At 41.0% G+C, this 72089-nt stretch overlaps 4 protein-coding genes across 4 annotated transcripts in view; all 4 read right to left on the reverse strand.

The window, feature by feature from the left end:
• Positions 1–7626: 7626 nt before the first annotated feature.
• On the reverse strand, positions 7627–13153 carry LOC124274153 (aquaporin-11-like). The gene is made up of 3 exons (XM_046709474.1): positions 12876–13153; positions 9706–10350; positions 7627–8532 (listed from the first exon to the last, which is right to left on the reverse strand). Exons 2-3 carry the CDS (start codon positions 10343–10345, stop codon positions 8327–8329), a joined length of 846 nt encoding a protein of 281 aa, XP_046565430.1. The 5' UTR covers positions 10346–10350; positions 12876–13153; the 3' UTR covers positions 7627–8326.
• Positions 13154–16239: 3086 nt separating this feature from the next.
• On the reverse strand, positions 16240–44761 carry LOC124274165 (heparan-alpha-glucosaminide N-acetyltransferase-like). Its single transcript, XM_046709482.1, has 17 exons — positions 44612–44761; positions 29307–29515; positions 28504–28631; positions 27176–27294; positions 26055–26124; positions 25387–25468; positions 24761–24870; positions 24485–24592; positions 23544–23692; positions 22153–22265; positions 21427–21548; positions 20680–20806; positions 20068–20154; positions 19759–19833; positions 18860–18930; positions 17922–18034; positions 16240–17173 (listed from the first exon to the last, which is right to left on the reverse strand). The coding sequence occupies exons 1-17, from the start codon at positions 44676–44678 to the stop codon at positions 16998–17000; spliced, it is 1926 nt and encodes a 641-aa protein (XP_046565438.1). The 5' UTR covers positions 44679–44761; the 3' UTR covers positions 16240–16997.
• Positions 44762–51863: 7102 nt separating this feature from the next.
• On the reverse strand, positions 51864–62198 carry LOC124274188. The gene is made up of 6 exons (XM_046709499.1): positions 62043–62198; positions 59439–59652; positions 57190–57388; positions 54176–54258; positions 52939–53122; positions 51864–52448 (listed from the first exon to the last, which is right to left on the reverse strand). The coding sequence occupies exons 1-6, from the start codon at positions 62081–62083 to the stop codon at positions 52117–52119; spliced, it is 1053 nt and encodes a 350-aa protein (XP_046565455.1). The 5' UTR covers positions 62084–62198; the 3' UTR covers positions 51864–52116.
• Positions 62136–72089, reverse strand: part of LOC124274176 (telomerase protein component 1-like) — a 24149-nt gene continuing 14195 nt past the window's right edge. The window contains exons 9-14 of the mRNA XM_046709490.1: positions 70989–71150; positions 69119–69347; positions 67734–67945; positions 66503–66649; positions 65798–65983; positions 62136–62222 (exon numbers count right to left, since the gene is read on the reverse strand). Coding sequence (XP_046565446.1) covers positions 62160–62222; positions 65798–65983; positions 66503–66649; positions 67734–67945; positions 69119–69347; positions 70989–71150 — 999 coding nt within the window. The 3' untranslated portion in view covers positions 62136–62159. The remainder of the gene's footprint in view (positions 62223–65797; positions 65984–66502; positions 66650–67733; positions 67946–69118; positions 69348–70988; positions 71151–72089) is intronic.

Genomic DNA, 72089 nt, shown 5'->3' on the forward strand with positions numbered 1-72089 from the left:
GATAAGTAATAAATCGGGCATACGTTTCTTTAATCGTGCACCAGATGAATTTCTTCAGTTTGGCTTGAATCATGTCTTCGTTTAAACCTCTTTTCGCGTACAGCTGTCGTTTCTCATCCAAAAGTCTTTATTTAGCTCACCTGTAAGTGAATACATTTGTCTTATACCTTGCTCTTCGAGATCAGCCATCTTTTTTTCCTGTTGTTTTGTGTGACATCACTTAACGATTCATCGTCATCATCATTTTCCATTTCAGGACATTGTTTATCGTGTAAATGTCTTTGTAGGTTATGGTTATTGCTAAACACTTGACCACAATAGTCACAGTCCACCAGGGGCCGTGGTGCCTTCACAGGAGAGAAGTTGTTGTCTTCCTCCCACTTCCTTTTAACTTGGGGTATTCCAGGTGGACCCACTGAAGACTTTTCGGGACACCAGTGTCTTCTGTGTTTTTGCAAATCCTGCACGTCCTGAAACATGAGTCCACTGTCATCACAAGATGGCATTGTTGGGAGGTTTTCTTCACACATCTGCTCAGACTGAATGGTCCTAGCTTGGATGTCTCCTTTTAAGCTGAATGCATTGGGACAAAGTCGTAAATGGGGAGGTGTTTGGGGTTTTAGATCAACCAACAAGTAGCCATATGGTTTCTGGATAGCCCTTTGAAACGGCTCCATGAAATGGTCTGTGTTACCTGGATACATTTGCCTTGCCAAAGTCATGATGGGTTGTTGATCGATAGGGTTGTTGAACAGAAGCAGATTATGACAGTTTCCTCGTTGTGTGGGATCCTTACTGAAATACAAATTCTGGTTCAAGGCTATCACTGAGAGATTACGATGATGACTTCCTTCCGTAAACAGATCTGTAATGCGTGGATCTTTGCTCGCTGTTGACATTAAGTCGTCGAGGATAACCACATTCACCATATGGGGGTCCAGAAACGCATCCTTTTCCAGATCAGAAGGAATGCCTTGATGAAATTCCACATAGGGATAAACATGGGTTTGAATGGTGTTATACAAGGGCTGCCATCATTTGTAGAGCCAAATAGTACGTTCAGGATAAGGTTTAATGTTCATTCTTTCTAGAATCTGTTTTACTAAGTAGGCTTTCCCACAGGAGGTGGGCCCTGAGACGATCATGGTGAATGGGTGTATTAGTCTCAATTCTTCCAAAGACTGAGTAGTACTTTCTGATGAATGTGGTTGTACTGGTTGCTGCTGCTGCTGCTGCTTTTGCTGCTGCTGATGCTTTTGTTGTTGCTGCTGCTGCTGCTTTTGTTGTTGCTGCCGCTGCTGCTGCTTGATATCTTCTCCTGAATGTTTTGTTCGAATATGACGGGACAAGTCATGAGCCCAAACATATTGTATGGAGCATACGGGACAGGGATGCATAATGATGTTCACACGTAGACAGTCCTACTACAAATGACACATTTAGCCTTTTGTCTCTATTTAATAATCTGTTTTCATTCGCTTTGTTGACACTGCTTCCATTGTGTTTTCCCTATGGACGACACTTTCCCTTTCTGTCTTCAACTTGGCTTTAGCCTGTTGAACGACTTGTTGGGTGGGAGGCGTGAGAGCAAACGTGTCTGTAGAAGGGGGTAGGTCCATCTTGACACCTTGCTTCTCATAATAGATCACATAATCATCAACGTTAGTAAAAGGGTTGGGATATCCGTTAGCCTGCAAATAGTAATATTTGGTCCATTTCTTAGGGTCGTCCAGATAGCGTCTCCAGTATCTCCTGTTCATTTTCTTGTTCCAGTTGAATACTGACTCTCACACAGAGGTTTCAGATGAAGTGTCACTGTCACTGGTCCACGGCTAAATAAAGCTAAATCACCGTTTCTGTCCTTTATATAGATGTCTGCTAGCCCTAATTCTAACTCCTCTTGTGTTAAAAAACATGTTGTTAGCAGAGCGTGGTTTCGATCCACGGTCCTCTGGGTTGAGCCCAGTGCGCTTCCACTGTGCCACTCTGCTCTCCCTTCACCTACCTTTTGTTAGGACTTTTATACACCACATCAACCAATGACAACCAATATTGCTTTATCTTCAAATAGTCACAAATACACACAGTACAATGAACATCACACTCTTACACATGTAAATCCATATGACTACCCCAGCGGACCACCTCTTTCTGAGGTACTCCTACCAGGGCCAAATACGGACAGTTTGCAGACCATTTTTCATGTTCGACCCAAGGATCATCCTCTACGTCCCAGTTCCTCAGAACAACACCACATTGAAAACACTAGCAAGCGTCTCCTCTGATTAAGTACACGAATCCTGCCTGGGCCATTTGACTAGGACTCTGTTTCATCTGCACAGGCCAAGAGTGAAAGGAATTCAGACGTTCTTGGAACAGTGTTTGAGGTTTGAGAGGGATACTGTCCATACATAGGTACCCACCTAGATCATCATCACCATGAGCATACTCTGTCTTGTCTGTCTCTAGTCCCAGCAATGTCATGGCTTGTATCTCTCCACATTCCTCCAGTGCTTTACAGAAGAGGGTGTAAGCTTGGGGTCCTCGCCGGGGAAGGGTATCTAATAAAGCTCTGACCCGGTCAAAGGAGGTTTGTGGTTTTTCGATAATCACTGCCTTCATGAAGATGGTAAGGACTTCAAACTGTTCCAGTTTGTCGACCACCTCTTCTACCTGCTGTATAGCTTTCACAAGTCCGGAGTGATTCTCCCTCGGGATATCAAGGTGAATAGCTTCCATTTTCTATCTTCGAAGAAAACGGCTACCAGAACCAGTAGAGTCAGGAGCTTAGTTCTTTCACAGAGAGCAGAGGTTCTCTCTGGCGACTGAAGTCTGAATGGCATGGGGACTGTTCGGGAGTCTTATATTGCCCACATGAGTCTAAAAATACCTCTAGGAAAGTTGTTTATCCCAAGGTCAGCTCAGTACAAGGTCATTGACACCCCTTTGAAATGAGGTCAGCCAGGTGTTCGATAGTTGCTCTATGCTGATTGGTCCAAAATAATGTTGTGATGTCATAGTGTGATTCTATGATGTCACGCCGGATCCGTTTCCCAAAGGGGTACGCGGTCATTGACCCCCAGTCAGCCTGAGTCACACCGGAGTGAGTTGGATAGTTGCTCTATGCTGATTGGTCAAAAATAATGGTGTGATGTCATGGTGTGATGCTATGATGTAACGCCGGATCTGTTTTCCCACGTGGGTGCGCGGTCATTGCCCCCTGTGAAATGAGGTCAGCCAGGTGTTCAATTAGGTCACCAAAAATGTTTTATAAACAACAACACACACATACACACACACCCCTCTACAACACATGCACGTGAGGTTAAGTGAAATGTGGTTCATCATCGACCTCAAGATTTTGCACTCATTTCTAAAAGTGCATTAATATGAATTTGTTTCTGTAAGTGCGTGTGCGCGTGTGTGGTTGAATTACTACTCCTGTGATCATTGGGGAAACAATCCCACGTATATTTCCCAATGTATAATTCATTTTGCAGATGTTCTTTGGAACCACTCGGGCGTAAGCTGATATAGTGTGATTGAACACAATTAATTGTATCTTGGGTAGATTTGGTATTCATCTGACCGGAAGGATGCTTTGTGCATGATGTCATACATTCAGATTAGTTTATCATATTATCGGAAATATATTCCTTCGATACGTGGACAAGTCTTCTTGTCAGTTACGGAAAGTGGCGAGGGATGACGAGTGAAGTCTATGGCCGATGTTGTCTTTGTAACATGAACGCTCATTGGTCTCCTTTCCGAGACCGAGGCTTGTTGAGTTGGCGAATCAGTAATCCGTCTGTTATCTTCACGGCGGACGGACGAATGTTGTGTATACAAACCCTTGAAGCATTGACAATGTCCGAACTTATAGGAACCGCCAACAATAACAAAGAAACAAAAACATGTTCGGTTTTATTAACAAGGCTAGATCGTGGTTAAATGGTAACAATTCAGCGTCAGCAATTCCAAAGTTAAACATTCCGATAAAAATAACAACGAAGATGATACAACATTTAAAACACATTGATTTGAAATGCCAGCTGGACGTAAGGTCCGCTAGTAACAAACAAACCCATATAAAATGAAAAGGAGCCCCAGTGAGTTGGGAGATCAACCTGAGGAAACCCAGACTTGCTTCATTTAGGGCTTTATAATTGTAGCGAGGGCAAGGCAGATTGGAAAATAATGTGGTTCAGGGACTGTGAGACAGACTAAAGGACACATAAAAAACAGCATTATTTCTCATCATAGACACCCCTTAAAATTTGTTCTGTCCTTTGTACTTGGAAAGGAAATGGCAAATCATGTGTCATGTTCGGCTCAACATTTGTGAAGAACGATTTGGTTTCCTTGTGTTTGTTGTGGAAAAGTTGCCGAATTATCCAGAAGGATCCTGTATAAGGCTTACTAAACGTTTTGAAGAATTTATAGAAAGGTTGAAATTTGCTTTATTTAATATTAGTTCACATTCAGGATGATATATATGGGAAATCGAAAGAAAATATAAACTAAAGCTCCGCCGTAATCTACTGAGAAAAGTCGAGATGAGAAACAATTCTTGCGTTTGAAATGGCCTGAGCATTCAGAGCAACAGCTTTAAAATCATTTTCTGTCCGGTATGATGCTGATAAATGTTAATACTAACTATGTAACATAAAAGGAATATCACATTAAACACTGTTAGTGAGAAGGAATACTGACACTACTCTCAAACCGACTGTCTCTTGGTAGGCACTTCGGTTGGAGATTAATACATACTGCATCCCGAGACCATTGGCAAGGGGACAAGGGACAAAACACTGCTGCACTCAACGACAATGTTTTTTATAGGCGAATGAGTGAGTACAGGTTTGTACTTTTGCATTGGACACCGGAAATCAACTTCAGACATTGTAGCCATGAGGGTTCTTCGTTGTAACGGCTGAGCGTTTTAACACAACGAACGGCAACCAAACGCCAATTTATCGAGCGAGAGATTTCGGTTTTACGCTGTTTTCAGCAATATTCCAGCAATATCACGGCAGGGGACACCAGAAATGGGTTTCAAACACACTACCCATGTGAAGAATCGAACCTGGGTCCTCAGCGTGACGAGCCAACGATTTAACCACTAGCCCCCCCCCCCCCCCCAGCTTATTGAAAAAACAATGCGTGCGTTGGCGTAATGTTGTTAGGCATGCATTTTCAAAGCCTACTTCCACTGCCCTAAGATAAAAGCACAGCAAACATTTGTCTGTACGGTCGTTTCATACCCATTGCAATTTTCATCGATCGCGTTTAGTGCAGTATCCACATGAATAAAATCATTGTCTATCTCCACGACACATTGCACCAGTGGGCGTGATGTATTAAAGGCTAACACTAGCAGGAACAGGTATAGTGAGTTAGTGAGTAAATATTGCTTTAAGCCGCGTAATTGATGTTGCATGTTGATAACGTCAAGGCCTCCGACTACATGGGGTTTTCCCCGCAAAGCCGATTCGGTAATAGGAAGGACAGAATAGGGAAATTTTACAAGTGCTTTAAACCATTTGTACGCGATATTATTGAATGATTTATAGGCCGCTTTTGTTGGTAACCACATCATCCATACCGCACATATTTCTACACATCACAACCTATGCAGCGAATAGCTCAGTGGAAGTTATTATTACGACAATGTAAAGATGCAACAAGCATGTAATGAAGACGTATTCCAGATTCTCTCTCTGTTCTTTAAATCTAATCATACCATTTCCTCAACACATCTCGAGATTTAAATAACTTGTCAGTCTAGAACTGCCTTCCAGAAACAAACATGGAAAGGGAATGTAGAAATAAACGATTTTAACATTTCTAAATGAATCCAGCTTTGTGTCAACAAGGAGGTAGTCACACAGTGAAACAACCAGAGAATCACATCTATAACAACGAATCTTGTTAGACCGAACCCTCACAATCCGGACGACTACTGTACAAAAAACTGGATAGACATTACAACGACATTTGTTAAAGAAGGGGGACAATTTCATGGATATACAACTATTGTGTATAGGCGACGTTTCGACATAGATTCTAATGTCGTTCTATATCCATAAAATTGTCGTCATTCTTCATCTCAATTTCTAGAATGTCAATTAATGGAGATTCGTTACAAGAGAAATTTGCTAATTCACTCAGTTTATTAGGTTCGGATTAACGAGATTTTGCTGTAGCATAACGTGGTTTCTATAGCAACAAATCGGGCAGTGTATCTATGGGAATGTATGTTGATATTAAAGCTACAATCTCAAGGGAATAAATTTGAGATCAAGAGATCACTCGGAAATGTAATGATGATATCATACTCTAAACCAGAATGTGCTTATATCTACAACCCTGTAAACGAACCTATTTAGACCCACGGGATCTATACAAACAATCCTTCATATCCGAAATTCAAACTATAACGTTCGTCGTCGCGCCTTCTTTGTTGTCACTATTTCGGCGTATGGAAAGATAAGGGAACACTGTTAATTACATTACAGCATTTATCGTAGTATTTCGAAACCATTATTGCATTGGTCACTTGTTGTCCACTCTTAAATATAATCATTTGTATATCGTGTTCGTCAACGGCTTATGTGTCCCTTTCTACATCATAATACTGTCAACGTCAATGGCTTATCAAACCGAAACATGAGTCTCATTAAGCTGTTCAGACAATGACCTACTTTTCAGCGGATCCGAATTTTCACAAGCAACTATGGTTACACTGAATTCCAATTCCTTGTTTTATAGCAAAAATGTTATTTACAAAATGAATTGTAATTTTAAACTTTAATAACATCGTATTTCTATATTTTATGGCGAGGTGTAGGCGGCATGACCGTTTACTAAGATGTCCATGTTTGATGAGGTCGTAAAATGATTCACAATTCATCTGGTTCACTGGTTCCACCTGTTATGTGTTCTTTGCGCTTATTCAGTGTAGTTTTGTAAAGCACAAAGTGATTGATATATCAGGTCCGTACCGGCTTCAGACCGCCAAACTTTTCTAGCGGCAGAGCCTCGTTTTGAGATTTCCACGATTTCCGTTTGTCAGAGCACGTTTTACGACAGAGCACGCAGCACGACGTGTTTGCAAGGATTAGAAGGAGCGTAATGTTGCAATATACAAGTGCTTGGATGTATCAAATGATACTGATTAATATTTATCTATCCAGTTGAATTAATTGGTCTCAAAATTCTAGACTGGTTTTGTACTAAGTTGCGCAATAGAACGGAACCAGTCAGCAGGAAACAAGACCGTCAACGGCTTATCACCGTCAACATGCTTCCGTCTACATCACAATACTGTCAACCAAGACGCTAATTACCGTCCACCTGTCTGTGTCCACACCATAACTACGTCTTCGTCAACGGCATATCAACATCCACCTGTTTCTGTTAGCACCATAACATTGTATTCGTCGTGTGCTTTCAATGTCCATCTGTACGTCAACGTCATAAGATCGACAATGTCAATGGCTTATCTACGTTCACATGTCCGTGTCTACAGCATAATATCGGCAATGAATTAACAACAGTTCAAATCACTGTGTCTATATTTTAACATTGCCAGTTTGTTTTAACATTTGAAAATTTTATTTAATCTATCTTAAGCTAGTTTGTAACGATTTCAGAGTCAGCACATACAACATTTGTTGTCATGGATCAGAGATTCATCGACAGATTTTACAGACCGCTCACTAAAATACTTGAGTCGATACGCTGACATGTTTTAATATAGTATGTATGGATTGATACTTCGCTTCGTTGAGCAGCTTTCAATCTCACAAACCTCCTCCATCCTCGTCTTTTTCAATGTTGGTACTGAGTGAAGACAGTTCTGACATGGGTGACTGGGCAGTCGACACATTCCAGTAACGTAGAAATATGTAGTGCGTGTAAAGGCTTAAACCAAAAGGCGGACGAACCGCATCGTTCATGAACCGTTGCTGCATCACTGTCCCAATCTTGTCTCGGTTCCGTTTAATAAAATTAAAACACAGGTCACAAGAATACGATACAAAACTTTTGGCCTGGAACGTGGTCATAAGTTTGCACACGCTGCCTGAATGGTTCATATATTACTAGTTGTATCATATGACTATTTGTACATTACTGGTTGTAGCTACAACGGAATTGATACCAACTTCCTTGATGCCATAATTCGTGCACAATGCGAAGCTTCTGAAGTATAGCTTAAAACGTTAGGGCAATCTTGTGGAGGAGGTTGAAGGAGGAAGAGAAAACACCTTAAAAATCCTAATCAGCAATACCTATCTTAATACTGATGGTGTGCATGAGACAATTATTCCAGCTTCTTCTTCTTGTCAGCCTGAGCTGCATCAGACATGTCAATGTGGAGGCCTTTGTTTAGGACAAGGGCGACCAGACAACCGACAAACGGGCCGATCCAGTACACCAGGAAATGATCCAGCATGGCCGTTCCCTTGCAGCCCAGAGTGTGGCCAGACGCCATGGCGGGGTTGAAGTACATGCCGGTCGTGGCAATACCTGGAAACCATAACATTCATAAATAGTTTCTGGATTAGGATTAGTGTGAAGTCCCATTATTTGTCAAGGCTAACCACCCTACTGCCTCTTTCAACCCCAAAATGTTGCTTGGTACTAATTCCATACCGGAATCCCCAGTGTACGTGGCACAGTTGTGTTAAACGACGCGTTTCATAGTGGAGAATTGCTTCTCGTGGTTATGCCTGGATCTGCTGATCGAGGGTTTATGCGCGTAGACCAACGTCGCGCTGATAATGATCCTACTTATGTCAACACTATATCCGCGATAATTTGTTTCATCAATGAGTAAACGTCTAAGACTTATATCACTCAGGGTTTTACATGACGCGTGATTCCTGCGTATTTGACGCAACAATTTTGTAAAAGACTATCAAAATATTATCATATGAGTCAAGCTTGACGCAAGTTTTATGAGTGACCCCCAGAATTCAGTTCATTAAAATTGATTTGATAAGCAAACAATGATAGTTTTCATGAGGTCTTCATTAATGTAGATATTTCTTTCAATTCATGTTAATAACTGTATGCTACAGTGAATAAATCACAAGCATGATTATTTGTTCAGTTTACTGTATTTTGTTATGACTGATTTGAAATGTGACAAATAAACTATTTATTAACTTCCGGTAACATTTAAATGGAAATACAACACAAAACAACAAAATCTCTGCAAAACTCTTACTTTTTGATAAATAAATAAAAATTACACTAAACGTTTCATGACTCCAAAACATTGAACATGACTCCCCAAAATAAATACTGTGAGTCACCATGACTCTCTTTTTTTCAAAGTCTGTGTAAAACCCTGATCACTTCTACCACAGTACAGGGCAATACTGTCTGCGTTTTTGCGTTTAATGATCGTTTTGTTTCATATTCCATAAACATATGGAAACGTGTGAAATACATATTTCCCCTTCCTAACTCCAAGAAAGGAGATTTCAGATTAAAAGACATATACGTTTAAGGAGAGGAAGGTAATTTACAGCTTAAATGTCGAGGTAAATCTTAAAGCAACTTATACAGACAATCAGTCGATTTATGATTGCCGTAATTGCTGACATACATGTATATTTACACTGATAACAGGCTGTCACCGTGTAGCTATGTGGCATTACCGTAAATAGCTGACCTACAAGATAACATACTTACCGACAACGATCATGATAGCTCCATTTGCATACTTGACTAACTCATCAAGCAAAGACATGCGGGAAACAGTCTGCATGCACAGCCAGTTATCCGACAACGTCGCCGCCATCTCTATCAAGAAACCGAAGGTCAAGGTCACGTTAAGGTCAGATGCACATTCGGTCTCGTAGTATCTTTCATGGTGGTCCGAGATCAGATCCAGTGACCACACTAGCTGCGCGAACCGATATGAAGCAAGTCCTGCTAAACTCTGAATAAATATTTTTATCATTGCCTTGGGAAATTTAATTTCTCCTGTCACCAGCCTTTGAAACGCGTTGACTGGATTCTCGGAGGCTCCATCGAATGTTCGGCCACAAATGAAACATTGGACCACAATGGCTATCCCAAGCCACAACGGGCCATAGTACTTGTAAACGAAGTTGTTCTCGAAGAAGTAGGCACAGGCCTCCATTGTTGCCAGGAAGTCGGCAATATATTCCTGGGCCCATCTAGGAGAGAACACCTTGTTTAGGGATCGGAGGAGGATTCCTGAAGTCATGTTGACCAGGAAGAAGATGAGAGAGGCAGCGTACGGTTCCAGGAACTCGCTGTCCGGGTTCTGCCCCAGCACCAGCGACCAGAGACTCCTCCACGTCATGGCGACTGCAACATGGGAGATATTTGTAATATTCATGAAGTCAGATGACGTGCCGTTCAAGTTTAATGTAGTTTTGATTATTTGTTTTTTAACGATGCACTCAGCATATTCCAGCTTTAAAGGGCGGTCTGTAAATAATCGGGGTTGAACCAGACAATCAAGTGAATGACATCATGAGATCTGCGCAACTGGTATAGGATGATATGTATTAACCATCAGCGAGCCTGACCACCCGATGCCGTTACTCGGCAAGCACGGGTTGCTGAAGATCTCAGCAGTTAACATTCCAATGCAACATACATCATTTCACCATATTCAAAAAGAGAAAGTGAATGAATTGTTATGTTCATGGTGGGTTATTGATAATTACTGCTATGTTGTAAGTGAGTGAGTGTGTTTAGTTTTACGCCGCACTCAGCAATATTCCAGTTATATGGCGGCGGTCTGCAAATATTCGAGTCTGGATCAGACAATCCAGTGATCAACATCATGAGCATCGACCTGCGCATTTGGGAATTTATGACATTTGTCAACCAAGCCAGCGAGCCTGACCACCCGATCCCGTTTGTCGCCTCTTACAACAAGCGGGCGGTGGGGTAGCCTAATGGTTAAAGCGTCGGCTCGTCACGCTGACGACCCGGGTTCGAATCCCCACATGGGCACAATGTGTGAAGCCCATTTATGGTGTCCCCGCCGTGATATTGCTGGAATATTGCTAAAAGCGGCGTAAAACCCAACTCACTCACTCTTACGACAAGCATGGGTTGCTGAAGATTCATTCTAACCCGGACCTTCACGGGTCATTGCTATGTTGTAATGTTCCAAGGTTTCAAATAATAAGTCAACTCAGAAGTGGAGTTGCCAATTTGAATCTGCAGTATTCTTTTCGACATCACCACCCTTGCTCATCTCCCCACCGATGAAATTAGAAAACCAGTATATACACGTTTATTACCTGGTCACGAGCCCGGACGTTGTGCATCAATATATATAAACCTCAACACAGCTGCAGTGATATATGGCCCTGACACAGTTGTGTGTTTCAACATCTGCTTCCCTCGTGATCAAATCGTGAATGCACGTGTAATATCCTGTGTTACGGCTGCAATAGTTGCAACACCGGGTTCGATTCCACATATGGCTGCAACATGTGTAGCCTATTTCTGTTTTATCATCCCAAACTCCACAGGAGATATAGGGGCGGTGGGGTAGCCTAAAGCGTTGGCTCGTCACGCCGAAGACCCGGGTTCGAAGACCCGGGTGTGAAACCCATTTCTGGTGTCCCCGCCGTGATGTTGCTGGAATATTGCTAAAAGCGGCGTAAAACCAAACTCAGTCAGTGAGTCAGTCCACAGGAGATATTGCTTGTGCCAGATCAAACAGTAGATTTTGTACAATGCCCTGACAGTGCTATGACGTCATGAACTTGATGGCGTCACAATGCTATGAAATCGCTGCACTGCAAGTCTAATGGCAGTACTGTGTTCAGAGATGTACATTTTTAATTGAAAACTAATGAAGAGTGATATTTGATGATAAATAGAATCTCACCCTCGTGTCTTCAGATATCTAATATATCAACACTCGGATATTTGTTACTTTATCAACTCGTGGTGATATATTTGATATCAAAAGACACTCGGGTGAGATTCGCTATGTATCATGCCGTGATATTGCTGAAATACTGCTCTGAGCGGCGTAAAATAATACTCACTTACTAGTATCAATGTATTGTTTTGCAAAGACCGTCTGCCGAAATTGTCCTTTTTTGTGATTATTGGGGATTGGGCTCCTCGTTGCCCTTTCTCGTTTTGAAATATGATGTCATTCGTTTTGATCGAACGATAATATGTTGATTTGGCTGTTATAAAGTTTATAAAGTATCATATTTCATGCTTAACTTTTGAGGGGAACGCTTTGGGCCCCCATCGCCACTCCTTACAAATAGTAGCCTATGCGTCTCTCTCTCTCCCCCACACACACACACACCACCACTAACTGCCCCTCCCCTTCCCCCACCACACACAATCCACCACTACCAAACACCACCCAACCCCACCTGTCGTTTTCCTTCAAAATCTATCATCTGCCCATGGACTGCATAGAATAGGCCGGGTACAGACGAGGCGTTGCGTTCACTTTCATGACCTTCATTGTTGGTCTGCACGAGTGATCACAGCCAACTCACGGACAAACAGTTACTTCGTCATTTGCATGACTGACAAGATACACCGTGGTCATGAACAGACATGTCATGATCACGTCACGCGTGACAAGCAGCGAAAGTGCTTATTACTGAACTTGTACAACATTCCATAAACCTCAACGGTATCGTACCCAAGCCATTATTCCCCTGAGCAGTTGCGTCCCTTTATTTAACCAGCAGTGACCGCGAAGCGTTGATGGTATGGCTTGCTGCTATGGTTACTAATATGCTCGAGGCTGACAATGAACAGATGTGGATCTAGGTCAGCTTCCTGTGACCCAATAAATCACCCCTACAACAAAAGTCAAACATTACAGTACATACCTGCACTTGGATTATTCAAGTTGCGGAAGCTGTCAAAACACTGCGAAACTATCTGCAGTATTTATCCGTATTTATCCACGAGATGCACTTCCTCTTCGAAATATCTGTCCGTGTTGCCGGGAGTGACCTCTGTCCACGCTGAGTGACCAGCATGCAGTGAATACCCTCCCCAGTAGTTTTTGTGAGCCGTACGTGCAACAGGAGGTGGCCTGGCCGAGCACTTGCAGATCTTCCCTGTGAGATTAGACTCGTCCAACACCGGCTCACACACAGCAGTAGGTCAGGCCATTTACAGCTGACTGCGTACAGTTGGAGTTAGACTAAGGCTTAGTCTCTGAATATATATAAATTTGATAGTAACAAACAAGACCATATATATTTACCTGAGGAAATCTAGACTTGCTTTATTTAGGGCTTTAGCACTGCAGAGAGAGCTTGGCAGTGGGGAAAATAATGTGATTCAGGGACTGTGAGACAGACTGTACTGTACGCGGTGTACTGTACGAGAGAGATATCCCTTGACACTCATACATTCAAACTAGAATTGCTTCGTATTAAAAATATATGTTGATAGAAAATAATAGACAACGATATTCAAATTGGCAAGGAGAGCCACTTTGATATGAGATTAAGAGACAAACTGCATTTGCATTGGTACTTATAGACTAACAACTAGTCTCTGAAATGAACATATTTTACTGAAAAAAGTTCATAGTAAAAAAAATATATATATACTGAATAGAAGCCCTGAGACTTCCTTCGAGGAAATCTAGACTTGCCACATTTCTAGACTTGCGTGGGCTTTCTTGGATATATTTGCTTCAGGGTCTGTATGACAGACTATGGTACTTACTACTAGTTCTGAATCTCCAGCCTCGTTTCAACAATCCGCTACTTTTTCCGAACGGATTATCAGCAAGATCCGATTCGTGGATTCGAATCCCAGATGTTCCCTAATAACGATTGTCGGAAAGTAATTATTGACTCAAAATTACACATTGAAATCTCTAGTGGGAATTAAATTCAATTAATATGTTCAATAAACAGTGGCGTTATCACACTTAAGCGGCGAAGACACAGTTTCCTTGCCTGTGCTTGTAGACCTATGAGGCGTTATGTCTGTTAGATTTGCCGGACCATGTCCGAAGTGTCTCCTTGTTTCATCTCGTCGTTATATGTGGACATCTGACTGCATTCGTAACTTTACATAAACTCACATCTGACAGCCGGACAGTCTGTTAGACGTGGCGTGTAACCCAGAAGAGAGTTGCGGATCCCCCTTTAACAAAAGGCACTTACTCTTGAGGCGGACCGATGGTAATCCGCGAAATGAAGGTAGAAAACATATGTGCAGGACATTTTCTCATGTATAATAATGTGCAGTTACACCACTGTCTTAGAGTTTTCGGTTGGAACTCTACTCTATATCGTAACTGTCCAACTGGCTTATCACGTGACACCTGACGTAAGTTATATTAAATATTCTTTTAACAAGCAGTTATTTGTATTTTCCAGAACAAAACCGTGCCATGTTTATTTACGGTTTGTGAGAGATGAGAAGAGGTTTTCGAACCACAATTCATAAGAATTATATTATGTGATAAAGAGAATATTACGTGTTTGTTGCATAAGGAATAGAAATGATTGCACTAATAGTTTATCTTTGGCAGCCTAAGCTCACTAAATATAATGACTACTCCTAATACAAGTATATCCGTTATCCTAAAAATACAAGCGTTATAATCTCCATAACTGTCAGTCACAGATGAGATGCGGCATGCTGCTGATGCAGATAGTGATGCAGATAGTGATGCAGATACTGATGAAGTGTTACTGTTACTGAGCATCAAATGCTAATGTTCCGTACGTACTGTACAACCTAATTACCAGTTGTGAAAAATGCAACTGCATCTCCAGTTTCAATGGCATATATAAGACTACCACCGGCTCAAACACCGATCCTGTCACTGTTGTATGGTGAATTATTCAGATGTAGACCTCGGAGATGCAGCTGTTAGACATTCCACAGCCATTGTGTTACATTAAAGATGTATTGATGTACGGAGCACGGTGTTAGTGAACGCTGTGAAGTCGGTGACATACTGACCAGTTTACGTCCCTATTCACATCGATCGCCATACCTGGTCATACAATATGTAGTAAACATTCAAACTAAACGTGTTACGAGACAGCTACGTCGACGACGAACACATTGATAGTTACCACGTGCACAACGTGAATAATGTATGTTGCTACTTCGTCAGTACCATTCATCCACGATGACACAATGAATGACTGAGTATGGTTTTACGCCGCATTTGGCAATATTCCAGTAACATCACGGCGGGGGGACACCAGAAATGGGCGTCACACATTGTACCCATGTGGGGAATCGAACCCGGATCTTCGACGTGACGAGCGAACGCTTTAACCACTAGGCTACCCCACCGCGCCACGATGACACAGGCGTTGCTGTATAATACGTGGGAATATTAATGACGGCAACGTAAAGCCAAATGTCACCTAGCCCCAACAAGCCCAACAATATGACAAAATGAAAAACTTTTATTCACATGTTTGTTAAATGGCGCAGTGCAGAAACACACGCGTTTTAACTTCAGTAGTATTATAAAGTAAATTATATAAGAAAAAGAGGAAAGGAAATCAAAAGCAGAACAGTTGTGATAACCACGTGCAATGACGTGCAAAAACAGGTCAAACGTCAGTCAACATTTTGACGTTTGTTGACTATGTGTGACAGAATGCAGCGACTGAATACACTGTAATACGACGCTGAGTTTATTTTGGTTTGGTTGTTGTTTAACGCCGCTCTCAGCAACGTTAAGGCTATCATGGCGGATGTCTGTAATTAATCGAGTCTGGATCAGACAATCCAGTGATCAACATCATGAGCATCGGTCTACACATTGGGATACAATGACGTGTCAACCAGATCAGCCAGCCCGACAACCCGATCCCGTTAGTCACCTCTTACAACAAGCATGGGTTGCTGAAGATCAATTCTAATCCGGATCTTCAGGGGTCGTGTCTTTATGAAGATTTTTCTCAAATGGGGAGTTATTATGTAAAAACTCCAATGCCCGCTTGTCCCAAAGGGAACGCCTTTGTAAGCATTTGATGGAAACAGTACAACTGCATGAAGCATTAATAAAATACGCTCCCTTGATCTAAGTCAAGTACATGTTGCGAGAGTCTGAGGCACAATACCAGTGAGGACTTAGACGAAATAAGTTCCTTTGTGAAGGTGTGAGAAGCACGGGAATGGTTTCAGCTGTTATGGCCGGTTAACCGAAGCGCGAGCCTTGGAGATGTAGAGTACGTCAAAACAACCGAGCTTGATCAGTCAACCATGATACATGTTTATTGATCATAACATATTTAATAAGCAACATATATATCAAATATAAATACAAATTTTACAGTGTTTTGATATTACATAAGCACAAAAGATATTACAATGTCATGAACAGTTTCATTTATACATGTTATACACACAATGGCAATATACATATGAGCTATGGAACTAATAGTGCACAATGAAACTATGAAATATGAAAAGTATTCAATAACAATATATGTTTACATCCTAATGTATTTGGAGACAATAAACTAAAAGATAGATATTGTGTATACAGTGAAATATAAAACACAACGTTCTGATGTTTAACTTTTGAGATACATTAGAAGACCGGGCCACTCACTGACTAATGGAATGGTCTCTTTGAAATGCAGGGTACAAAGCGATCGTAGCGCAAAGATGATCATAACTCCCCCACTTTAACATACACTTACGACAGCCGTAGCGCTACAATCACGTTGTGGAACGGGCCCCAGGTGTGTAACATGTATTTTATCTATGTTTTATCGGGTTGTATCGAACTTGTTATTCCAATTATCTGACCAATGATCCTGTGACCAGAAAACTCATTTCTTACGCTCATCAAATTCTCAAACCTCAAAGGGTTACACTTCCACAGGATCTCGCAGAACAGTAAACATGGAACACATTCATGTCACACAACAGGAACATATGTTCTTCAACTATCTAGCCATGAACAAGGCACTTTTCGTGAAGATATTGCCTCTTCTAGAACAATTCTGTTAGATTGCAACAAAGAACTTCTTGCGGAACATGAGGTAGGCGATGAAGCACCAGATGCCGGCGCCCCACACGTCCTGCAGCAGCAGCTTCCAGTGGATTTCCTCGATCTCCCAGTTGATGGGGAACAGTCGCCACAGCAGGTCGTGGCCCACGTACACCACGATCGAGTTCATACCTGGAACAAACATCACATACACGTCACATGCTACGTAAGCTGTTGTGTTGATTCGACATGGGGTTACTTGGTATGTAAATTCGTTAATACCTCAATTATTTATAATATATCAACTCCTGTATTGCATGAAATGTTTTGCAAATATAGCTTCCGAAGTCATGAGAAAGAAACGGATGAATCAGGACTTCGCTGCACAGAGCAATCTTAGGGTTACGACTCACGCAAATCTCAGTTCTTGTATCTGAATTATGTATGGCCAGTCGCAGAGGTCCTAGCCTTAAACTAAACATCTCTACTAGAAACAAAAGTTGTCCATGTATTCGAACAAGAATATGCTTCAAATCATGATCGCTTCTCTTACTTATGTTACGGCATCTCATTTTGCGAGGTGAGATGTAGATGAAGTCTCAAAGGCAATGAACCATGAAATACGGGAGGTTATCACTGAAGTAAATATCATTACTGATTAATGGGCTAAACCATTACAGACAGAGGTAATTAGTATGCCAAAGGGTGTGCAGTCAACCAGAAATGTTGTTGTTATAAGCTGTGGAAGTTTTGGGATGTGGAAGTTTTGGGAGGATACCAAAGAGTTCCTATCAAGCGGGGACAAGTATGCTTTTAGTGTACACATGAAAACAATGGGTTGATCTATCACCTAGCAGGGCAAGCCAATGATGCTGACGTCCTGTTCTAAACCGGGAATATACCTGCTTCTGAAACTACAGAACACCAGCATGTGATTTACCTGGATAGAGGAAGGGCCCGCCTTCCCACCAGTGTACGATGTCCATGACCACATACATGACCGACAGAAGGAAGAAGGCGAAACTCGCCGTCACCAACACGAAGGAAACCGACCTGAGAAGTTAAGACGGCATAATTAGTAACTGTTTATTTACAAATTACAATGTTTTACCTAATCCAGGTGAGACGGAAACGTGTGACGCTATACCGTATAATTATGTAACGCCTAACTTAGAAGCTACATCCACCTATATGATAGTGGCCTGTAATATACCACTCACCCTTTGCTAAGGATAAAAAAAATTCTCAACTTTTTTAAACGTAGATTTATATAATTTGAAACTGTAACCATTTAAAACTAGATAATAATGATATGGTAACCCCTCCTTAGACAAACAGACACTTTAATCTAACCTTATGCACTTGATACATGAGTAACCATAAAATGGTTTTCAAGGCACCAATCAACCATTTCGCAAATCATGGAACGAGTCATTGACAAGTACACAACACCTGTTAATAGCAGGTATGGGTTCCACAAGATGAAATGGCATACTGAATCCTAGATCCATGCTTACAGTAAGCTTAGATATTTAAACCAAATTTGACCCCACATCATAGTTTTCTGTTGAATCCACGATTTGATCCTTTGCAAAGTGTGAATAGTATATAATCAAACCCGGACCAGGCAAACCAGTGATCGATCTTCTGAGCAAAGTTTAACTTCGTCTGGTTCTTTTGGGTATGCCATTTCAACCGTTTCATATATTAATACATCAACGGTGGTTTAATATGAATTAGAATTAAGACAACATAATATTGTATGATGAAAGAAAAATTAGTTATAATTTGTGTTAGACGAACGCAGATTCACGGGATGAGGTTGTTAGAACACTGGGTACGAACGTGTACAGAGTAATGCCGGAATCCTACACTTACCACAAGTTTTTATTTACAGGAACCCAGCCGTCGTTTTGACTACCCTTGCAAAGCAGTGCCGCAATCGCTCCCTGAAAAGACAAATGTAGTTAAATGTTTTTATTTTTCAAATATATCATTACATATTACTCACCGTTCCTGATAAGAACATGTCACACATCTCAACATCGTTTAGCCTCATTTCAATATTGGGTATCTGAAACTGTCATTAAAGGATGTTTACGGTTCGCTGATCTGTTATTAAGGATAATACGTTCAGTGCACTCGATCCCATCTGTTGTATCTCCAATCCCATTCCTATTTCGCCTTTCCTATTTCACACACGCCAGTAGTGTATTGTTTGCTAAACCCCAAACACAGCAATGATCAAGCTGATTTGGACAAGACAGACACGTGACTTATGCCAGAATACTTACAACCTGCCATTAATACGACGATACAACCCCATCCATTATATCGCTTCTAACTACAGACAAATGTCACCACGTGGGTGAGGGTCGTAGGATATCAGTATGAACATCCCCCCTCTTGTGATGATACCTCACATGAGCCAGCTGACCAGCTGACCACCTAGATCACCTGTAACTACAGGTAAATGTTGCCGGAGACCACGAGGGTGAAGACACTGTTTGATTTGTTTGTTGTTTACTGCTGCACAATATTCCAGCTATATGGCGGCGGTCTGTAAACAATCCAGTCTGGACCAGACAAGCCAGTGATCAAACATCATGAACAGCGATCTACGCAATTGGGATACAATGACATGTGTCAACCAAGTCAGTCAGCCTGACCACCCGACCCCAGCAGTCGCCTCTTACAACAAGCACGGGTTGCTGGAGATCAATTCAAACCCGGATCTTCACGGGTCACTTATACAAAAGAACAAGCATCACCCCTACCGTGATGACGCCCCAGATGAGCCACCTGACAATACGGCCTGTGTGGGACTGGTACGTGATGATGATGCGCCCAGCCTGAAACAGTAACACTTCTTTCAGCAAGCAGTTAATACTGGTGTATCCACGATAGCCACCAACGAAAACGTTTACCACATGCCCAAGACAAATTACTCCTTACATAACTTTCTCTTTCAAACATAGATTATAGCGACGAAGAATGAGACAGTTACATTTAATAAGGAACAAGACGCTTCATTAGTTGAAAAATAAAACACAATATTTCATTTAAAGGTTTCAGCCTCAACATACCTGCACTCCCAAAAAGCAAAGGAAAACAGATGTCAAAACTCCTAGAATTCCTTCCGGGTCGTATGGAACCTGCGTCTCGTATAATGCCTGAAACATGATGGATATCCTATTTATGAGGAACAAGTAGGAATGCCCCCCAAATTCTGTGCTGCTATCCCAAGACGCGATAGGAAAGTACCGTTACAGATACATACGCTTGGCCCTATTAAATCGCAAGGTGAACTATCCCTTGTGGTATGTAAGTGCTTGAACTCAAAACAGCTGAATATTCTGACACAGAGAGTTCCAATTAGGTGTATTTCTGGGTACATATACGGAACACATTTACTTATTAGTTACAAATATTTAAAAATAGACTGAATCCAATCGAGTAAACATATACTTGAATCATACCTGAGCAAAACACAAACAAATGTGAGTGATAATATTCGACTAAATACTCAATTGCTCAAACCGTTTATCTGGTAATATGTAAAAATTTTAGTACCTTTTGGACTTGAAATCAACTATTAAATCGTTTAATTGAAATGTAAAAATATATATTTTCTGTCTGCAAACAAAATCTGGTATTATGCGTTTAATATGTGTGATCTCAATAATTACGTAACGTACCTGCGGGGTGGGGTACTGGTATATATGGTCGTTGCCTAGCAACACGTAATCAATGTACCTGGCGGCCCCGCCAGTACAGTTGTAGTTTTTGCCGCCATCACTCAAACCTCCGGGTCCGATGTAGCCTCTGTAAACATACGTTCACAATATGACATGTCATTAACCTAGGGAGTTCCCAACATGCACCACACAGTTTGCCCGCGGGTTTTACACCCAGCAAAACTACTGCCTTTACATAATTATTCAGCAACTGCAAGAAGGTCATGAAACACAATTTGTGCTGTGTTGGATAGAATACGGTCCATAAAATAAAGTGGTAGGTCCCGAAGTCAGCTGTGAAACCAGAATCGAAGACAGAAAAGTGAGGTGAGGTGAGGTGAGGTGAGGTGATATTGGGTTTAACGTCGTGCTTAAGAATATTTCGCTCATCTGACGACGGGCGTGCGTGTGTATGTGTATGTGCGGCTGCTTGTACTAGCCCAGACTTAAGATGGTTTTATAGTGCTAGCCCACTGAGATACCATGCCGCAGTGAAGCATGAATACCCCACTCAGACACATTATACTGACTCCGAGCCGACCAGTCCTTGTTGTACCTATTAATGCCGAGCGCCAGGCAGGGACCAACAAGTACCATATCTTAACGTCTTTTAGACAGAAAAGTGATAGGCTAATGTTACTGATGAAGAAGTCAATACCAGACTAGACGTGTAGATGAATAGTGACGATAGCTATTAGCATGACTTACGTGGGACATCCGGGTACTGGCAGGCCGAAAGTGAGGCCGAGGTACACGCCCAGGATGCACAGCTGGAAGCCCCAGGCAGGGAGGTACAGGACGACGTCACGGATGGGAGACCACTTGCGGTCCTGAAAACAGTCTCGTCCATTTTATACAGATGATTGAGTTTACGAAAGTCTCAGAGTAACAAATCAGCTGTACCAGTGTCCATTAGAAAATAAACCCCTGACTGGCACACGACTGGTTGATATTGTGAGGAACGTCCCATATGAAAGTTATTCGAGGACACGTAGACAACCTCTCTCTCCCAAAGGGCCACAACATCCGATTTATTTAGTCCTCTTTTCCAACATGCAACAGAGACCTAGACCTTTACCTAACTCCACGGTGTTTAATGTTTTCAAACACGTAGATTTATGTCCATATACACTGCAGTTGTGTCAGTTGTATTACTTGGTTAAATACACCATTCGATTTAGCTTCTTGACAAATGCTCATCTTCTCTTATACATGTGTAACCTATTTACCTTGATGCTGCAAGAATTTTGACCATATTTACCCACGAAACTTGCGTTAACAACTTAATGACCAATGTAGAACATCTTATCTCCAACTGTATTACTTGGCAATACGCCCATTGATATCAATGCCTGTCAGTGGAGGTGGTGGTTTAAGAAATAACTTCGAGGTTATCTTTTATTATTTGTTATCTAAGTACGACATTTAACTTACCGCATGTGAATCTTCCTTCCTGTGACAGAGCAGCTCGGTGAGGGCGATGATGAGGTAGGTGACGCCGAATCTCTGCAGGACGCCGGGGACTCGTAGCTTGGTGAGATCCGTAGCTGACGAGCAGGAGGACAACACATGTTCATAAAATCAAAACTGCTATGGAGTTAATTTGGTTACTAGCAGTTTCCAGTCTAAGTAAACTTAGGCTCAACATTATTCGTTACACTGCTATACTGAGTCTAACAAAACCTAGTAGAAGGTCGCATCAGCTAACCTTTTGGACTGACCAGTCAGAACACAGCTTATCAAATCACGAAAGTTAACATTCGCACACACCGCTTGAACCTTTACCTCAAAAACTCGACAGATTCCGAATACTATTTTCCGCACGACCATTTCCGAGTGATACACGTAATGAGTAAACAGTCGCTGAAAATAGCGTTTTGTCAATATTCAAGGATGTCATCTTGCAAAAATATAAGCAAATAGTAACCATGTCACTAGAAACCCATAAGCGTATATACAGCAGGTCAAATATCTGTGTTTTATGCGGATTTTCGTTTGTTGATAGATCGGTGTCAGCGACCAGGGAAGAGAAAATCCAAAAACCGTTTTGTAACTCCCGCCGAACCCTAACAAGTAGCCGTTGTCTGATTGGTTAAATCCGTTCGGCCGTCTCGCGTTTGAATGGGCGGTCATAGGTCGCTCAAAGGTTAGCTGACGCGACCTGCTGCAAGGTTTTGTTAGAGTCAGTATAGCAGTGTAACGAATAATACTGAGCCTAAGTTTACTTAGACTGAACACTGCTAGTAACCAAATTAACTCCATTGCCTTTTTAACTTCTTCTTTACAATTTACAAGTTGAAAAGGGATGCTAGAAGCACATTCCAACAGTGCCTGTTTACAAGCTCTGGGCTAAATATCCTATTGAACTTTAAATATTTGCAAGAAAACCCCCGAAACATCATAAGTACTGGCATTCGCGTCCTATATACACTTTTCATGGCAGTCGCGATGCATCCGGTATACTGCTTTATCGGGCTCCGTATCCGGTGAACCAAAAGAGGTTTGGCACTCTCATCAACAGAGTAATAGCGTGTACACACGGTGAGAACAAAACTATTCAGTACATATATCAGAACATCTTCAGCAATCAAATTACTTTTGAAAATACGAACAGGTTTCCACAACGGATCCTCGTATCGGACTGAATGTGTTGTGTCTCAAAAGGATACAATATGTGAAGTCCATTCTCGTTGTTACCGATATGATACACCTCAACGTGCCACCATACTGTTTTGATCTTGCTAACAGTTTTCTGGAATCGAGTGCATAAAATGAGCCTTTCTCTACGTCACGAACATCTTAGGAGTACCACTCCAGACACTTACGTCCCCATGAGGTTGCCAGGATGATTCCCAAACCGAACAGAATACAGGATCGCTTGATGATCTTCCATAGAATCTGGCACCTTGTCTTGCCACGTTTGTACATGCTCCGGAACGAGAAGTTCATAGCGGTTCCCATGATGAAGATGAACCTGGAAAGAACAAACTTATACCTTCATCACACGATCACCTTGAGCATGAAGACAAACACACCTTCATCATACTAGGTACATCTTACATGCGAACATATCAATATATATCATATCACAAGATCACCTTGAGCATGAAGATAAAAACACCTTCATCATACTAGGTACATCTTACATGCGAACATATCAAAATCTTTCTCCCAGGATCACCTTAAGGTTGGACGTAATAATACCTTCACGACAGGATCACATTGAGAGTGAACACATTAATAACGCTATAGCAGTGCGAACATATCAATATATATCATATCACAGGCTCTCCTTAAGGTTGGAGGTAATAATACCTTCACGACAGGATCACATTGAGAGTGAACACATTAATAACGCTATAGCAGTGCGAACATATCAATATATATCATATCACAGGCTCACCTTAAGGTTGGAGGTATTAATACCTTCACGACAGGATCACATTGAGAGTGAACACATTAATAACACTATAGCAGTGCGAACATATCAATATATATCATATCCCAGGATCACCTTAAGGTTGGAGGTATTCCTATCTTCACACGACATGATCACCTTGAGAGTGAACATAACGCCATCCTTTTGATGATGTAAACCGTTTTACAATGAAAATTTTGTTTCGAAGCGTTGGGGTATGTGTGAGAATATACTCTGACACATTTTATCCACGGCTATGCTGTAGATATATATGTTTATTCGTTACTCACAGAGAAATTCCCTGCTCATTATTATGCAACCGTATGTCCCAATAACATTCTGACGTACCAGGGGAAGACGAGGTCAGCCAACGTGAGGCCGTTCCAGGGAGGATGCTCGAAGAACCAGTAACCACCGCCGCCGTAGTTCACGAAGATCATTATGCTCAGGGCCAAGCTGAAGATACAGACGTTCATTTGTGTCAACCTAATCGTAAAATTTATAATAAACTGTTGTCATTTAACACGAGACTGTAGCATTCAGCAAAGGGGTTCCTACCAGTAAGAGGAAATGGGTATCCCTTAGTAATGGGATACATGGCAAATTGAACAACTCAACTCGTACCCCCTGAATGTGTCCAGAGAACGCAGCCTCTTCTTCTTCTTGGGCTCGGTGACCTTTTTGGGGCCTCCGTTTTCTACATCTCCGTTAGCTTTACTGAGAGGGTCCATGTTCTGAACATATAAAATAGGGGCATCTCATCAAATCATTACACTCCATTATATACAGTAAGGGTTGATTGGTAAGACTTGGTTACAGATGCTCATATGCATACCCACACACACCACGCATACACATACAATCCCATATACATCGTGTGTGTGCGCGTGTGTGTGTATAGTGTGCTTGACTTTATGATTTATATATACAACTGAAACTGACTACTGGTTTGTCAGATCAATTAACAACAATTAAAAATAATTAATAATTATTCCAGCGTAATTATTCTACGATTCTATTCTATCAGCTATACATGCATATAGGCCTGCCTTTGATAAGTAGATAAATTCATAAATGTATGCAGCTGAGACTGACAGCTCATTGTATCCTAACTAGATTTGAGGTTAATACATTGAATAACCAATTCTCGTTGAACATTATTCTTTTTTAAAATATTATTTCAAGTTAGATTTTAATCGATTCCAACAAGCGAAGTCTGACATTAATTCCAACTCGTGTCAGCTACCTACCACCGAATTATTAGCCTCTGAGTGTTCCCTGGGATCAGTGATATCAGCGCTCTTCCCGAAACATGGCGCCGATCTACTGCGTCTGTAATGTAAGCAGTAAAAAAATAAACGTAAATCAGAATCATTGTCATTTCCGTCCTAATTAATTACAATGTCTGAAGTATATTACAATAATATATTACAATAAATCCTTTTTTATGTACGGATCAATAGGATTACGGTTGCGATACGTAAATGTGAAGGTATAACTATAATGTCCCTATGGGAATGCTGCGATTGCGAGGTGGCTGCAGGTGAGGTTAGACATTAAGTATCCCCCAACCTCCCACCCAACACACAAATAAGTAATAGTAATCAAATGAAATAAAATAATATAAAATCATGTTATTCATTTAAAATTTAGATAAAAATAACCAAACATTAAATGGAACCAATAACAACGCTCAATGTCAGTCAATCTAAATCTGATTTGCATTCGTTTTCTATTGTGTTCTCAAAGGTCGGGGTGTGTGGGGGTTGGGGGCAGAGTGGACGTGATCGGGGCGTGAGACAGGGCATCAGGTCCTTCTGTTGGTATGTGGTCATTACAAGTCATCGTGTTACAGGTCAAATGTCCGTGTTATTGTGGACGTTATTTGTGTGTCACGTGTCTTCAGTGTGCTACTGACCTGTAAATACACTTGATGATGGCCCACAGTCCGGCCAGGCCTAGCAAACCCAGCACTGTAAACAGTATGGCTGAAATAGACACAATACATGTGATGAATGTCCACCTCCCCTTGACCATGGTCATCTGCTGATAAAAGAGTCTTTGTCGTCTTGCTTCTCGGCAAATAGGATCGCTGAGAGAGTCTACAGCTGTATTCGTATAATTGGTGTCTCCTCTGATGCTGGTATTAGGTACTGTCATCCGACTGATGAGTCAGATTATTCCCTAAACGTTTTATATCATGTCAGGATTATATATCGACATAGAAATCTAAAATATCATTGTCAGAGTATAATAAGTTCGAAATCTGTAGAAACATAAAGTAAAAGGTAAAAGGTAGGTGCTCGCAAATCCTGACCGATATGGGTGAGTGAGTGTAGGTTTACACCGCTTTTAGCAATATTCCAGCAATATCACGACAGGGGACACCAGAAATGGGCTTCACACATTGTACCCATAAGGGAATCGAACCCGGGTCTTCGGCGTGACGAGCGAACGCTTTAACCACTAGGCTACCACACCGCCCCAGAACCGATATGAAGACAAATACATTAAGAGAAGAGTTCTAAAATGTCACGCTATTACCAAATCGCCGCTGACAGTCAACGGTAGTGAATACTGTGATAAGTAAATGTTGTTTCAGCTCTGTTACAAGGAACAAAACCGTTTCTAAATTAAGTTTATAAAATAAAATAAAATAAACAGTAGCCCAGAGACTTTATTTATTTCTGAAATTGCAGTTATCTAGACTTGTATGGGTTGCATTCGGCATATCTATATGACATACTTAGTTACTTGTAAACAGCTAAAACCGAACTAAATATTAATCTTAGGACTTATTGCCCTATCCATGAAGAATTGGTTAGAATTCGGGTTAGAATTGATCTTCAGTAACCCATGCTTGTCGTAAATGGCGACTAACGGGATCGGGAGGTCAGGCTCTCTGACTTGGTGGGCACGTCATCGTATATGGATAGAGCTGGAATATTAATGAATACGGCGTGAAACTAAAACTCACTCACTCAATCACTCACTCACTTATTGCTCCGAGCAGTGCAACTGTTAGCAGCGACCACTTACGTATTTCGGCCGGCAGGGGTTCGTTCGCCAGCAGCAGGTCGCAGGCCGTCCCCTCCATGTAGGCATGGTAGTCAAGGAACAACCAGTAGTCGCCCGCCTCGCGGTAATGCAGCTCAAAGCTGGAAGAGGAGACGCCTGTGTTACTAATCACACACATTGCATAACTCAAAGAGTGCAAAATCAGATCATTAGTCAATCGTCATAAACATACGTCATACAGGAATTAGGTTCATCTCAAGCGGAACAGACTCTCTAATTCTGGTGACATTTATTTTTCATTATAAAAGACAACCCAGCGGTCATGAATACACAATGCCATTTAGAAAGTGGTCAAATGTAACATATTTTATATTCGGGATTACAGATTTTACTTCATTCTAGTACTTTTGTTGGGTTGAGTGCCATCCGGGATTCGAACCCACACCCTCAGAGTCAGGCACCTAATCGCCAGCACACAAAGTCAGCCGCTTAACCCGATCAGCCACCGCGGCTTCCACAACCAAAGCACTAGAATCTGTACTTCACACAAGAAAGTGTAATCCCAAATATAACATATGTTAAACCTTGCGGTTGATGTGACTTCCCATGTCTTCCTGCTCGGAATTACAGAAACTTTTAGAATGAAATGTGGTTTACCGTCAAGCTGTATGACATAAACAGTTTACACTTCATTATACTACCACAACTACTTGCTAGGTTGACACGCAGGAGACCCATGGAAGGGAATCTTAGTCGTATTTGGTTCAGTGAAAGGTAATGGGGTGAAGTGAGGTGAAATTGGGTTTTACGTCGTGCTGGAGAATATTTCGCTCATATGACGACGTGCATGCGTGTGTATGTGTATGTGCGGCTGCTTGTACTAGCCCAGACTTAAGCTGGTTTTATAGTGCTAGCCCACTAAGATACCATGTCGCAGTGAAGCTTGAATACCCCACTCAGACACATTATACTGACTCCGAGCCGACCGGTCCTTGTTGTACCCATTAATGCCGAGCGCCAGGCAGGGACCAACAAGTACCATATTTTAACGTCTTTGGGTATGAGGCGGTCGGGGATCGAACTCGCGACCTTTGAAGAGTAACGCATACTTAAATCAACACGCTGAATAGATAAGAATAGTTCGTCGTGAACTGAACAAGATACGTACTTTTGGAGAAACAGACGCTCAGATCTACTGAGGGAAAAGAGAGATGGAATAGCACGGTATACCATTTCATTCACGCACACACAGGCACGCAATCACACACATTCATGTGCACACTTTGGAGTTATTCTACACAACCAAACCCTGCCGATCTCCATCCACATAACACGTGTTGGTTCCTAACCTGCAGATATCCTCCACATGGTCAGTGGGGTGCTGTCTGGCCAGTTTGACCCTCATGGGCCACTTGGTGTCCATGAGAATGGTGCTGGTGTTGGGGCCATGGATCGTGTCTATCTGCCTTAGGGGACACTGGAAACGGTGGTACATACATGAATAGTGCATTCTATCACAAATTACGGTTGGATCAAATTCCTTTTTGCGTGTGAAACTATCACACTTTTCCCATGAAACAAGCATTCTAAACACAATTTATATCTAACGTGGATTCAAAGTAGAGATCCAAGGCATAATCTAATGACCTTCCTTGTAGTGGCAATCTTCTATCATTTAGACTAATTTTTCGTGTCTGATATGCAAATACTTTACAAAAAAACAGTTGTGATATAATAATTTTGTCTACATTGTTAAATTATGTAAATGCAAACTAATTAAAAGCAGCCAAATGACCACCCTCATTTTGAGTTTGAAACTGCCTACTCTGGGCTTATTCTGTTTGATTGGCATTGTCAACTATATTGCATGAGCTGTATTGAAGATACTTGTTTCGTGGTCTGTATGACATACTCTACCCTATTAAACAAGTACAAATATGGTTGCTAACAACAACTATTTCTCTCTTGTGTCTTCAATTCAAATTTGTATTCCTATATATTAACTAATTAATACATTTGATTATGTTATTGTATTTATAACTTAAATTGTGAGAATATGTGTCAATATAATTATCTGTTCATCAGTTGCCTACTACATGTAGTTACTTTCTACGCCAATCACTAAATGACAATACACTGCGAGTCTCCGTACCCGCACGCATTGCGTAGTCTGTGCCCATAGCTGCAGGTCGAAGTTGACGCTAGTGTTGATGGTGAACCAGGCCTTGTCATACGTCAGGTCAGGTTTTTCGTCGGATCTGTGGGCATTGAAGTAGCGGATGAAGTCCCATCTGGAGGAGTTGCCACTTTGCGTTGTTGTTACCGCTGCTGACGTTGTTTCTTGTGACAGGACACCAGAAACTGCAACAGATGATCGTCGATAAGTGGCAGCAGCAAATTTAGTTTTGCTTGGTGCGCTCAAAACTATTTTATACGAGTTTAGTTTGTTTCTTGTTTAACGCTGCGCTCGGGCAAAACATTCATCTGTAAATTTATTGACTCTGGACCAAGCAATCCAGTTCTTGGAATCATCTACTTAACAGTTACATAATGAAATGCTTCAACCAAGTCATAGAGCCTGACCACCTGATCCCGTTAGATAAATATCGGTTACTGAAGACAACTTCTAATCCGGATTTCCACGTATTTCTAACACAAGTAAATATTGTTGTCCGTTGTATATCATTAAAATCAGTGACAATTAGAACTGGCGTGGTGTTGACACAGTGTATTTGTCCATGTGGTTGCAATATATCCTTTTGCACAAATACTCGAAGAAATATTCGACTTACATTTTCGAAATAACACCGATTCTGTTTCCTTATCAAAAGAATATATCTAGATGTAAAAATATAATTTCATATCAAACAGTTGTTATGTTCAGGTGTCGTTAGAGGCGACTAACGGGATCGGGTGGACAGGCTCGCTGATTTGGTTGACAAATGTCATCGTATCATAAATTGCGTAGATCGAAGCTCATGACGTTGATCACTAGCTTGTCTAGGCCAGACTTGATTATTTTCAGACCGCGGCCATATAGCTGGAATATTGCTGAGTGCGGCGTTAAACAACAATCAATTAGTGTTATGTTCAGCCCCCAAGTGACAGACTTGAATGCCTAAGCATAAGAAGGCAAGTGATGAAAGTAAAAAATGAAGCTACATGCAAAGAAACACATCCTGCTCACACAAAACATAGTAATTGCATTGCCACAGTGTTTGGTCATGTAATGAGAAACTACACGAATCTTAACAGTTTCACCCAAAACACACAACATTTAATGAGATCTCGTAGATGTGTTCGAACCCAAGATTCTAGGTCAACTCTCTCAAGTCCATCAGATGACCACTTTATTTGCTTTTGGACAAATTACTGACAACAAAGTAAATCGTCTCGACGCTGAGAACCACAGGGCTTTAAAAATTCTTCAAACGAGCTGAGATTTTTTTTCCCGAAATTCAGTTTCATCTAGTGGTATCTAAGTGAATGAATAGTCGTTAGCTCGTTCAAAGCGCGTGTAGCCAACACAATATCCCGATATATGCTGCATTTAGGCCTGTGGCATCCCGTAATCCCTTACGAACGAGGAATATGAATTCATTACAGCATAGATGGCACAGCTCGTTAAGTGTCGCTGACATTTGGACTATTTACTAAGGAACACAATCACACTAGTTGTATAAAGATCTAGTAAAGAACACAATAACGATGTTGTATAAGAGTGAGCGAGTGAGTTAATTTTACGCCGCTTTTAGCAATATTCCAGCAATATCATGGCGGGGGACACCAGAAATGAGCTTCACACATTGTGCCCATCTGGGGAATCGAACCCGGGTCTTCAGCGTGACGAGCGAACGCCTTAACCACTAGGCTACCCCACCGCCCCATGTTGTATAAGATCTAGTAAGGAACAGAATAACGCTATAGCATTCGATCTGGTACTGAACACCATCACGTTCCAGCATCCGGTCGGGTAACGGACACAAACAAGATAGCAATAGAAAATCACCAAAAAACACCTAATCTAGAAAGGAACAAAGGCTCAAAGGACTGGAAAGATTACTCGAAGTATGAGACATTTACGATATTAAGACTTCAGCAGTAAAAAGCATCGTAACGTTTTGTTGTGAAGCAGAACCGTAATACGGGTTTTTCCTCATCTACAAACAATAGATGGCTGATGTCCAGCATGCACATATACATCACGATTGCACCCTGTAGTGTACATCGCGTCTTCTTCACCTGACCCGTCAACCCATGGGCTGGATCCCCTACTCCCACCACAACCCATAGGTGACAATGTTGGCCATGGTCAAATGACTTCAATCGTTTCCAAGCTTTGCATGCTAGTGAGAGGGAGAATCACAAATAACGATCAGAACGCCGAGCATTCGGATTAAACAACATGAAAGGCTAGCCAACATATTTTACTAAATGGAAAAATCCGGAACAGATCTTACAAGAGAAGAGAAAATAGAAAGATGTTTGGTTCAAACAAATGACTTGGTCCTTGAACAAGCGAATTTTTGTCCAAGTGACATGACCACGTGACCTTTTCCACCATGGTGGTACATCCACACCCTTGGAAAGAAAACGAGTAGTAGGGGTTTGTTGACACAAATTGTCTTCTCAAATTGATTTACTTAAGTCAAGTAAAGGTAGGGATTTTTTCACTGTTATTTTCCAAGCATCCAAGTAATTTTCAATAGGAGAGGAGAGAGAAAGACGTGTTTTAATTTTAGAAATAAGAGTATCTTTTCTTCTCAAAATGTAAACTTCCATAGGAATATGTATATTTTCTGTGACAGTCTTTCATTTGACCATTCGCAACCTAAAAACTGATAAAGATGTAACACTCAACAATACATGAGTGAATGACTGAGTCTGGTGTTACGCCGCTTTTAGCAATATTCCAGCAATATGACGGAGGGGACACCAGAAATGGGTAACAATAAGTATTGATAAGGTTTCATTCTCAATTATATCTATAAGTTAGGGGAATGGTCAGCCCAAATGACACTTCATCTGGCGGTCATCAGAAGACCGTCATTCCTTGACCGTCCCATTATCCGTTGGTCTGGGGTTCAAATCCCCCTAGATCGCATCATAAGATAGACACTGCCACTTAACTGCAAATTCCCTTTGAGAAGTATTACAAACAATAAAAATACACGAAAGAATCACTTGTAGACACCGACGTGTAACCTGTTCCCCGAAAGGTTGTATTTGAGAATGTGAAGCAGAGAATGTTTACACTTCCATCCAACCTGTCATCTGTTTCAAAGTTCGGTTAAGACAGTATGTCCTGTCTCACTGTTTTGTTCAAAGACGTTTGTGTTGAGAGCAGGGTAACCTGACCGGATCAAAATGGGGTTGGGGCGTGGTTAGCATGTTTGCTGTGAGACGTCATTGTCGAAAATGTAGTGTCCAATTTTTTCTGGGAAGACAGAGCAGATCGTGAAGAGCAAAATAATCTGAAAGAAGCCTCGATCCGAACGGATTGAGTTTAGATTCTACATTTTAAAACCGCCTGTCATGAAGGTAAAATATTATTTACAAATAATTTTTTGGCAAAATATATTAGAAATTTGGTCTTCGTGTTCATAAAGGTTTTCTGGTAAACTTCTTTTCTGATGTCACCAACGAAATTGGTTAAAGTACGAAGCTTTCATATCTACCATGCCCACTTGCAAAAATGTACTTTTTCTCAATGCACAGACTTATGGTAATCTTTGTATAAAAAAGTAGTAATATTTTCTTCCTGGCGCAGGTTAACCTCTCGGGCTATCAGCGCCACACTGACTGTGTCACATTGTGTTTCCGCATACTTGGTCTTTACTGGTAAAAGTTCACAGGATGATCCGCACACACACTGACATTACATGACATCGCTGCAAGGTAACGGTTTCCGAACAGACCTTACAAGCTGTATACAGTGCATATGTAAAGATATGTAACACACTGTATACGATATGAAACAAGTGACACGCTGAATACAGTGCATAGTTAAGGATATGTAAAACGATGTATACAGTGAATATTTAAACATAATTATATACCATTATATAACAGGCCGAATACACAACTGAGATATAATCTACTGACCCAGAGCAGGGTAATCCTATAAAGATTCCTGGTAATATTCCCGGCTGACTCTCCACCCAGTCCATCATAGAGACGGTTGTGTAAATGGTACAATAGATATATTCACTACTTGCATCGTTTCCACTATTAACAACCACTACCCCTAATATAACTGGAACACTGTTCCCATTCACTGTAAACCTCGAAACGACTAATTTTAATGAGTTAAACCACCTTTCGGAAACATTGGAATCTACATTACCGTGAAGGTGTGGTCACAGTGGCCAATCCAAATATGCACAAACACAACTTCTTGCACGTTGTTTTCATATCACACCACATACAAACACTGCGACCATTGAAAACAAGCCAAACTGAATATGGTGAAGATCGTCACGTTACGAATTCCCAAGACATTGGAAAAAACTAAAAATCATATCTTAAACAGAGGCAAGCAAACTTGCCTTGTGGTTTTGTTTGAACAACGGCAGACATTAGTATGAAATACGTCATGTCAGCAAATTATGTCATACTTCGGTCAATGTTAGAAAATAACTCAGATATTAACGCGATGACCAATCCGATCAGATATGTGGGATTTCCTTCAGACCGGGGCCAAGGCCTGCAAACATTGAACGTTTAGACAAACATTTCCAGTCGCCTCCATCACACAACAAAAAAAGCCAAAACGGCAATACTACGCAAACACATTGCTTGTGTTGGCAAGATAGTCAAAGGTATTTCTCCAACAGGGCAGAGACAGAGGTTTGTGGACGATCCAAGGGCGGAGAGAAAAAGAACTTTGTAGAAGTTAGCAAATGTGTATATACTGAGGCTAAGCACAGGCAATGGAAGCGCGTTAAACTTCCTAAAATTTGTTTTGACAAAAAGGTACATTGTAAAAGCTGAAGAGATGTTGGGTTTTGGAAGCCTTTGTCACACAACGCAGAGTATTCGTGCTGGATTATGTGTGTTTAGTCTTAACATTAAACTTTTCTGTGGTGTCATTTGCACACAGAAGCATTAAACGAACGTATATATTTTGTTGTGGTTAGAACAAAAAAATAAACACATATTGTCCAACGGAAAAGTCACAGCTGATGTTAATGTGTTAAACATTTTACTTTGAGGTGGCAATCATTATTTTGGATGTTATTTGTTTTCTTAAATCACTGAAATCATTATTTTGTCCCTTCTTCTTTGTATAAATTTGACAAATGTGTCCGTTCAATAAGACTGATATTCGGATTCTGTGAATAAAGTACATGTTCGTCCTTATTGTCTATTATCAGCACATCTAAATAGCGGCCATACGTAACATACGGCCACTATGCATTAGAGGCTGGTGAAATGATTCATTTTGGAAACCATACCTCGTGTAACAGATATATTTATATAATTATAACGATAGTCCACTTTTATAGCGCCATTCCAGGATGAATATCTTGCTCAAAGCTTTAAAGAAAGAAAAGGAGTGTTCAGGCAAACGCTTGACGGGACAAGTAAGTCTTAGGCGATGTCTGGAAGGAAGAGTAGGTTGGAGAAGTACGTAGTAGCTGTTCTTGAGGGAGATTGTTCCACTGAATGGGAAAAAGTCCGTTGTCCATAACTACACCGATGTGTAGACACAGTGTAACACAGATACCTAAGACTGAGTGAGTGAGTGTGGTTTTACACGTCTTTAAGCAACATTCCAGTATTATCAAGGCCGGGGGACATAAGTAATAGGCTTCACACTTTGTACACATAAAAGTTGAAATGTGAAGTTACTTGTATGAGATAATCTATATACATTCACAAAATAAACACACTTACTTTCGTACTAATGTTTTAAGCAACTTTCATTTTCATTCGTCAAACATGAATAATTTCTCTTCCGAAAAGAATTTTCGCTCATACTTATCTTTTTAAGGTATTTTCACCTAGCTAAAAATATTCCCCGTATTAGATTGCTATTCACATTGAATACACTTTGATCACAGTACTACCCGTGAAGGTCCGGGTTAGAAAGAGCCTTCAGTAACCCATGCTTGTCATAAGAAGCCACTCACGAGATCATCGGCTCACTCTCGCTGGCTTGGTTGACAAATGTCATCGGTTCCCAATTGCGCAGATCGATGCTCATGCTGTTGATCACTGGATTGTTTGGTCCAGACTTGATTATTTACAGACCGCCACCATGTAGCTGGAATATTGCTGAGTGCGGCGTAAAACTAAACTCATTCACTCACTCGAACACAGTACACTACTTCCTTTGCTCCAGAAACCAAGACGATGCATATAGCTTGGGCATAAAATAACATCGAAGTTTAAATTCTTTGAAAAAATGTTTTCATAGAATCTGCGTTACGTGATACACTATGTACCAACAGAGAAAAAAACCCGTTTCTGTTGTTTTAGACTTTGGATAAAAGCCAGTTTCTTAATCATGTTTATGTCTGTTAAAGCCGAGGAGCTTAATGTCCGTGTTTCCGAATACAAGGTTTAAAATAGCATTCCTTACCTAAGACTATGACGCAATGCAATAGAAACTGGATGTATGTTTAAGCATTATCTGACTTCAGGCAAGATGTTCACATATCAAAACTAACGGATGTTGGTGCACTTAGGCTTATCTAAAACAAAACAGAGGATTCGAACAAGATCTTAAATCCTCGTTTACATGTACGTGCTATTTCACAAATCACCAACGACAAATACGATATGATGAACCAAGTATAAGAGTCTATTGTATGACGCTAAGAAAGTAACTTCTCATACCCCTCGGACGAATTTCCCAACGTGTTCACGCCCTTTCAACGTGCGACAAATTAGTCACTTTAAGATCCTCTTGCAAAAAGGTCATGGAAAGGGCAGGACATACCCAGTCCCTACTATCAGTTTCTCCTCCCACAAATCCAGGATGAAAGAAGAACATGTCACGTGCGAAGGTCGTGTTTTGCTTCCGTGTAAGAAAGAAAGGGGTCTGTAAGTAAGGGGAGATGTGGGTAAATAGGTGCGTTATTGCAGACTGTCAACACGACAGTTTATTTTGATTTTTGTTTAACGCTGTAGGCAGCATTTTCCCATCTATATGACGGCCGTCTTTAAATAATCGAATCTGGACCAGACCAGACAATCCAGTGATCAACATCATGAGTACCGATCAACAATATTCTATACTTATGTTGTAGGATTAGTCTATACGCTGGCTTTCGATATTCATGGAGCTAATCGTATTCGTAAGCGGGCTGCCTGTTACGTTATGAGTATTACTTGGAAGAAATTCCGCAATACCAAAGTCGTTTACAGTCGACGTTTCACATGTGGTGGTGTTTGGTCTTGTGCATTGAGCGCAGGTCAGAAATCAGGTAAGTAAAGCAACGTTGGTCACAAGAGAGTTTCCAGGTCTTCTGTCCTCAACTACAAGGAAGCACCTACGTGTCACACCTTAGGCAAATGAGTTTGTTCAAAATGGCCTCCGCTCACCCAACAGAAAATGGGTACTCGGTGGTATAAGCCATATGGCTATTAACCTTCCAGCGCCTCACAGGCGGTTATCCCGGGTAATAATGTCCACCATGGTATATGCGCTGAGAGCATGTCCCTTCGTCGTGAAGTTCAGCTCTATATAAGTGGCCAACTATAATTATGTACATGATGTCGTGAAGTAGAGTCATCTGCACACATTGTTTCGTTGTGACAATTCAGCATGATAAGCACGACTCTGTGACGTTAAAAAATGGACAAACTCGAGAAATGTGCTGTGATGTGGTCCCTACAGAGAAAGGGCTAACAGATAAAGACATCCACGAAGAAACGAGTACAACAAGGAAAGGGTTCACCTTCCTCTGTCATCCGGTGCTTAAGTATTAAGGGTGGCAGAGAGAGTCGTGAACACAAACCTCATCCTGGAAGCCCTGTCACGTCAGTCACACCCGATACGATACAGAAAAGTCAACGATGACCTATGATCTTGATGATCGACAAGTAAATGTCCCGCGTCGTATTGCTTCTTAGTTGGCACTTTCTAGCAGAGGACATTCCATTATCGCAGAAAGATTCATAAAAATGAAAGTATCGGATCGTTCGAGTTCCACAGCTTCTGGCATCAAAACGAACCAGGAACTGATGTGGGTCGGTCCAGAAGCTGGCGCAGAAGAGTTCTTGTAATGACTTGTGACTATGGATGAAACCATAGGTTTCACCACGTCCAGTCAACAATGGAAGCATTTGACAGCACTTCCAACAGAGAGAGAGAGAGAACAAAATAGTTCCTTCCACGAGCAGGAATGGTTATGGCCTCAGAGTTCTTGGATACCATGTTTTACCGAATCGAGGACGATCTCCCTTTAGGCAAGGCAATAAATGCTGCCGATTTGAGGCAATTACGTGATGACGAAGAGAAGTCCTGATGCTCTTCCATCAGGACAATACCCCAAAGCACAAACAAGTCAGTGTCAAGGCTCCAAACAATGAGTGGAGCTTTGAATACTTTTGAACGTCTTCATAGTGTTCTCCGTGTCCATATTTTCTCACTCCGTCAAACCTTCCTGTTCACAAACGTACGGAAAACTGTAGCCGGAAACCATTTCAACTCGAACGATGACATTGCAGCAGCGGGTGGGAGAACATATTTAACATACAGGTTCCTTCTGCGAAACTGGGATAAACCCGTTCCACAATCTTTGGTTAAAGTGTGCCTTTGTGGTTGGGAATCATGTTAAAAAATACATACGAATAAGGTCAGATCAAGTATTAATACATGATGTTCAGAACATATCAAGTCTACGATGAAGTATATGAATGACGACAATTCTTAAGTGGGACAAGGCCAGGAGACAACGAACCTGACATCACTTTGTAACTACAACAAGCTGAGTGAAGTTGTTTGTGAACTTATCCGTTTCTCTTGGTCAGTCTGTTTTCATGCCACCCATCAAACCTTGCTTTGACGTTAGAATTTGAGTGCACTTGATATCCATCTACGTCGAGGACAGGGCTACACCTATTTCAGTGACTTCTCAGTAACGCGAGGTGCAGTTGTGAAAAAGGAACGACAGAGGTACCTGTGACATATATGAGCTAGCGCACAGTGTGACATTTACTTGTTCCTGAGAAAAAATCCAAGACATTCAAATGAAAGGAGTTTGGTGACCCCTACAACTGTTCCCGTGTTTTCTGCTTACCACGTATATAAGAAATCACATCCATGTGGCCTACCAGTTGAAGCAAGTCGCAGTTACAGGGCGCAATCTCAATATACTGAGAATATACTTCATCACAGCACATATAGCAGAAGCATTTGTTTTGAAGGGATCGATATTAGTGGCGCATCGAGGCTATGACAGAAGAAGAGTCCATATTTTGAACATACTGTGATCTTACGGAGGACTATTCTTCCTGAAATACCTACAATGTCTTCACAGCAATGTTACAAGTGCATATTCATCTGTAATATTAGTTTTGTTTAACGCCGCACTCAGCTCGAAGACGGCGGTCAGTAATTGATCGGGTCTGAACTAGTTAATCTGATGATTGACACCATGAGCACCAATCTACCCAATTGGGATACAATTACATGTATCAACAACCCACACCACCCGATCCCGTTATACGCCTCTTACGACAAGTATGGGTTGCTGATGACAAGCTCTAGCTCGAATCCTCATGGGCAGCAATAACTGACAGACAGACAGACAGACAGGTTTTATTCAGTAATGTAGGCACAGTGGCCCATAGTACAGTTGAATTTTCATTTTAACAAATATTGGTCACGTGACACGAAATTATGGTTTTACATGTGATTTAAGGATGGACATCAAATGTTTTATGAAAATGGCAGCTGATTTAATAGTGTCATCGTTATTAGAATTAAGTATTTTATATATCGTTTGTGGGGCATCATTAAAGCATTTTAGATACTTCTTTCGGCCAGCAGAGAATGCCTCACAGTCTAATAATAAGTGACGTTCGTCTTCAGTTTTACCAGAAGAACAATGAGAACATGATAAATCTTCCAATGTATTTTTATCTTTTCTATAACGCTGTATTTGTAAGGCATGTAGAGAGATTCTAAATTTACAAAAATTTCTTAAAAGGGACTTATCATTAAGGACCCTAATATATTTTTCAGGTCCGAACATCGATTTACATTGTGAATAATGACTTAGAAAACTCGATGAATTTACTGATGCGTGCCAATTCTGAATATATATATCTTTTATTCGTTGCTTAAAGTTAACAAAACATTTTTATATCACCAACATCTTGCTTAAACCAAACATAAGAAAACCCGCTTGAAAATAACACATTTCGGACACCAGAAGCCCAAGAATACTTTCCACGTTTGTCTAGGGATAATAATAATTGATAGCTTTGATAGGGGTAGCGATAATCAGGCATTCTTATAAGTTTAATCCAGTATCTGATAGCTCTCATTTGACTCTCAATATGCATGCTATAGCGGCCTGTATCGCCAAGTACGGCTTTGTTGGAAGCAAATTTACCTACAGTAAGAAATCTTTTAAAATATGATGCATGCACATTTTCTATGGCTTCGAAATAGTTTACTCCCCAAATTTCAGATCCATATAACAATATTGGTGCTATTTTAGTGTCAAAAGTAAGCAAGCTGAGTCAAATGAAATAAACTTATTAGCCTTAAACAGTTTAAAAATAGGAAATAATGCCTTCTTAGCTTGTGCTGCAAGGGTTTTAGATGCCATGGACCAATTTAATCGGCTGGAAAATAGAAGACCCAAATATTTATAATATGAAACAACATTAATACTTTTGCCACGGAATAACCATTTTTCAGAATGTGTCACTATACCCCCATTTCTAAAGACAACTATGTTAGATTTTTCCATATTCAACTCTAGTCCCCATGTGTCACAAAATGCTTGAAGAATATTTATCTGTCTCTGCAGTCCGTTTACCATGAATGAAAACGTAACAATATCATCTGCAAAGAGAAGCAAAAGTAAATCTTTGATTTGGGGAGTAACAAATATTCCATTATTACACGATTTATACATATCATCTACAAGTTCATTAATGAAGAAGATGAAGAGTACGGGGCTTATTACACAACCTTGTCGCACACCAACGAAAGTGTTAAACGATTCAGTGTTGCCAGAATTAGTTCTAACACAGGCTGCAACAGAGTCATACATGCTTCTTAAAATATTATACATTTTGCCATGGCATCCTTTGGTATGTAACATAAATAGCAATTTCTTACGGTCAACAAAATCAAAGGCTTTCTTAAAGTCGATGAAAGCGCAATAGAATCTCCCTTTTGGTCTGCAGAGGTACTTTGTACATAATGACTGTAATATAAATAAATTATCAGTTGTACTATAATCGGATCTAAAACCAGCTTGAGCCTCGTCAAGTAGCTCGTTTAGATCAACCCAGGCGCGTAAACGCTTTTCTAATATATTAGCAAATAATTTTCCAGAAATGTTTAGAAGAGATATTCCACGATAGTTGCATGGTTCTGATACACTCCCAGACTTGAATAAAGGGACAATCATACCTATATTCCATACCGATGGGAATTTACCACTATCAAGAACTACATTAAATAAATCTTTCAAATATGACAATAACTGTACCATATTATTGGCTCGGTGGGCAGACTTTTGATTGATGTCTTCGTACGCCACACTAAACACCTAGGTTTCGACCCCACCGCCCCGGACATGCTGTTACAAATGTAACATCTATCATCATGATATTAATATTATAGTGTTGGAGGCACGAATAGACAATACGCAGAAACAAACCAATAAAAAAAATCACCATTGCTCCTTCTGATGTAACATAAAATACTCTAGAAAAAATTTAACTGTTTAAAATTAAACCACTTCAAAGTTTTCGCAACGGATAACAAGAGCTTATGTACAACAATAGAACTTCAGACCAAGACAGCTAAATGCAGGTGTATGTACACCCTAAGCATATTTAGGCCCCAAAGTAGGTTGAACATTATTAGTGGCTGCTAATAATACAATACTTCCGTATTTATTTGAGGTAGAAAGCCCTACAGAAAAGACTACTTTATTTGTTTTACCGAGCTCCTGTTTGAGCTATACATTGTGTCATGGAAAGACAAACAGGATCTCTGTTGTGTTTATCCATGTGTCAAAAGCTAACACACATGGCCGCGTAAAGCTTCGGATTAGAAACGTTTTGTTTGCTTGTGTGCCAAAATAAATAGTCCTCGATATTTGGCAAAAAGATATGTTTTAGGTCAGCACATTAACAGATGCAGTCGAGCATTGAGTAATTAGCACTGTGTCTAACATGGATGTAAATACAATACTTTTAGGTACTGAGACCAAGAAAGTTTATGGTAACGTCAGTAATATTTTGAAATTTAGTTACACCGTTACTCTTTTGATTTTATGTCAGTTTTACAGATTTGACTCCATATTGTCATCAGATGTCAGTGATAAAGCCATACAGACTCTTTCAGGGGCGGTGGGGTAGCCTAGTGGTTAAAGCGTTGGCTCGTCACGCCGAAGATCCGGGTTCGATTTCCCACATGGGTACAATGTGTGAAGCCCATTTCTGGTGTCATCCTACGTTATACTGCTGGAATATTGCTAAAAGCGGCGTAAAGCTAAACTCATTCACTCACTTTTAATATGTCGATCCTTCAAAAACGGCTAAAGGACTCCGAGGTTCCCGAAACAGATAACGTGGCATAACTGAAGAGAAGTGTCCTAGACAGTGGCAGTCTTTCAGGCAGGACGTCTATAACGACCACTGAGCTGAACGGTCACACAATGCTTCTACAATTTTGAAAGACCATGATTTCGGCGAAAAAAATGCCAAAACAACAATAAGCAGAGAAAACCGAAAATAGAATATGACGGCTGTCTCTACATAATCCTGTCTGAACCAGACAATCAAGTGATTGACATTTCAAACCACCTTGGTCAGATCAGAATTTGGTTTATCTTGACTTTAGTTTTTAAAGACGATGAATCATTAAAAAAATAATAAGGCGGGCAGAAAAAAAGGATAGTGAAATACCCTTAGGTTTCAAACATTAAAATTTGGTTCACCCAAGTTCACACCTGCATGCGTTATTCACCTTAAAACCTGGTCATTAATATACTACCAGAATTTTTAATTCAGACATTTACGGCCGACTCGTAAGATGCAGTGCTTTAATAAGCCTGTCAAAACATCGCCCCGTTCAAATCGTTTGGGGTTATCGTTCTGAGTAAGTAGGCTAGTGTTTGGTGTATAAGAAAATAAATGTTAGCATAGTCTCGTGGGGACATCACTGGGCCAGACAATAATGTTCGCAGTATCTACTGGTAAACACACCTATATCGCTAACCTCGATAGCGAGTCTGTGTCGGGTTGAATTTGGGGCACGTAAAAAGTCGCCACAGAGAGAGTTTGTGCCTCTCAGCTTGTAACACAGGCTTCATATTGCGGTAGACGTGGTGCGATCTTTAGATGGTGTATGGTGTTAGATATACTAGTTCTGAATGCAAACGTAGGTAGATACATATTGACTTTATGTCTTTTAGGCACTTCGAATCATGTTTCAGGATTTATTCGCTGATTTATTAGAAACATATCGGGTCAGAATGAAGGGTTTTCTTACATCTATTGATCAGTGGCCCTTGAATCTGACCATAGTACTAGGGGCGGTGGGGTAGCCTAGTGGTTAAAGCATTGGCTCGTCACGCCGAAGACCCAAGTTCGATTCCTCGTGTTTACAATGTGTGAAGCCCATTTCCTGTGTCCCCCACCGTGATATTGCTGGAATTTTGCTACTCAACTCACTCACTCTAGTACTAATAGTGATGACTCAGGAAGGAAAAAACGGAGAGTACTTTTAATTTGTTTCCACCAGGAAGACCTCTTCTTGGCGCACTTAGATTAACTATACAAACGCAGGGGGCTAAAGGATTTGTGGTTGGTATTCCGTAATTACCAACAGGGGTGAGGAAAGAAGCTCAAGTGGTTAAACATTTCAAAAGAAATTCACCAAATATTTACAAACCTCATTTAGCGTAGTTTTGTGTATTGCTGATTAACATTTCTTCATATGGTCATGATTAGAGCAAAAATAGATAATTTGAAACATATTTTTGGGACACAGGTGTACCACTAGCCCAGGACGCTGTATAGAGATGTATCATCATTGCATGTTAGAAATCGTGGGTTCGATTATGTTTCTAGGTTTGACGAACAGTGAGTATGGTTTTACGCCGCTTTTAGCAATATACCAGCAATATCGCTGCGGGGGACCCATATGGGGAATCGAGCCCGGGCCTTTGGCGTGACGAGCGATCGCCTTAACCAATAGGTTACCCCACCGCCCCCTTGACGAACAGATCACTGGGTTATAGTAGACGACGTCGTGGTCAACGTCTGTCACCTGCATCACGTCGAGGCTTTCTCCCACACGAAACCCACACAACATAACCAGAATACAGTTAAAAGCACCGCTGAACCCCGTCCTCTCACATACTAGCATATTATTCATTTAACTCGAAACATCAAAATGACGTCTACTTTTATAATCATAAACTTTGTGTGAGATCTCTGACAACAACGTCTTCGACGACATGTGTGTCGAAGCGCCGACAGACGCTTGACTTAATCCAGTCAACTCCCTAATGATAGCAACAGGTTCAAATTTAAGAAAAACAGATGCCCTACACATTTGAACACCTTCCTTTGGATGCTTCATCATAGAACAACATGTTACACAGAAATTATAAGTATGCAAGGTAATGCTTGGTGTTATGAAGGCATGCCAAAAACATACTCATATTTTGAGCCTGTTCTAGAATGTGAGTTGTGGACACGGGACAAAATGCTTTCTGCACAATGTTGTTCTATTAGGACCTTTTTCATGTGTCGTGTTTGGCCCAGACCCTTCGCTTCTTACATAATGAATAAGAAATACGATAACATTATGCTAAACGTCTTTAAACCCTCACACGAATGTGTTAAGTTTCCAATCAAATAACATTCATAAGGCTACCGTGCCAAAAGTGGTCATTTTAAAAAGAACTGACAGAATGTTTAGGATTTGGTGCAAAAAATAAACATATTGAGTCAGATTTAGGACATAGTTAACAATGTGCATTGCCTAAATAACTCATCACAAACAAATACGAGTTGTTTCCAGTGTAAAGGCACATATTTCTATATATGTCTTCTCTATTTTAGTTATTTGTCAAGCACAGGAGAACTGTCTCGTTAAAACGTGACAGCAAAGATTTATTCCTAACTTGCGGCTGGGCTCTTTTATTAAACCACCTCTTTGTAAGAAAGAAAATCCAGTCGAGTATCTTTGTTGCGAAGGTGTTATCGGTGCCTGAAATGTATTATAAAATATGATATACTTACCCAACAGAAAAAGTGATACAAGTTGAAAAACCTTCGGATATATCCTCAAACATGTAGAAGTGTTCATTTTGCCTGTCACAGATGTCCTCGTCTGCTTTGGTGTGAGCAGACGACAGCTTTGACGCAGGACCGAGGCTCTGACACGAGCGAGGCACGAGACAACGAAAACGAGGCCGCGATTTAAGAAATTGACAATCGGCTGGCAACAGTAAATTTTCTCACGCAGAAAGCAATGTTGCGAGTAAACACTACCAAAGCATCCCGTGGAAGCATGTTTGTCAAAAGCTGGAGACATTTAAATAGCGATTTGTGTCTCCGGACAACGGGTAAGGGAGGGTTTTTTTCGTCGTCTGTTTCAGAGATGCCTTGCAAGGGCAAGCAATGATTGTTACAGGTTGCAAGAGAGTGTTGGGTGACAGACAGCTGAATTTCATTGGCGTGTTAGGTTTGAAGGATTAAACCCGACCTTGACGTTACGTCACTGCATTGTAGACGAGCTGTTGGATGCGTATCGTCACTTTGTCTAGATATTTGCTTCAATATGTCTGCAAGACTCTCTTATGACACCACTTTCTCAACCAATTCAACGCTTAACGTTTTCGGGGTTTTTCATTAGGTTATATATTGAATTCTCAATGGCAATTTTATCAGAATACTGACTTATTCGACGGTCGCGGATATTTAAGCTTAAATATTTCCACTGACCGATTTTTAAAATTACATATTATTTCAGTGTATTTGCAATGAGATGCAACATTTTGGCACGTTCTGCTAACGTTTTATATCGACAGGGAGACCTGCTATTTCCTGTGTTCAATCTTCTCGATAGTATTAGAATCTCATTACAGAGCTTGTCGTTTCCCAAAGCGGCATGTTATTTGTTATTGTGATATCTCCTCCCACAGCGTGTTTTCTGAGATTTAAAATGCCGTCTCGTCGTTGATCTACAGAATACACATCCACAGACATTGTTTACAGACGTGTAGGCAAGTTTTTCAGTGTGACATAGCCAAACGGGACGAATTACACACCGTCATTTACAGGTACCTGCATCTTTCAGAGGGAGCAGGGGCATTTCGGGTATCCACCACCCCGAGGGAGCATTGCTTATATGCGCTTTGAAGTGTCACCATTACGGTTTTTCAGTTATATACATGTAACAGCCGTTGGGTTAACAATCCTCGATAATCTCCACTATACCCTGGATGCATCTATGGCTCGAGCTGATGATTTTATTACCTCCCTTGGTTGGCTTTTTATCCAATCAGGTGTCTACGCTGGGAAGTTGAGCGTACCAATCACAATTCACTTTCGCTTTTTAAATTATCTAACCGATTAAACTTGCAGCACAATAATATATTGTTGCAGAGGTACTCTGAAAGATGTAGAAGGAGTTCTTGCATATATTTTTTTAAGATTTCAGGCCTGTAACTTTGTCTGTATGTTTTCCCCTCAAATCTGAGTCGGACTGCGAACAAACTTTCGCGGCTGCGACCACTATCTTTGTTGACACTGGCAAGCTCGGTTGTAACGGCGGCTTATCTGATTGGCTACTGTGAGAATGCGGAGCCAACCAAAGGAGGTAATAAAATCATCGGCTCGAGCCGTAGATGCATCCAGGGTATAGTGGAGATTTATCGGAACGTATACCCTGGAGATTATCGAGGATGTTGGTTTAACGGAGGAAGTGTTTCATGAAGCAGGTTACAGACATTGGTCAGTGTGCGGAAATTCAAAATCATTGTCATATCATCATCTACTATTCAAACTATTAAGTTATTGGTTATTTTTATGGCACATATGTTCTTATCTTAATGATCGTGTGGGCTGGTATATGCTTATGATATTGTAAGGTATTCTTGTGAACTGGTGTCATTCAAAGTTGAGTACGTGATGAAGGGATCGTTGTAATAATGATGATATACAACATCGCCATCATTGCTTTGGTTCAGAAATGACGTCAACCTATACCTCTCTCCCCAGCTCTGTGGGGCGGGGGTTAAGCTAGTGGTTAACGCCGAAAACTCAGGTTCGATTCCCCACATGAGCACAATGCGTGGAACCAATTTCTGGAGTCCCCCGCTATGATATTGCTCAATTAAGCTGGGATAAAGACGGAGCTGATTGTGTATCATCGTAGGCTGATAGCGCCATTAGTTGTTTATGCTATCAACCTCTGGTTTGTCGATTACACACGAGCGTGTGACTATGGTTTTACCCCGCTCTTAGCAATATTCCAGCAATATCACGGCGGGGGGACACCAGAAATGGGCTTCACTGGAGCCCGGGTCTTCGGCGTGACGAGCGGACGCTTTTACCACTAGGCTACCACACCGCCGGATTACATACGAGCAGCGTTGGTAAAGGTAAATATTTTCGTCTGAACAATAACTTTCACTTGCAATACATAAACTCAGCATAGACGTTAAAGGACATGGTGAACTATCTGTATTTCCTCAAGAGATGACAGTTGTACATCTGAATAAATACAAGCGGCTTTATGGAGCAGATGCTGAGGGTGTTACAGGTATCCTATGGATCATCAACGCCAGTGAATAGGTGCCGATCATCTGCCGGAGCAGGTTACACAGAGCATTAAAGAAAAATTAATCATGAAATAGTACAATGTATGTTCTTTTAGAAGGCTGTTCTTTGGAATGTTCTTTAGTGACTATTTCTTGCATTGCATATTGATCCTGATTGCTGACAGATCCAGGTCCTAAAATGTTGTTGACAAAAAAACAGGTAATCTCAAGAACAGCAGCTCGGGAGAAAATGTCCGGGTTTATTTCGGACACTGGAATATTTGCCACAATGAAGATCGCGACAAACTGGGACAGTTTTTAGCTGGCTAGCAACGGGCCAAAGTACAGGGAGCAGGCTGACATTGGCGAGGCGACCCGACTTAAACCTGATAAGAAGAGTGAGTGAGTGAGTTAAAATGTAAGGTCACCTTGGCAATATTTCAGCCATATCCTGATAAGAAGAGGAAGATGAAGTGTCGAGATACACACAGTGTGCGAAATAGCCATTGGCCCGCTAGCCCGTGGCTAGTAAAAATCCAGTCGGGTCAGTAAATCTCCACAGTCACTGGCCTGACTGGCTAGTGAATTTTTATGGGGTAATTTTGTAAATATATCATTCTCTCCGACTTGTTAAGTTATAATACACTTTTAAATCATGCACGCTTATTGCCCGATATTTTGTGGGCTAGTAACTTTCAGGCATAGCTAGCCCGACTAGCTAGCAAAATTCCGCACACTGAATACACAGAAAATTTTAGTCACGTGTTGATTTGGGGATGATTAATATAATTGACATTTTTTTCCATATACGTAAAATATGTTGACACAATCGAATAACATAATTTTGAATGAAATAATATTCTGGAAACAAGATATCAAGGCTAAAACTCTTACAAGTCTGATCGTAGACTAGCCTCATTTATCCCCACATCACCTGTATGTTATGCTCTCACATCACCGGTATCTAATTTAAGTAACACCCCGTCCTTGGCCTGGTGATTACCGGAGAAAGAAGTGTAATCGGGAGTGTGCTGAGAATTAATAACTTTCAGTCGTATTACAGCTTCCGGAAATACAACTGTAAGCACTCATGAGCTGGTTTTAGCGTCACCTGGGCAAACACTTTGATAAACAAGACGAGATGCAATCCTGCCTTAGAAGTTTATATACTTTAATTTAAATTAAACCTCGTCCTAGCCAGTACGCCGCATTCAGCCTCAAGCCTTCAATTTTCCTTAGGACATAGTTCACCTGTGTGATGTCTGAAATAAATTGAAATTATTTGCACTTAGTTACCATTAACAACATGTCTTTTTGTATCAGGCCTAGTGTGCGAAATAGTTTGCCAGTCGGGCAAGTTATGCCTGAAAGTTACTATCCCACAAAATAATTCACTTTCCAGAAAATAAAAATACCATCAAAAAAAAATAAGAAGGCACATGTCTGAATTCATGCAAAAAATCACTAGTCAGTCGGGCCAGTGGTGGAGATTTACTGGCCCAACTGGATTTTTACTAGCCACGGGCTAGCCGGGCCAGTGACTATTTTGCACACTGTCACTGGAAAGTGTCTGTTTTAAGTGAAATGCGTATAAAATGTAGAACTGTTTTAAGAGAGGAAAGTTGTGGATGAGCGAAAGTGATCATGAAAGACCAAAAGGGCGCAACTCGGCACAGCTAATTGCGGCGCCTATTACCTCTGAGACACGCGTTCCTGCTGTGTAACACTTTCAACACATCCTGAAACCAACAGCTATGACATTCCCGAGCCGGATATCGCGCAACGGGGACCAGTGTGTAATGTTAGCCTCGATCGTTACAGTTACGGTTGTGCTAAGCCCGTCATGAGTTCCTGTTTATTACATTTTATGAAGATAATGTAAGATCATAATCATTTCATACACTAGATGTTAATCTAACTCAATATGGACACCACCTGATGTCGATACGATGATGACACATGATGTCGATATGCTACCGATAATATGATAATGACGCCACTCTATAAAGGATGTTGGTTTCGTGAAGGCAGTATTGAACTTGAAGGTTATTTCAGCACGTTGGTTGCTCATCAGATCAATGTAGTAACAATCATATCTAAACTTAATCAAAGATTCGAACCCAGGTAGTGCTTTCTTGTACACCTAAAAACAACAGAGTTTCCTGTACACCTAAACCCCGCAAAGATCCGGGTTAGAATTGGTTTTCAGCAAGCCGTGAATGTCGTAAGAGGCGACTAACGGGATCGGATGGCCAGGCTCACTGACTTGGTTGACACAAGTTATACCAGTTGCGTAGATGATTGCTTATGCTTTGCGTCACTGGATTATCTGGTCCAGACGCGATTATTTACAGACACAAATGATATAGCTGGAATATTGCCGAGTGCGGCGACAAAAAAACAAACAAAACAAACTTGTGACTCGATGTAGGACTCATTCGACTCATATGGAAACGTTTGATAGTACCCGGTTTGTATACTCTTAGTCAGCACAGTGTTCAAGAAGCACTCCACTGGAACGCACATGACAGGAACGATGTGATCAGGACCACAAGCAGTGGGAATAGTGCCCACAAGTAGGTCACGGGACTTCGCGGGACCTTAGTACTTCCGGTGACAAACTAGGTCTCATACTTTTGCGAATGGTCTCATGGTTGTCAGCTGACAGTAAGGAACCGATAATCCTTGGAGGAATCACAAATTTCAGATCTAGCCATCCCAAATTAGCCAACTATTACGACTGTCAACAGCTGTGACAGCCAAGCATGGTTGTACACTTGGTCCGGTCTAGTAAAGTCATATTTAGTAACAGAACTGGTTCTTGCATATACGCTAGAAAACGGAAATCTGGTACCGGAAGTAAGCTTGCCCCCGTATCGCTAGCTGGCGCGATCAAAGGGAGCTGGGAACCAGGTTAGTCGCCGGTTAGTACCGGAAGTAGCGCCTCGCCAGACTTCCAGGCCCTGCAGCGCATAAACACAGCACTTAAAGGGGTTGTGGGACAACCTAGTTGTTAAGGCGTTCGCTCGTCCCGCCGAAGACCCGGGTTCGATTATCCACATGGATACAGTGTGTGAGGCCCATTTCTGGTGTCCCACCGCCGTGATATTGCTTTAATAATGCAAAAAGCGGCGGAAAATTAAACTCACTCGCTACAGCACTTAAACTCCTAAAAGTTCACCTGGGCCACCGCAATGCTTTATCACACACAGCGGCCATGTAGCGGTTTAGTCATCCCTTACTGACACAGCCAAGCACCCCCGACGAGCATTAGCCAACAACGATGGTGTAGAAACCACTCGTGTCCTCCCAGCACCTGAACAGGATAGTAAGTAATATTGCACCGTGTTTTCATGTAACACCTCAGTCCCCGCCGGAAGTCACACAATGTATTTAAAACATTAAAACGTATTTTTTTTCTAATCTTCTTTCTTCTCTAATTTAAATACTGTGCTGATATGTTGTATAAAGAGATAACACGTTTCTTAACCCCAAAATAAGATCGCGAAATACAGCTTTCGTCACCCAGAAAATGTCCTTGGGAAAGTATGTAGAGCTGCAACGTGTCACGACAACCGTTTTTCACACACACAGCTCATACTAACATTCCCCTGTAAAGAAAAGACCAACGGTTTCATGTATATGCAGAATGTTCTCTACAGAAATGACAACATAAGCGAGGAAGACGATGATATTACTGCAAGAAAACTTTACTATGCATATAATCACATGTAAAGATTTGACTGACAAAGAGTCGCTTGTGTTTAACGAACACATGTTAGGGATAAATGCCTATAGCGAGCATGAATATGTGCCCCACACAATAGCTCACTGTTATTTCAACTCATTACACACAATAGGACCCATGAAGACCCGGGTTAGAAAAGGTCTTCAAAAACCCATGCTTATCGTTAGGGCTAACGAAATCGGGGACAGTCTCGCTGAATTGGTGGACACATTACATTGTGAGGTGAGGTGAGGTGAAATTGGTTTTAACGTCATGAGAATATTTCGCTCATATGACGACGTGCATGGGTGTGTATGTGTATGTGCGGCTGCTTGTACTAGCCCAGACTTAAGCTGGTTTTATAGTGCTAGCCCACTGAGATACCATGCCACAGTAAAGCATGAATACCCCACTCAGACACATTATACTGACTCCTAGCCGACCAGTCCTTGTTGTACCCATTAATGCCGAGCGCCAGGCAGGGACCAACAACTACCATATTTTAACGTCTTTTGGTATGACGTGGTCGGGGATCGAACCCGCGACCTTCCGCTCTCCGGGCAGACGCTCTAACCACTACACCACGGAGGCGGTCCACATGTCATTGTGTCCCAAACAGTATTGAATGATGCTCATGATGTCGATCACCGTGTGGTCTGGTCCAGATTCAGTTATTTAAAGACTGCTGTCACGTAGCTTGGAAAATGCTGAGTGCGAGGTTAAACAACAAGCATATAAATCAGACAATAGGAAATATTGTAAAAAACCTTTAATATTACAGTAGACTGCAAAGTAACATTTCAAATACAAATGTAAAATGTAAATATAATTTGTAAATTCAATTTCTGTGAAAAATAAGATTACATATTCTATCACAGATATCACTGATATCACAGTACAAAACTATTGCAGCAGGTTAAACTACCTTTGGTTTGATCTAACAAAACATGTTAGGGACGGTTCATTATGTATGGCTAGGGGGTGATGATGATTTTTATGGAGAAGCATGTACAATGTGAATGACCCCCCATAAAATGTATGTACAAAGTAAGTGAAACCACACACCTCCACCCCCGAATGCCATGTACAAATTCAATGACCCCGCCTTTCAATAATTTTTAAGCATGATCCAATCATATTTTTATGTACAGAATTGATTAGCAATGATCAGATGGTTGAATATTGTGTCACAAACTACTTCCACAAACACCATCCGGACACAAACTACATGAACAAACAACATTCGGACACAGTTATACAATGGTCTTGGCATCAGCCGGTTGATCTTGGTTGTATTTCATGGCCTCCACATGTCTGTCAAGGTTCTGGAGGATGATGATCACATCTTCCCGGGATCGTACCGTGTTGGGATGGAGCTTCCCCTGGACCTCCTCAAGGATCTCCAGCTCCATCATGTACAGTTCCAGGCACTTTTCAAGCCACTCCATATGCCCTGACTTGATGCTCCAATTGTTCCAGTACATCTGCCCATACAGCTGGTAGCATCGTGCAGTCTTCAGATGATATCGACCAAAAGAGGCAAGGCACAGAGCCATGGACTGTTCAAAGTAGGCCTCTGGAACTCCTGTGAATAATAAATACATTTTAAATGAGTTACATTATCATGCTGAATGACTACTACTGATTTGATAAGCAGCTTGAAGAGTTTTTATTGTTCACCAATCTCCCATAAGTGTAAACCAGCAAGAAGCTTTAATTCTTCAGTTAAACATAGGTACACAGTGTCATCTGTAAGCAAAGCAATTCACTGTTGTTGATTGGTATGTTGGTTAACGCTGCACTCAGCAATATTTCAGCTATATGGCAGTGATCTGTAAGTAATCGAGTCTGGACCAGACAATCTGGTGATCGACATCATGAGCAATGTTCTACACAATTGGGATACAATGACATGTGTCAACCAAGTCAGCAAACCAAACCACCCAATCCTGTTAGTCGCCTCTTACAACAAGCATGGGTTACTGTAGACCAATTTTAACCCAGATCTTCATGGGTCCAGATGATGAAGGAACGTAGTGTACATGATGGATGATGGAGTAGTCAATACCACTTACTGATGTCCGTAGCGTACTGTTCACTTTCCCCCAGCATGTACAGAACCTCCGCCAGACCCTTCTTGTTGTGGGTCTTTTTGAAGATTTTTCTGCCGTCCTGCAGGAGTGAACCCTTAAAATATCCACAGGTCAACAACACCTGCCCCAAGTAATCGTCATCAGGTGCCCAGTGTAGGCGGTGAATCTGCCAAGGGGGACGGTAAGAGAGGAGAATGAGATTTGTTTAGTGATAATAATAATAATGGCCATTAAGAAAGCACCTATTTCCACACACTTGTGCATGCTCAAAGCACTGACGCAGTATTACTCAGGATAACTCAAGCTGCCTGGGAGGCACTCGAAGGTTGACTGTCATATGAGTTATCCTACATCATCGATCTACACAACTGGGATTCGATGATGTGTCAACCAAGTCTTGCAACCCGATCCCTTTAATTGCCTCTTACGATAAGCATGGGTTGCTGAAGACCAATTCTGAATCAATAATCTTGAGGGCACCCTACATGTTGAAGATGTTTGGTGCCAGATCCTTCAAACACCTATGCTGGGCTATGGAACTCTCCCTCCACCTCAGATATTCTCCTTCCTTGACTACTTTTAAATCTGGCCTAAAGACCCATAACTTTAATAACCAGTGACAATTATTCAACTTTTTATTTGTATGCGCTTTGAGCATGCCCTGTGCAGTGTGTAAAATATTGCAGTTACATCATCGAGAGTTTGGGAAATGGTGGTCCAGCTGGCTGAGGTTCTGCAATTCCATTTGAAGGCTTGCATATCAGAAGCGTAATCCAGTGATCATGTTTCCAAATTTATGATTTGCCCATATATGATGATCCTCGGTTTATTGGCACCAAAGTCATACTCATGGACCTCAAGTTGTACATATTAGAGGGAGAAACAATTTGATGTTCAGATCAGATGCTCAATTATTTTTTTCAAATTAAACCTGTGCTCATGTATAATCAACTGCATTCAATCTTTGGACACTTGTATGAAAGAATCTACTGTCATATTATTTTGTTCCTGCACAAAATTCAGTAAAACATGGACAAAATGATATATTTTAGCACTTGGCAATACTTCTGCTGTATGATAGTGACTGGCATTTAATCAAGTCTGGTGCCGAATATTACATACAACAACCTTTCCAGATCAGCTTCAAACAGACCTAGATTATCACAAGATGTGTCTTTATGATGAGATGTAAGAGAAGTTAACAGACAACCATATTTACCATTTCACACTGAGGAGCATACTTTTCCCCATATTTCCTGCTGGATTGGTACCCAGGGTGGGAGTTGTACACAAATGTGAGAGCTGAAAACAAAGGTTTACATAAACTTATAAAATATTTCTCATGAGGTCATGATAAAATAACTTTTACACATTTTTCTCAGGCAGCACAATGAAAACAACACCTTTGTCACATATAATGTCCCTAAGATCCTGTGGATGAAGAATATTGACATAAAATAGTCAACAAGAGTAGACAAAAGTAGAAGAATCTTCATTTGAGTATATTGGGCAGCTGCTTAACTGTAACACATGGTAAATTGGGGATTACACTTTCTTAGTACTGGATAATTTTTAGAACTTTGTTGGGTTGAGTCCCATGTGGGATTTGAACTCTCGCTCTCAGTGTCAGACACCTAATCGGCGAAAGCTATGAATACACAATGCCATTTCATAGCTTTCAGATGTGGGAGCTGTGCCAATTTATACTTATCAGAGGATAGACAAAGTCTGTGACCTAGACACCCGAGTGGGTCAGATGGCTGACTTCATGTGCTGACGATTAGGGGCCTGACTCTGAGAGTGTTGGTTCGAATCCCTCATGGGACTCAACCCAACGAAGCTACTAGAATCTGTACTTTACTGAAAAAGTGTAATCCCAAATATAACACGTGTTACATTTCACCACTTTCTAAAAATGGCATTGTGTAGACATTGCTGTTTAACTGTACAGCATATTTCCTTCGCTTGAGACAGAAGTATGATATTTGATGATAAGTGAGTGAGTGAATTTAGTTTATGCCATACTCAGCAATATTCCAGCTATATGGCGGCGGTCTGTAAATAATTGAATAATAGAGTCTGGACCAGACAATCCAGTGATCAACAGCATAAGCATCGATCTGCGCAACCGGGAACCATTGATATGTCAACCAAGGCGTCGAGCCTGACCACCCGATCCCGTTAGTCGACTCTGACGACAAGCATGGGTTACTGAAGATCAGTATTCTAACCTGGACCTTCATGGTCTTGATGATAAGTAGAATTTCACCCAAGTATCATTGTTATAAAGTATATCAACAGGTGTAAAAGAAGTTAAAAACTCCTTCTTGTCTACAACTGGCATTTACACTTCCGTCATTTGCGAGGTCAAAATGCTGAGGATGCTAGGGTGTTTCTAGGGATGGCTATCCTCAGCGCCTCACATCTGATGAAATGTTGTAAACACATTGGCCACCATGATAGCATATGGATTTGGTTGCTAAAGTACCAAATGAGTGAGTGGGTGAGTATGGTTTTTCTGCCTCTTTTAGCAATATTCCACCAATATCACAGCGGGGGACACCAGAAATGGGATTCACACATTGTACCCATGCAAACACGGATCTTTGGCATGACGAGCGAGCACTTTAACCACTAGGCTACCCCACCACCCCTTAAAGTAAAAATAATAATGATTTACATATCCTGTTTGTGATTTTTTTGGGTAGGAAATAAATGACATCTGGATCTCTACGTGACTGCAAAGGCTCTTTGTTTAACATGATAGGATTTCCTTCATCCAAAATCATGATAAGGCATCTACTGGCAAACAAGGATAAGTTGATCACCGAGCTGACAATTGACCCATATTAGCATGTATGAGTGCCGCCCACTGGCTTGCCATTGTGAGCGAAGGGGCCCCAGGCTGTCCGCGATCAAGTGTAGTGCTACACTGACCACGTGAGAGTCTTATGAGCAAGGCGTGTGCAGCTACGCACGGAATCAATTTCATTGTCATGCACTGCACGTGCACGAGCCTACATCTGCTCCACCTTTCACAAACCAAATGGGTTTGCTCATTGACGTCCGCTGCCTACTTCTCGAGAATGCGTTCTCTGCACCGATCCAACTTATCTTTGTTTGCCAGTAATGCATCACTGCTGAAAATAGCCTCTAAAATGTTTTGGTTTTTTTCAGTTTTGATGTTTGACACATTAAATCTGCAGCTGTAGAAATGAGTGAGTGTGTTTCAGCAATATTCCTGCAATATCACGGTTTCGATCCCCGACCGCGTCATACCAAAAGACGTTAAAATATGGTACTTGTTGGTCCCTGCCTGGCTCTCGGCATTAATGGGTACAACAAGGACTGGTCGGTGCGGAGTCAGTATAATGTGTCTGAGTGGGGTATTCATGCTTCACTGCGGCATGGTATCTCAGTGGGCTAGCACTATAAAACCAGCTTAAGTCTGGGCTAGTAAAAGCAGCCGCACCTACACATACACACGCATGCATGTCGTCATAATACCGAAATATTCTCAAGCACAACGTTAAATCTGTATCGAAACGTCACACTCACGAATAAAAGAAGTTGTTATCCATAAAATTTGTTCTATATAAAACAGAGGGAGTGAGTAGCTTAAGACTGACTTCAAGAGTGAGTGAGTCAGTCAGTCAGTGAGTGAGAGTGTGAGTGAGTGAGTGAGGTTTTGCACCGCTTCTAGTAATGTTAAAGCAATATCACGATAGGGACACCAAAAATTGGCTTCACACATTGTATCCAGGTGAGGAATCGAACCCAGGTCTTCGGCATGACGAGCAAACGCTTTAACCACTAGGCTACCCCATTGCCCCGTGTCTCCTTGAAGTATTCTATGATTGCATTATAATATAAAATAATATAACAATAGTAATAATAGTAATATCCTGCTCATATGGCGCTCATATCTAGGCACATTGCTTGATCACGACGCTACGTACATTACTTTCCCCGATCATAGGACACTATCATACTTTCCGATACTTTATCAGCTCCCTGGGGAGATTACAGCCATGCTGCCTGTTACGTGCAATGAATGAAACTCTCACATTGCCAGCACATCAAATGCAATCACATAAAACATAAAATGTTAGACAAGGAATGCTAAGCTGAATTTGGATATCTTTCATATCATATCAGCGAAATTTTTTTGAGGAGGACGACGTTAAACCCCATTTCACCTCACCTCACCTCCAGCTGTAGAAAATCACTCACCTTTTCTGTAAAGTGCAGTCATGACTGCATACAATGGGTCAGCCAGTTCCTTTGCCTTTTCACCATATTTTTTCAGGGAGCCCTCGATGACCTTGTACAGAAGTTCAAGGCACTGATCGTACTGACCTATGTCCAACATGAACCAGCCTACTCGGGTCTGGAGTCGGTAACCTTCATCAGTATCCTTAAGGTTTTGAGACTGCGGAAAAATCAGGATTATCTGTAGTTAATATTATCTGAAGGTCAATAATAATTGTATTGCAATGCCAAAATATGATTCTTCAAATATCTAGTACATTGCGTCTCCATTCTATTGGGACTTGGATTTGTATACAACAACAGCTTCATTATATCAGTCATGTCAACAGCTCCATCGCTTTTATCGTCACTGACTTAGTACAGAATTTTGTCTTGCTCTTGATGATGAAATCAACATCAAATCGAATTATTTCTTCTGAATGTTAGATCACTTACAATCATGGCAAAAAAGAAGTGGACCTCATGTAAAAGATGTGGCACTTAACTGGAACATCAGGATAATTGTTTTGCTTTTTTATTCATTAACGCCGCACTAAGCAATATTCCAGCTATATGGCAGCAGTCTGTGAGTCTTGACCAGACAATCCTGTGATCAACATCATGACCAATGCAGTTTGGATATGTAAAGACATTCGTCAACCAAGTCAGCGAGCCTGATCCCTTTAGTCACTATGTACAACAAGCGTGGGTTGCTGAAGACCAATTCTAACCCTGAACTTCTTTGGAATGAAACATTAGGATTTGACTGTTACATGATTTATACACTGCAGTGAAGTTTTATCTTGTCTTAATTCTTAAACACTTGTTCTAAGAAAACAGACTCATATATCAGTTTATTCATTTACAAAATAGATCTTGAAGGAATCATCATCCGTGTGTCCATGTCATGAGTTTTTCAAATGTAGCAGACATTTATCATGTCTTTAACAGGTCAGTTTGGTTTGTTTGAATATTATATAATTATTAAATATATGAAATGGTGTTATAGTGTTTTATTGTTTACAAGTAAGGCCAGACCGATTTTATTTCTTGTTTTACGGATTTTTTTCCTCAGAAAAACTAAAGGCAGGAGGGAAAAAAATAAAAATAAATCACCAGTCAAAGTAATACTCCTTCTAAATACTCAAAGTATGTTACTTTGGGCAATTTATGAAGTGTATATGGGGCAAAAAATATTCTAAAAGCAAAATTTCTTGTATGTTTACATTCTTGGCCAATGAAAACATTAGGATTTTATTTTTTGAGGGGAAATTAATTTTAATTTTTTTTCTTATTCTTGAAAAAATATGACAGGCGGATCCGTAAAACAAGAAATAGAATTGGTCTGACCTAAAATAAGAATAAAAGTATTATATAAGTCATAAAAGGTCACTAAACATATTGAAGGTTGGTGGTAGTATTCTAAAGTTTGTGGTTTTAAGCATCTGTCAATCATGTTGATATTTGGTTGTATTTGTCAAGTATTCCAGATGAATTCCATTCATCTGAAACGTTCCTATCATGGTTAAGATTCACAAAATATGCTGGATCAAGAGTATGGTCTCATTCTGGATCATTGTTTATCACTTGACACTAATTCACAGCTCCCAATTGGCTAATTTCAAATTCCCATAATTCCCATGCACCAATCTGAGCACCCTAGTAATAACACCAGTATGAAACAGCACAGCACTCAGGCAACAAGGCATCAAGGTTCAAGTGGCAGATGAAACATTTAACAGGTCACATTTGATATCAGGTAGCATCACAACATGGTCTAGTTGTAAAGGTCTATTCCACAAATGGGGCTTGTGTGACTAATAAGGAATTATCTGAATAATCCTCATCTCACCCCTACAGTGCGTCATGTGATTCCTGATATTACTTGAAGACTTAATCAGCTGTAACACAAAATGATCTGCCTTGTCAAGGATATGATTTGTCTCCCCTCATGATTTCGTTAACACAGCTTGACAGTATACAGAGTCTCCTATAGCAGGATGTGTTCTTGAAGGAAGTCAGTTTACATTGAGTAACGCATCTCCCTTATTTCAATGTATTCCTGAGGGACGTATTACACAGAGTTGTCTCCCCTACCTAAATGTATTTCTGTAGTAAGTCAGTACACAGAGTTGTCTACCCTACCTCTGTGTGTTCTGTATATACAAAGTAACACATCTTTCCTATTTCATAGTATTCCTGAAGGAAGTATACACTTTTCCCTCCACTACCTCAATGTATTCCTCGAGGAAGTCAGTGTAGGCAGCGGCTGCCTCTTCGTATCCCCCAAGGTGTTGCCAGGCCTTCATCAGGTACTGCTTGTGCTTGTCTTGGGACACGTGTTCAAAAACCTCTCTCTCTGTCAGCACTGCACGGAGCTCAGTCATATCCTTGGCTGCCAGTAGATGGTACAGAAGCTCCTCACACTTCCTAGAAATGTCCTTGCTGGGAAGGAATTGTCAAAACAAACATTACAATAACTGCCCAAGAAAGAATGATTTCCACACAGACATCCAAGCATGATATATATTATTCCAGAAACATCCTGGCAAAGTTTCAGTTGATAATATTAGCAATTACCTGACATATCATTAAAAATAATTATAATTTTTTGTTCTTCCAATACCATGAGCGGCATGATGTTGCCAATTTGCCTGTCTAAGAAATTTGAAAACTTGGCATACTTTTTCAGTAGTGGTCCAGGACTGCGTGCTAAACCTATAGGTGTAAATCTAAACGTCATAACATGAAAACTGAAGCATATACAACAAACTACCCAAAAAAGGTGGACAGAAGGTTTGAACCATCCCAAACACAATGAAAATATTCGTGCAAATGCACAACTGCATAAGGTGCTGGACAGTTGCACATGACACACATGCAGCATGCACAAAAGCTGTCTGTACCTGTGTCTCTAACAGTTCCAAATCAGGGCATAATTGCTTGAAATGTGTAAAGTCAAATAAGGACTTGAATGAAACCACCTATTGGTCATCCCAAGACGTAAACTAAAAGCCTTTGGTTTCCGCTCTTTTAGTTATGGAGCTCCAACACTATGGAACCAGCTGCCACTCTAACTCAAACAACATCCCTTGATTCCTTCAAATGTGCCTTGAAAACATTCCTCTTCAGAAAATTCTACAGTGATTAACAAACATATCCTCAAAAGTTTCAACCATTTTATGTACAAATGTTTTATGTCTTGTAGCACTCCAATCACCTTAATGAGTAGAGCTTTGAGCATACACTTTTGTAAGGAATCCAGACCAGTATAAATACACATATCATATCTGCCTAGTCGAACCCACCAAGAACTTTCCAGAGAATATGAAGGCTTCCCAACACTGCAGCCTTCTGCATTACCCAGAGTGTCAGAAGGGCTGTACTCCCGGTGGAGAACCCGGGCACTCTCCTGATCTGCGCCAAGAGATCAGGAGGTACCAAACCAAGGGCACCGAGAACAATGGGGAGCCTGGCGACAGTGTACTTGGGATGCATGCGAGACATTTCAAAGGCGAGGTCCGCATATTTATCATGCTTTTCCTGAATCTTGCCAATCACATTGCTGTCAAAAGGGACAGAAAATTCAATGATATAAATAAATTCATTGGCTTTATCAAAAAGGACTGACTGACTGACTGAGTTTGGTTTTACGCCACTTTTTTATCAAAAAGGACATGATCAGGTTTGTTGGCAGGAATTCTTCTGAGGCTGTATATGGGCCTATTCCAGAAGAGTTTGAAAGCATCATTTTCCATGACGCCCTGGACATGTTCAGGGTCGTACCATGGATGGACCTCGGAGGCATGTCGGAGACGGTAGTAAAAGCAACGAGCCATGCCATCATGTCATTTAAGATATGATGTCTGTGCCAAGGAAGGGCATCCACTGACAAGGTGTTGGACAGTCTCTGTGAATTCATTGCAAAGTCGACATTTCATATTGATATTTTCTTTAAGAATCACATTTAGGCGATTGCGATTAGTAAGTGACTGGTCCTGAGCAGCAAAAAGGAAGCCCTCAGTTTCACATTTAAGACCAGCCGACTTCATCCAGGCGAAAGAGTCGGTGGGATTGCTATTCTGTTCAACACACTGCATGTACACACGATGCAATGGCTTCTCAGAAAGCTTCTCCACAAAAGACCGACTCTGGGCAGACTTGGTGAAGGACTTCACCTGGTTTACTCCCATCACTGTACCGTCCAGCAGTACATCGCCACCATTATTATTATTATTATGTTTTACAGATTAAAGATAGTATTATGCAGCAGAGAGGGTTCGGGTGATCCTGGCACAGTCAGGCTGGTAAGGCTCATCATCAGCTCAGGGCCCTTGCCCCCTCTACACGCAGCCCAGACAGCGAATGGGACTTCTCCCAGGAAACGCTGCCTAATCGAACCCACCAAGAACTTTCCGGAGAATATGAAGGCTCCCCAACACTGCAGCCTTCTGCATTACCCAGAGTGTCAGAAGGGCTGTGCTCCAGGTGGAGAACCCGGGCACTCTCCTGATCTGCGCCAAGAGATCAGGAGGTACCAAACCAAGGGCACCGAGAACAATGGGGAGCCTGGCGACAGTGTACTTGGGATGCAAGTGAGACATTTCAAAGGCGAGATCCGAATATTTATCATTATTATTAATGTTATTATTATTCAATATTCAAATAAGGACTAAAGATGTCAAATAAGAAAATATTGTTGTAAATATTGCCTAAAAAAATTATTTTGTGAGTTCATGAAAGTATGTTGTAACTTTGGGTTTCAATCAGTAAACCGACATGAACTTAAATTTTTCAATGAACTAATTATTGTATGAACTGGTGTTAGAAGTTACCACTGTTTAAAGTAGGCAGCGAGTCGTCTGTGATAGGCCATTTTGGTTGCCTCATCCTTCAGGAATACTTGTCGCACAACCTTACTGGATGTTCTGTGGTAGAAGTCTAGTCGCCCATCATCGGGAACCCCCTCCACAAGGTCGCAGGAACTGATGGAGCCCCAGGTACACTAACGCCCACTAAAACAGAAAGAGTGAGTGGTTTAAGCTTGACTTCAACAGTAGGTTTGTAAGTTTGGTTCAATATGCCTGCTGGAGTTAGTGGGTATGGTTTTATGCGATTTTAGGAATATTCCAGCAACATCATGGCGGGGAACACCAGAAATGGGCTTCACACATTGTACCCATGTGGGGAATCGAAACTGGGCCTTTGGCATGACGAGCAAACACTTTAACCACTATGCTCCCCCACCGCCCCATGCAAGCTAGAAGTATTCTATGATTATATTATAATATCAAATAATATCGAATGCAATCACATAAAACATAAAATGTTAAATAAGGAACGCTAAGCTGAATTTGGATATCTTTCATATCTTTAGAAACTGGCCAAAAATACAGATTCTTTATTAGTTTGCTTGCTTGTTTCTTATAAAACACACCACCCAGCAATATTCCAGCCATATGGCAGCGATTGTAAATATTTGAGTCTGGACCACCCTCAGCAGTATTGACAGTTTCTACATAATCTAGTCTGAACCAGACAATCCAGTGATCAACAGCATGAGCATCGATCTACGCAACTGGGATACGATGACATGTGTCAACCAGGACAGTGAGTCTGACCACCCAATTCCGTTAGTCCCCATTTACGACAAGCATGGGTTACTGAAGACCAATTCTAACTGGGATCTTCACGGGTAGCTGCTTTAGTTCTTTAATAAGAACAACAGATTCAGTATGACTGGCATGTCTAGAGCAGCATGTATACCAAGGCCCATTACTGGGATGAACCATATGAACATTTTCAGATTCAAAACCCAGATAAGGTTAAAGGTCACATGCAACGTAAAACACAACTTTGCAGATTCTGATACCTTTCGGTATGGACTTACCGAAACAAATCGTCAAAAATGCAAATTCAACTTATAAAGTTGAAAAATAACGTGATGAAAAAAAAGCGCGAAATCGGAGTTCAAACGTTTCACTAAATTTCCCCAGACTTTTCTGGGGAAAACGGATTTCAACAGCTGGGCTGCGCACATAGCATGTGCGCAGTGAAATAGGTTCGTTCGGGTTGGAAGCGGGTTGTCCGGTGAATACTCGGTGAAGGCTTTGGTGTGAGCTATTTTTCTAATGTTTTGTTGATATCTCACAGGCGCGAGCTTTTTATATGTTATGACAGTAAATTAACTGTTTATATAATTTCATTTGTCTATTTCACCACACGTTCTTCTTACCAAGTCACTTTCTCAGTTCGATACTTAAAAGCAATGAATTTCTAACTGTGATATAGATATGTCGTTGTCACAGACAAAACTCAATGTCTTGTTTTATTGACACCTGTGTGTCTGCCTGCCTGTCTGCTAATGACAATATTCAATACACAGCTGCTATCACTGACCACATGCAATTTGAACTTAACACCAATCAGGTTATACACCATAAACAAAATGCATTGATTTATGGCCCGAGTTCGGTCTCTGTCACATTATGTAATTACACAGACAGGCAGGTGTGATACTTGAACACATGACATGTTATGATGTTTGTTGATTGCAAAATGTTATACACAAAAAATGAGCATGTATTTACAAAACCCAACATCTCTATATATATACACACAATGAGCATCTGCAAATGAACCAGCCGTTACACTTGAGTGCACACCCACCCGCTCTGACTGGGTTCGGTATCCCGGCTGCTTCATTTCTTGGGAAGTAAACCGAAGTACACAATATTGCACTTTTGATTTGCGATTGTACGCTTATAATTTTGTTTATATGTTTTTTCATAACCAGCAATGTATATTATATGTCATGAATAAGTGATAATTGCATTTTAATTATGTTTGATTTTTTGGTTGCATGTGACCTTTAAGGAAAAATCCAATTATTATTAGGTGTTAATATATATGTAGCAGGGTTTGGAGTCATCCCACAGATGACATCCTTCTGTTGTCAGCTTGCTGCCAGGGTTAACCTCTTTGGTCATGTGGACAAGGTGTCCAACTTAGGATCAGAAGGTCTGTGGTTGAATCCCAGCATGGGACTCAGAAATGTTATGGCTACTTATATTATCTGGTCATTATGTGCTGTCTACAAAGACTAGCTGTTGGAATCATTAGTAACATTTTGAAAGAGAACTGTATCAGGTATAACTTATTATAGGTATATAAATTACAAGTGGTAAATCTTAATTTGAAGTATCGTGTGAAAGAAGGTTCCTGAGAAAATTTGTAACATGTGAATGTTTGTAGCTGACTTCCGCAGAGGAGGACAGGGAGATGATAGACAATGAACCATGACAACTGACACATAGGATTTGTCAAGTTATTAGATTATCAGTAATTCCATGGCTTGTTTATTGATAATTACTTTGCTTGTTTATTGATCATTTATGTTTGTTATGGATTACCTATTACATGCATGTTTATTGATAATTACTTTGCTTGTTGATTATTATTACCGGTAATTTCTGAATCTATATACATAAGACTTTGTCTTGCTAAGTAACTTCAAAAGATACATTAAGCTGTTTAGATACACATAAAACAGAATAAAATAAGAATATATCGTGGAAGTTCAAACTATTCTACCAGGAGCAAGGTCTGGCATTAAGCCTTACAGAGTTAAGTCCCTTTACTGATTGGGCATCTCCACATGTCACCTTGTTTATTTTGTTTGTTTGTTGTTTAAAAAGCCACCCTCAGCAGTATTGACAGTTTCTACATAATCTAGTCAATCCAGTGATCAACAGCATGGGCATCGATCTACACAATTGGGATACGATGACATGTGTCAACCAAGTCAGCAACACTGACCACCGGCTTCCATTAGTCGCCTCTTACAACATGGGTTCGAATTACATGAAAATATGGATGTCCAAGATGGCATCAGCTTAAAATAACATCATTTCTATGACAGGAGACAGAGATATTAGTGTGATATATCACTGACTGAATATTATGCAGCTTATGTCAATGTTATGAAACAACAGTTATATTATGAAAATACTGTCTGTTGTCACTTTTGAAGAGCCAGTCTAATTTGCTTTACTCCCTCTGAGTATTTTGAAACTTCCATGGATGATCACCTCCAGTTTTGAAGATAGATCACCTATTGTGGAGGGCTGATCAGCTCATAATGAAAAGAGATATCAAGTAGAAATTGGAGTGATTTTATGTGACTGCACTTGAAACAACTTTGCGATATTCTGTCAACATGGAGCTGGATGTAAAATTCAATGAACCCACTGTTCACCTGCCCGTTTAGGGCAAAGGTCTGTAAAAAGTCCAGAATTGGAATTCAAGATGTCTAAATTCAGTTTTTTAGTATCACAAGTAGGCTTTATCTGCAAAGATTGATAATTCTTATAATCGTCAATGAGAAGAATTATTAATAATTATTGATATAAAATTGTGTTATTGATACTATCATACAGGAACAATTGTGATAAAAAATATTAAAACCCACACCCTCAGAGTCAACCACCTAATTGCCAGCACACAACGTCAGCCGTTTAACCCACTCAGCCACCATGCCTCTGGTGTTTGGTGAGTGGGTTCTCAATGGCATTGAGCATTCACACAGTACCTCTGCCATATAAATCTTCTGCCCAGTAAACTGGACTGCAGTACTGCTGCTGCTCGGGATGAGGGGCTCCGCTGCCAGGAGTTCCACCAGCTCTGCTTCAGACAAGCCGAACCTCGATGTCTCGATGAGACACAGTGTGGACAGAACCTTGTCTCCTCCATACTCTTTAATGATGCGATTAAACACCTGAAATACAGGTGACATGTAAAATATGTAGTGTAGAACAATTAAACCATATCTAGATTATAGATACCCATCCTGAAACTAAACACCTGAAATACAGGTGACATGTAAAACAGGTAGTGTAGAACAATTAAACCATATCTTGATTATAGATACCCATCCTGAAACTAAACACCTGAAATACAGGTGACATGTAAAACAGGTAGTGTAGAACAATAAAACCACTGGCAAATAGACATAGTGCCATAACTGTCAGAAGCCATTGTCAAAGATTCCACTTGGTGCTAAGATGCCTTGAGGAATTGCGCTATAAATGTTCATGTTCAGACAAAGAGCAGTTTCAAGAATAAAGTCTATCAGCATATTTAAATCCTGACACAACCAAAGCACATCCACATCTACTGTTTGCTGCAGATTAAGGTAAAAGCTTTCTTTCGATCCTGTTTCATAATTTGAGTACACAGCATTCTTTCAGACAATCCTTTTAAAATTTTAGCTTCTCAGTACAATGTTCACCCTCACAATTTCAATAACGCCAGACAGGTCTCCAGGCAGACTGTGTATTTTACTGGTGAGATTCCGGAAGTCCCCAAACACACGGAGCTCTTCACAGGAGATGGCGAGATATAATGGCCGCCCTGCATCTTCCTTTGTCACCAGTAGTTGCATCTGAATAAATTTACAAAAAAACAAAATTCTTTCATTATCGTAAATTTCTCTTCTAAAATGCAATAAACACATCCTTCATTGCGATGTTGGGACCACATATTCAAAGAGATCATCCATATCCATTCTGGTACACCTATTGAAATGCTTTTGTGTACAACATCTACTTGGACTGATCGACTGAGTTTGGTTTTACGCCGCTTTTAGCAATATTCCAGCAACATCACGGCGGGGGACACCAGAAATGGGCTTCACACATTGTACCCATGTGGGGAATCGAACCCGGGTCTTCAGCGTGACAAGCCAATGCTTTAACCACTAGGCTACCCCACCTCCCCCATCTACTTGGATAGGGTTATAAATAGAAACATGGAGCAAGAGCGAGTACAGTTTTACGCCGCTTTTAGCAATATTCCAGCAATATCACGGCAGGGGACACCAGAAATAGGCTTCACACATTGTACCCATGTGGGGAATCGAACCCGGGTCTTCAGCGTGATGAGTGGATGCTTTAACCACTGGACTACCCCAACAGCCCTTGAAACAAGGATGGTAACATTACATTAAATCTCAAGAATTTCAACGTAATAACATATTCGTCACTAATCTATGAATTTAAAATGTCATGTATGGCTGTTTCCAGGGAAATGGGGGTGGTGGGGTAGTCTATTGTTTAAAATGTTCGCTCATCACGCTGTGTAGTTTTACGCCACACTCAGCAATATTCCAGCTATATGGCGGCAGTCTGTAAATAATCGAGTCTGCACCAGACAATCCAGTGATCAACAGCATGAGCATCAATCTGCGCAATTGGGAACCGATGACATGTGTCAACCTCATCACGCTGAACACCTGGGTTCAATTCCTTACATGGCTTCTATGTATGAAGGCCGTGTATGGTGACCCCTGCCGTGTTATTGCTGAAATATTGCTAAAAGCAGTGTAATAGCTCACTAGCTTATGATAAATGACTGGAACACATATATAACTGGATATTACTGCACTACTTGCAGCCAGAATAACAAACATCAAGTGGATGAGAGCTGTTGGTGCGCACTAAATTCATGTGAGCCACCACCATAACTACCTGTTCCTTGTCAAGTAACTTGTTGTAGTCGGCCAGATATTCACTAATGATCTTGGTCCTGTAGTCCTGGTTCAGGGGTTCAACCATAACCTCGTCACACTGGACCTCATGTGACCTCATGGCATGTAGGGTGGCGCCCTCTAGTGTACTGACAACGAGGCGCATTCCCTTGGGAAGTTTACGGGGCAGCCATCCAAGTTTGTGAGCCATCCCTGTTGGAGAATATTGATCGAGTTGTTATGTTGTGTTTCATCTTATACAGTGAGTGAGTGAGTGAGTATGGTTTTACGATGCTTTTAGCAATATTCCAGCAATATCATGGCAGGGGACACCAGAAATGGGTCTTCACACATCGTTGAGGTAGTATACAGATGGTCAGTTTGGTCAGTTTGTCAATAAAGGGGGCATGCATAGGATCTGAAATGATTTTGATTAAGTATGTTTTGGCATCTACCAGCCTGAGATATTAGTCGGATATGTCAACGTTGGGTTGATGTATGGCTTAAGATAACTAGCAATGTCATTTTATCACTGGAAGAAATTGATGGTACCAAATAAAGTCTCGAAAGGGACTAATGAAAGTAACTAATTATTAAGATTGGATATGAGGCATTTCTGTAGGAGGTAGGACATCATTTCGGGAGGAGCCCAGAAATTGTGAAGAGAACTAAAACTAGCTGACTGAGAGAGGCGGAGACTGAGCCCTGCCGTTGACTTGAGAGGTTCTCTCTGCATATTGAGAGATTGGCTCAGATGAAATTGTAACTTTAGGAATTGGGAAAGAAACCAACAAGTTCTTCCAGGAGATGTGTGAATCTGTGTTACATGTAAACCAGGAAATCTAGGAAATATTTGAGGACCTTTGTGAAAGAATTCATGTTAAAATAAACCGGACTTGAACACCATACTGGACTTATCCTTGATTATCCATCTAGCTACATCATCCCCAGAATCAGAGTGGCTAGACAGATTGCCTAGGTAATAAGGGTACAACACCCCGAAAACCTAAGGTAATAGTAGCCATATGTTTAAAGCGTTTGCTCGTCACGCGGAAGACCCGGGTCTGATTCACTGATTGAGTTTTATGCCGCACTCAGCAATATTACAGCTATATGGTGGCGGTATGTAAATAATTGAATCTGGTCCAGACAATCCAGTGATCAACAGCATGAGCATCAATCTACACAACTGGGATACGATGACATGTGTCAACCAAGTCAGCGAGCCTGACCATCCGATCCCGATCCGCCATGAATTGTAAACTGAATTTGTGCTGCACACCTTGACATTAAGCAACATTTGTAAGGCACTACATTGAAAACACATGATGTTTATTGTGTTGTAATCCCATAGACTACAGGTATTCCCAGGTAGAAAGGACTTACCTTCATCATCCATCTGATTCAGAGCATCAATATAAACAATCAGCTTCTCGTATCCCTGATCAAGAGCATATTCTGTTGACTTCTCAAACATGGTTCCTGTGTATCGCATCATCTCGTCCGAGTCCATGGGAGGGACGGTGTTTGGGGGCATGCACTCATGAAACATCCTTGATAGAATTCGGTACAGGTTTGTGGAGTCTGGAGTAGCGCCAACAAAATGGAAGAACACCTGAAAAGAGGAGCATGGCGGACATTGAGTGATCGTCATCAAACTTCAAATCAGCACCAATAGCTATTTCTCTGAGATACTGGGCAGTGGGGTAGCCTGGTGGTTAAAGCGTTCACTCATCACGCCAAAGGCACGGGTTCGATTCCCCCACATGGGTACAATGTGTAAGCCCATTTCTGGTGTCTCCTGCCATGATATTGCTGGGATATTGCTAAAAGCAGCGTAAAAAACAAACTCACTCACTCACTGAGATACCATACCACAGTTGGACATGGATGCCCCACTCAGACACAACAGCATACCAACTCCAAACTAAAGCGTTCTTGTCTTATATCTGTAAAGCTGAGTATCAGGTAAGGTAACAACAAATACCATCTTGGAACATTTTTCGTAAGACAGCCCAAGGTATTGAACCACAGACTTTCTGCTCTCGATGGCAGATGCTCTACCAACTAAAACCATGGTAGGATTTTATCTAGGATTTTACAACTAAGTGGCTTTGGCTGACAGACTGGGAAACATGATATGGACTTATGCTGTTTTGTTTTTTTAATTCTTATTTTGTAAATCCTAAGAAAAATGCAAATTTTGAATTAAATATTCAAATTTGCTTCAGACATGAGGCCAAATATCAACCTGTGAGGAGATCTGGACAAATCCATGTTTCGATTCGGACAGGGAATCAAACCATAATGAATACACCATGCTTTTTAGAATGTGGTAAAACATATAACATATGATATATTTGGGATTACATTTTCTCAGTAAAGAACAGATTCTAGTACTTTAGTTAGGTTGAATTACGTCTGGGATTTTGAACCCACACTCTCAGATTCAGGCACCTAATCACACATGGTACAAAAAGTACTTCCATTCTGTGGAAACGGCGGAGGCTGAGTGGGTTAGATCACTGACTTTGTGTGCTGGTCAGGTGCCCAACTCTGAAAGTGTGTTCAAATCCCAGATGGGACTCATTGTAGCAAAAGTATTAGAATCCGTACTTCACTGAGAAATTGCAATGCCAAATATAAACTTGTTACATTTGAACACTTTCCAAATGGCATTACGTATTCATAGCTTTCATCGGTGGTAGCTGTCAGAGGTGTATGTAATCTGGGCTCCAGTTGTCAGCCACAGTACTTGGCTAAGTGAGTTGGACATTGCATGCTAACGATTAGGTGACTACCTCTGAGAGTGTGATTTCGAAATCCAGGATGGGACTTACTAGAAGTACTGGAATCTGTTATTTAGTGAGTGAGTGAGTTTAGTTTTACACCACTTTTAGCAAATTCCGGGGGACTGTGGGGGACACCAGATATGGGCTTCACACATTGTACCCATGTGGGCAATCGAACCCAGGTCTTCGGCGTGACGATTGCCGCGAACAGCTGCAAAATTGCTGATGCGGCGTTAAGCAATACTCACTCACTTCGTCATGACGAGCGAACGCTTTAACCACTAGGCTACCCCACCACCTTGTGCTGTACTGAGAAGGTGTAATCTCAAATATAACATGTTAGATCCAACCGCCAGTCTTCCACTCTCCAGGGTGACACTCTATCCGCTCCACCATATAGGTGGACCAAATGGTCCTTCATTGCACAAAGGCTTTCGCCCATGTGTCTTGACCACATCACCAACCTTGAACTTGTCATTTCCAATGGCCTTCCCAGCTGAGGTCGCCATCAGGGAGCTCTTCCCTGCCCCTGCCGACCCCGCCAGGTACATGATGCGGGTGCTGTCAATGTTGGTGTTGATGTAGTTGGAGATTCTATCAAGTATGTCATCACGGCCTTTCAAACCCTGGCAACAATCAGCAAGAAATCCACTTCAATGGGAAATGATGATTAGTGACACTATAATGTAGCTCTCATAACTGTGACACTATAATGTAGCTCTCATAACTGTGACACTACACTGTAGCTCACCTAATTGTGAAACTACACTGTAGCTCACCTAACTGTGACACTACACTGTAGCTCACCTAATTGTGATACTACACTGTAGTTCTCATAACGGTGACACTACACTGTAGCTCACCTAATTGTGATTCTACACTGTAGCTCACCTAAATGTGACACTACACTGTAGCTCACCTAAATGTGACACTACGCTGTAGCTCACCTAATTGTGATACTACACTGTAGCTCACCTAACTGTGACACTACACTGTAGCTCACCTAATTGTGATACTACACTATAGCTCACCCAATTGTGATACTAGTGGCAACACGTGGTATATGCGTCGACTGGGGAATTAGCTCATGTTTTAAGATGAATTACATGTTGATGAAGACGAAGGAATACATTGAGCTCAAACTTCTTTGGTTACATGACAAACAAATACACAAGACATACATGAGGTGAGCGGAGTTCCAGCTCAACCCCAGGGCGTTTCCTACAAGCGGCATTCTCCGGCTCGTGGTCGTCACTACAGAGAGTCGGAATACCGGACTCGTACCCTGTTTTTCAATATACATGTAGATGTGAGCATATATATACAGTTTTTGACAACAATGGACAGGTTACGACTCAGCAATAGACAGATAGAAAAACAATAGCACTTCCTTGACCAGTTGATGTGATGGCAGACACGGCCAAGGGGGATGACCAATTTAGGTTATAAATGTCCTATACAGTAATTAATTGCCTGACAAGTCAATGTACAATGTGGAAGTGATAAGGAATACATGGAATACAGACTAGCATCATATAAATAATTACAATAAAGTCTCACATGTC

The sequence above is a fragment of the Haliotis rubra genome, unplaced genomic scaffold (genome assembly GCF_003918875.1).
Source record: "Haliotis rubra isolate DU_JTF1 unplaced genomic scaffold, ASM391887v1 Scf104, whole genome shotgun sequence".
Taxonomy (NCBI): Eukaryota; Metazoa; Mollusca; class Gastropoda; order Lepetellida; family Haliotidae; genus Haliotis; species Haliotis rubra.

What these genes read in the sequence shown, in the direction of transcription:
- LOC124274153 (XM_046709474.1), bottom strand. Translation starts at nt 10,345, where the DNA reads ATGACGTGGAGGAGTCTCTGGTCGCTGGTGCTGGGGCAGAACCCGGAC. An exon ending in AGCTATCATGATCGTTGTCG is followed by an intron (nt 8,533 to 9,705) that starts GTAAGTATGTTA and finishes TATGGTTTCCAG; the next exon opens with GTATTGCCACGACCGGCATG.
- LOC124274165 (XM_046709482.1), bottom strand. Translation starts at nt 44,678, where the DNA reads ATGAACACTTCTACATGTTTGAGGATATATCCGAAGGTTTTTCAACTT. An exon ending in AGACTACGCAATGCGTGCGG is followed by an intron (nt 28,632 to 29,306) that starts GTACGGAGACTC and finishes CACCGTTTCCAG; the next exon opens with TGTCCCCTAAGGCAGATAGA. An exon ending in CGGGCCCTTCCTCTATCCAG is followed by an intron (nt 17,174 to 17,921) that starts GTAAATCACATG and finishes TGTTTGTTCCAG; the next exon opens with GTATGAACTCGATCGTGGTG.
- LOC124274188 (XM_046709499.1), bottom strand. Translation starts at nt 62,083, where the DNA reads ATGGCCTATCACAGACGACTCGCTGCCTACTTTAAACAGTG. An exon ending in GACTGCACTTTACAGAAAAG is followed by an intron (nt 54,259 to 57,189) that starts GTGAGTGATTTT and finishes CTTTGTTTTCAG; the next exon opens with CTCTCACATTTGTGTACAAC. An exon ending in ATGCTCCTCAGTGTGAAATG is followed by an intron (nt 53,123 to 54,175) that starts GTAAATATGGTT and finishes CCCCCTTGGCAG; the next exon opens with ATTCACCGCCTACACTGGGC.